Source organism: Balaenoptera borealis (genome assembly GCF_965194805.1).
Source record: "Balaenoptera borealis genome assembly, chromosome: 11".
In the NCBI taxonomy this organism is placed as follows: domain Eukaryota; kingdom Metazoa; phylum Chordata; class Mammalia; order Artiodactyla; family Balaenopteridae; genus Balaenoptera; species Balaenoptera borealis.
In genome coordinates this window covers 81,183,086-81,255,174 of record NC_138868.1, presented here as the reverse complement: position 1 = coordinate 81,255,174, position 72,089 = coordinate 81,183,086, and the positions used below count along the sequence as shown (strand labels likewise).

Sequence of the window (72,089 nt, the reverse complement as noted above, 5' to 3'; positions counted from 1 at the left end):
CCCTGTTGGTTGTTTTGCCTGAGGCAACCCAACAGTGGAGCCTACCTGGGCTCTTTGGTGGGGCTAATGACAGACTCTGGGAGGGCTCAAGCCAAGGAGTACTTCCCAGAACTTCTGCTGCCAGTGTCCTTGTCCCCAGGGTGAAACAGAGACACCCGCTGCCTCTGCAGCAGACCTTCCAACACTAGCAGGTAGGTCTGGTTCAGTCTCCCCCGGGGTCACTGCTCTTTCCCCTGGGTCCCGATGCACACACTATTTTGTGTGCACCCTCCAAGAGTGGGGTCTCTGTTTCCCCCAGTCCTGTCGAAGTCCTACAATCAATTCCCACTACCCTTCAAAGTCTGATTGTCTAGGAATTCCTCCTCCCATTGCCAGACCTCCAGGTTGGGAAGCCTGACGTGGGGCTCAGAACCTTCACTCCAGTGGGTGGACTTCTGTGGTATAAGTGTTCTCCAGTCTGTGAGTCACCCACCCAGCAGTTAAGGAATTTGATTTTACTGTGATTGCACCCCTCCTACCGTCTCATTGTGGCTTCTCCTTTGTCTTTGGATGTGGGGTATCTTTTTTGGTGAGTTCCAGTGTATTCCTGTCGATGATCGTCCAGCAGCTAGTTGTGATTCTGGTGTTCTCGCAAGAGGGAGTGAGAGCACGTCCATCTACTCTGCCATCTTGGTTCCTCCTCCTCCTACTACTACATATATACCCAAAAGAATTGAAAACAGAGGCACAAACTTTTATTTGTACCCCATTGTTCATTGCAGCATTATTCACAAGAGCCCAGATGGGATCAAAGCAAGTGTCCATCAACAGCATGGATAAGCAAAATGTGGTATACACATACTATGGAATATTATTCAGCTATTAAAAACAATTTAGTTCTGATATGTGGTACAATATGGATAAACCTTGAAAATATTGTTAAGTGAAATAAGCCAGATATAAAAGGGAAATATTGTGCTTGCACTTATATAAAATATCTAGAGTAGATAAATGCATAGAGGAAGAATGTAGGTTAGTAGGGCTTGGAGTGAGAGGGAAATGCTGAGGTATTGCTTAATGGTTACAGAGTTTCTGTTTGGGGTAATGAAAAAGATTTGTAACTAGGCGATGGTCATAGTTGCACAACTTTGTGAATATAATCAATGTCACTGGCTTGCAGGTTTAAAAATGGTTAAGATGGCAAATATTTATGTTACATATATTACCAAAATAAAAAAAGATGTCACCCATAAAAGAAACTGACTCTCTTTTATAATTCTTAGTTATTCAATAACAATTCCCAAAATAGTGTATTAAAAAGTAACACACCAAAATAAGTGATACTTAATTATGTATGTTGCCTCCCAAGGGGGATACTTTGAAGGCTAACACTCTTTTAGCTACCCTGGTCTTCTTGAAAAAATTATCACATCTCCCTGCTTTACCCCTGCTTACTTGGAAATAAAATGTGTAATGCATGGCTGGCAGATTGACACACCAGCTGCCTTCCTAGAATGACAAGTGTTATTCCAAGATAGGCTCTGCTGCAGGCCCCACTGCAGACACATTTTCAGGGGAATGTTGTTCTTTACGAGTCACTCGGCTGAATGTTCAAGTAATAACATGAAATCACACAAGAAATGTAAAGTTCTTTAAAATGTATCAACAACTTGTAGATTTAGATTCTTTTACCTTTTCTTCACTTCTAAGCCTTGTAGTGCCCCAGGACTCAGCCTCCAGGGATGTCACCTTTTCTATCTACTCTCACTCCCTATGTGACCTCATCTCGTCATATGGCTTGAAATAGCATCTATGCTCTGATGACTCCAGATTTATAGCCCAGACCTCTATTCTGAACTCCAAACTCATATATATGCTTATTCAATATTTTATATAACTTATTATTATTATATATTATTATTTTATTGGCATATTACTTCAAAGTGTTTACTTTGTTCCATGCACTATACCAAGCACTTTACATGTATTAGCTCATTAAATCCTCATAACAATTTATTATTATTCTCATTTCACAGATGAGGAAACTGAGGACAGAAAGGTAAAGGAAATATCAGAAACTCACACAGCAAATAAGTGGCAAAGCTGGGATGTGCACCAGGAAGTCAGGCTGTAGAATCCATGTTCTCTGCTGGGTTGAATAATAGACATCACAAACTTAACATATGCAAAACTCAACACTTGCTTTATCCTGAAAAGCCTATTCCTCCCTAACTCTTCCCCAAATCAGTAAATGACATATTCAGTTTACCAGTTACTTAGTTCAAAAATATTGGCTGATCCTTGAGTCTTTTCTTTCTTCTGTAGCCCACATCCAATCCACGGGCAAATCCTTCAGGATGAATCCAACACTTTCTCACCAACTCCACTGCTACTTGGGTCAAGCCACATTCACTTCTCCCCTGGCCTCCTAACTGGCCCTTGAGTTTTCATTCTTGCCACTTCATCCCGTTCTCCACATAGCAGCCAGAATGATCCTTTGAAAACATAGTTCAGATCACATTACCCCTCTGCTCAAGACTCTCCCCATCTAAGTAAAATCCAAAGCCCATGCTATGGCCTACAAATCTTCTGGCAATCTTGTCCCTGCTGCTTTAGTGATGGTAAAAACAATCTAGTCTCATTCTCCTTGCTTACTCCATTCTTGTCTTACTGACCACCTTGCAATTCCTGGAGTACACAAAGAGTATACCTGCCTTTTTTCCTCTTGCCTGTCTGACTCTTCCTGGAGATATCCTATGACTGACTGCCTTTCTCTAAATCTTTGTTCAAAAATGCTCTTATCAAGATAACAAGTGCTGGTGAGGATGTGGAAAAAAGGGAACAATGGTGCACTGTTGGTGGGATTGTAAATTGGTATGGCCACTATGGAAAACCATATGGAGGTTCCTCAAAAAATTAAATATAACTACTATATGATCCAGGAATTCCACTTGAGGGTATATATCCAAAGATGAAATCATTATCTTTAAGAGATACCTGAAATCCCATGTTCACTTCAGCATTATTTATAATAACTAAGACATGGAAACAACATAAGTATCCATTGATGGATGAATGGGTAAAGAAAATGTCATATGAATATATATATATATATATATATATATATATATATATATATATATATGCCACACAAAAAAAGGAAATCCTGCCATTTGCAACATCATGGATGGACTCTTTCTGGATGTATCCTACACTCTGCTAAGTGTAATAAGCCAGATGGAGAAAGACAAATATCATATGATCTCACTTATATGTGGACTCTAAACTCATAGAAACAGAGTAGGTTGGTGGTTTCCAGGAGCTACGGGGTGGGTGAAGGTATGAGGGGAATAGGGAGATGTTGGTCAAAGGTACAAACTTCCAGATATAAGGCCATACAGTTCTGAGAATCTAATGCACAGCATGGTGACTATAGTTAACAGTACTGTATTATACACTTGGAAGTTGCTAAGAGGGTAGATCTTGAAAGTTCTCTCCACAAAACATGGTAATTATGTGAGGTGCTGGGTTTGTTAACTAACCTTATCATGGCAATCACTTTTCAATATATTTGTATATCAAATCATCATCATTTTGTACACTTTAAACTTACACACTGTAATATGTCAATTATATCTCAATAGAGCTGGAAAAATGCTCTTATCAGAGAGGATTTTCTGATGTCCTATATAAATTAGTACCTTCATGCCCCATCCCTGTCACTCTCTATCCTCCTTAACTTCCAATGATTTGGTTGCAAGTAGTTTTTTGAGAAGATGATCCCAGGAAGCACTGTGAGGAAGTGAGGAGAGGCTGAAAAGGCAGGAAAGCCAATGAAAAATTCAGTAGTGAATGGGTCCCTGCTGTGGGCAACTGGGGCTCGAGCTCGCTGGGAACCACCTACCCTTGAAAGTGTGTGGAGCACAGCTCAGAACTTCCCACAGATGGACCAGGAAGCTAGGAAATTTCTCCACCAACAATGTCCCTCACTGCTCAAGGGTTGCTCCTGGAGTTTTACCTTCCCCACACTTATGTCAGGCCCCACTTGTGGGTGGAGATACTCCAATGTCCAGAGAATGTCCTGAAGCAGAGAGATAAAGGAGACGTTCCAGTCTGAAAGGGGACTGACTGGAGGTTGCCTCAGCGTAGGCTGCAAGAGTATTTACAGGACAGTAAGAGTGTCTGCCACACATGCGCAAGTGTATCAGAAAGCAAAGCCCAATGCTGCCCAGGTGTTATTATAACACTAGCCTAATGCACTCCACTTTGGACCTCAAATTTATGCAGAATTCTTGGACCCACCTATTCCTCACATCCTACAGCCAAGCTAGTCTTCCCCATGGGCTTATTTTTATTTACCCAGTTTGGTTCACTCATTTCTTCAGCAAATATTTGTGAAGTCTCTTATTTGTGTTCGGTTGAGGGATAGGAACACAATGATGAATAAAGCACAGTTTTGTCCTCAAGAATTCTGTTCACAGGTTAGTAGGAAAGACACAAGTAGACCAACAATGTTGATACTGTTTGGGGAGACTGTGCAATGGAAATGGGTAGAAAGGGAAGCAACTGTAAACAACAAAACCCAGTGAATTGTGCATTAAAAACTTGCGAATTGTATGCAAATTACACCGCAATAAAGCTACCAATAAATAAATTTAAGTTATCAAAAAGTTAGGGAAAAAAAGAGATAAGCAGTAAGACCTTGGCACCACTATTCTAATGTAACACTTTATACCCCAGTATACGTAGAACTCTGCTACAACACAATTTTGAGGCTAAAAGATGGATGCTGTGCTAGAAAAACGTTTCTAAGGCTTTAGGATGCATCTGAATCACATGGGAGGCTTGTTAAAACACAGATAGCCAAGCCCTGACCCTAGAATTTCTGATTCAATAGGTTAGGAGTGAGGCCAGAGAATTTGTATTTCTGAGAGTTTCCTCAGTGATTCTCCTGCCACTGTTCACGGTGTACACTTTGAGTACCACTGCTCTATAGAGAATATATTGCTAAGGAAATTCATTCCAGTCACAGCGTGAGGCAGACTGCAGAATGCAACTCCCGTACATAAATAGTACGTGAATGCTTATTTTTATTTAGAAAGTTGCCCTTCAGCATAAGGGAGGTACCGGAGTGCTGCTCTGTTTCTTGATATGGGTGATGGGTGTATGGGCATGTTCACTTGATGAAATTTATAATTTGTGTACATTTCAGTATGTGTCACAATTGAACAAAACATTTACTTTAGAAAAAGAGAAAATAAGGAATGTATGGTTCATTTCTATTCAAGCAGCCCCTTGGTTCAAGGGCTACTGGACATGTTGTATGTATACTTTATTTAGGAGTTCTGATAACCTGGTGTAAGAAGAAGTCAACTTTCACGAACTTTCATAAAGTATGTTTAGCCATATGTCCTTGCCTCTGACACTACTATATGATCCAAGAAGGTGTGATGTTCTCTAGGCTTTGCAAAGGAGAAACAGAAAATTAAATAAACACACTTGTTTCAGACTCTTAGAGTAGTAGAGGAGATTGGTGTTTGCTAATGGAAAAATACAGCCCAGAAGGAGCAGTCAGTTGCATTTCGAACATTAAACGGCAATTGCAAACAGTGTTTCGCGCAGCCACTGAGCAATTTCTGGAGATTTGCACTGAATTTCTTCTTTTCACATTCTTTTCAAGAGGTACTTTGCCGTGGGAGCATTTCCAAGAATTGGAGAGTCACAATAGTCGCAAATACTGTTGGCCTGAAGAATTTTTGACACTCGAGTTGCTGTAGGAATTAGTACATTAGAAGAACACATAAGTCAGTGTGTGAGGCTGTGTGCTACCAGGAAAGGAACATCGGGCTCCAGTGGCACCTGTAAATTAGCCAGCACTGTGTGGCACGAGGCAGGAGAATTCTCTGCATTCCGTTTACTATGCAATTGTTTACAGTTATGAGACGTCATTTTTTTCTGCCTTTTGGCGTTAAGCAGCAGCTCCACTGAGATTATAATAATTGTACTGAGCATGTGTTCAGTGCGGTGCCATTGCCAAAGCCTTTACATATTGTGAGTTATACTGAACAGAATTTCTGTGAGTCCAGCTCCTGCACTTCCTGTTCTGTGTGGGAGGTTAGAGCTCAGCTTTGGAGAAGTGGTAATTAGTGTGATGTGCCTTGATCACCCCCTGGTGTTGGGTCTGTGGAATAGCAATAACATCTGACCTTTGTGTCTCTTCAAAGAAAATCAGTGAACGCAAAAGGTGGATTGATCAACTTGGACTGCTGTGCATAAGAGATCCAAGAGATTATATCAACACATAAATAGCCTGTGAGACATGGAGCAGGGGAGAAGACAAAGTTCAGATGTAAGACAATTCTTGTCTATAAGAATGGTCTAGTCATTTCCAGGGACCTGAAAGATGAGAATCTTTCAGGTGCTCAGTCAGTCATGTGGCACAGGACACATTTGAGTGCGTGGGGAACATTGCCTTCCAGGATGCCCCAGTGGGAACACTGGGGGTGGCAGCAGTTGTGGAATTGTATCTGCTGCTGCAGGCTTCAGAGTGGTAGCTGAAAGGATGGCTGAAAGGAGTGAATCCCATTTGAAAATAAACAAAATAAAATAAAGTCAGTAGCTCATACTTTTATTTATACATCAAACTATAGATTTAGGTAGATAATTACCACCAAAGTCTGGATCTGACTTTAGCCACTAATTTCCCATCACTTGCGTACTGAGGGTGCCTTAGCCAGGAAAGTCTCCGTAATGTCTTCAGCCTGGTATTTTTCCAGAATGCCATTGCCATACTGGATCTATGTCTTAAGTTTTCTTTGTCTATTTCTTACATTAATATGTCTATTTCCTGGCATTAATACATAAATTGTAAAGGTCTCCAGCTGCTTTCAGCCTTAACTAAACAAAGCTAAAAAGGTAACTTCCATGTTCTGTTGTTATTGCTATTTCTGTTTCTGATTCCAGTTGCACTGAGATACACACCTCACAAGGCACAAAATGTGGAACTCCGTATTGGGACCCCCCCAGAACCTGGCAGGTCTGGAGCCTGTGCTACATCTCCAGCTTCATCGTACTCTTTTTCTCCAACACATCAGCCACATTGTCCTCTTTCTTTTCCTTAACATACCAAGCTGCCTCCCATTGTGGGTCCTTTACACATTCTGTTGTTCTATTTGGAATGCCTTGTTTTTATCCCCCATAGCATCCATATTGTTCATTCTTAGTGGTTAAAATAATACATTCTGAAATCGGAGTGCCTGTTTCAATCCTGGTCCCCCAGCTATTGGCTGTGTACGTTGGCCAATTTACTTCAATTTGCTGGGCTCTTTTCCTTATATATAAATGTTACTCTTAATATGACTTCAAGGGTTTTTTGTGGGGATTACATGACAATACCTGCATAGTACTTACAATGATATCTGGCACATAGTAAATCTGAATATATGTCAGCTCTTATTACTCATTCTTTATACCAACTCACATGTCACTTCCTCATGAAAGCCTCCTCTGATCTCTGGTTGAGGTTAGATTTCTTTGTTATGTGTTCTCAGAAGACTTCTGTCTTGTCTTTGAAGCACTGATCTAATCTGAAACTTCAATTCCTAGTTTCATGGACGTCTCACCAGTGTAGAATGTCAGTTCCAGGAGAGTGGAGGCCACGTCTGTCTTTCCTTATCTTCAGGGTCAGTAAACACTTGTTAGTTATTAGCTGAATGACTCTCTGAATCCCTCTGAAAGCCTCTGCTCAGCAGTGAATGGGACATGGGAAGGGAGGACACCTCTCTACACTAGAGGCTGAGATGAGAACATGGTCTAGACTCAAATATTCTTCCTCTCTGGTTATTTCCAGTCTTCCAATCTGTAGCAGTCAGGCTCAAGAGTTGCCATCTTACAACTAAAATGTGCCTTGTTGGGGGGCTGTGAGGCCTTTGCTATTTAGCCATTTGGGGTTCAGAATGCATGAGTTACATGTGCCTTCCAACAGCCAGATTTCTGGGGCAGCCTGACCTTAGAGTTGTGGGATGAGGCTGAAACTGCCCAGTGTGTGGATTTTGCTCTTGGGATCCCTTTTTATAGTCATATCATCCCTTTTAACCATAAGTGGTAATTGTTCTCTCCTCCAGTTAAACTGACTGCTCACTTGTTTCTACCTCCTCAGGTCCCCCAAACCATTCAGAAACAGCCGCTTGAAAAAGTCACAAGACTTAGACTAATTCAACAGCTATTTTATGTGAGTTTTGGCTTTGGATTTTTAATCGTATTTATTCATTCCTTCATATAGACTGACCCAGCCATTGCATCCAGAATATGGTTAGTGCTGACGAAATTCTTGTTTCAAATAAATAATATATTGGCCCCAAAGGGAATGGGATGCTGGGGCAAATAAATCCAGGCTAAAGCATGCAGACTCCCAGTTTTGAGGGCCATCAGCCCACTTCCCTAAAGCTTCCGCATGGGGAATCCCTTGTGGTCTTATGGGGAACAAGAGCAAAGGCTGAGGCCTTTGTGGCATCTGAGTAGAACACAGGAATGTAAGTATCTGAGTACTTATCCTCTAATCAGCCCATGACTAGAAAAGGACCTAAGATATAAGAAGCACCAATAAATGTTTAATGAATTAAAGTCCTTTACATTAAAATCTTACAAGTTTCTATGATACTTTTTACAGTGAGATTATCATCTGCATCATCAAACTAATGTGTATGAAATGACTGCTGAGTGTACTATGCTAAGTTTGCAAAGGCAATATCCAATTTAATTTTCACAATTCTATGAAATAGGTGCTATCAGTATCCACATCTTACAGATGAGCAGTCTGAGGCTTACAAAGTTAAGTCACTTGCCCATGGCTACTCTATGAAAACACAGATCAGTGTAACTCCAAAGTCTACATTTCTAACTACTTGGTTATAAGTAGCCTATGCATTACAGTAACTACCATAAAAAGTTGGAATTAGTAATTTAATTAAAATGATTTTATTGCTGAATGTTTCTTTGCTTTCATTAACAGCTAAATTGGTGTAAAAAATGTAAGACTTTTCAGGTCAATAGTTATCATTCCCCTTTAAAATCATCAAGGTGGATGGAGACATCAAGATAGGAGAGTAGGAGGATGCTGGGCTCCCTTCCGCTCAAAAACACATCAAATTCCATATATATGTGTTAGCATACGGTATTTGTTTTTCTCCTTCTGACTTACTTCACTCTGTATGACAGACTCTAGGTCCATCCACCTCACTACAAATAACTCAATTTCGTTTCTTTTTATGGCTGAGTAATATTCCATTGTATATAAGTGCCACATCTTCTTTATCCATTCATCTGTTGATGGACACTTAGGTTGCTTCCATGTCTTGGCTATTGTAAATACAGCTGCAATGAACATTGTGGTACATGACTAAATGGTTACGAAGAACCTAAGGACAGGAGAGTAATAAAGAAGCAGACATACAGAATGGACTTGAGGACAGGGGGAGGGGGAAGGGTAAGCTGGGACAAAGTGAGAGAGTGGCATGGACATATATACGTTACCAAATGTAAAATAGATAGCTAGTGGGAAGCGGCCACATAGCACAGGGAGATCAGCTCGGTGCTTTGTGACCACCTAGAGGGGTGGGATAGGGTGGGTAGGAGGGAGATGCAAGAGGGAGGTGATATGGGGATATATGTATATGTATAGCTGATTCACTTTGTTATAAAGCAGAAACTAACACACCATTGTAAAACAATTATACTCCAATAAAGATGTTAAAAAAAACCCCAACACATCAAAACTACAATGACATGTAGAATGACTCTTACTGAAATTGACCTGGGGACTAGCAAAACAGATCTTCTACAACCAAGGCTGTAAAGATCCACCTGGAGTCTGATAGGAAGGGAGGAGAAGCAATCTGGTCAGGACCTGCACCCTTAGCAGGGGACACAGAAGAAGAGCGGTATCACACGCTGAGGGATCCTCCCTGGGAAGAAGAGGTTCAAGCTACATAATAGACACCCCAGCCCTAGGGTCCAACACTGTGAGGATGAGCCACCTTGGTCTGAAAACCAATGGGACTTACAGGAGGGCTGTAAGAAACTGAGACTCTGCTCTCAAAAAGCTTGCATAGTCTTTCTTACTCCCTATCACAGAGCAGAGGCAGCAGATTGAAAACTGCTAGGGCCTCTGGATGGCCTGCCAGGAATACCTCAGCATGACTCCCAACCCACACTGGGCTCCTGCTTCATCCCCTCTTGCTCTGGCACCACTCCCCATTAAGGCGGCTGCATTGCCAATGAGAATGCACATGCCTGGGAGGAAAGAAGCTGGCTCAGACCCAACCATGTCTCGTCTCTGTCCAGGGCAGGCACAGCCATTGCTAGTGCCTGCTTTGGTACACACACTCAGGAGGGAGCAACACTAGCCCCAGGGTGAGATCACCACTGACAGAGCTCCCATCCCTGTGCACTCTTGGAAGGGAGTGAGGCTATCTCCAGGGCAACCAAGGAGGAGACTGCCAACACAACCAAGAGAAACCCAACTACGTCAGGGAATCCTGCTGTAGCTTCTTGGACCCCACCTACACTCTTGATAGCCATTGAGCATAGAAGTCCCAGCTTGCAATTAGCTCTGGCTCTGGACCTTCCAACTCCAATCTACTCCCCCCACCAAGGCAGTGGCTACCAGCTCACCCTGGGGCAAGACATGACCCATGCTTGCTTCAGATCCAGCTTTTCCACCAATGTCACTGGGCACATGCAGACTGCATAAGGACACTCCCACACAAGGACATGCCTTCAAGACTGAGATTGGTGACTTTTTCACCTAATTTCATAGAGAGAGAGAAAGTTAAACAAAAGGAGGTGACAGAGGAATATGTTTCAAATGAAAGAACAAGAAAAAACCAGATAAAAACCTTAATGAAACAGAGAAAAATAAATTACCTGTTAAAGAATTCAATGCAATAATACTAATAATAATGCTAACTGAACTGGGGGAAAGAATTAATGAATACAGTAAGAATTTTAACAGAGAACTAGAAAACATAAAAATGAACTGGTCAGAATTGAAGAATACAAAAACTGAAAGGAAATATATACTAGAGAGAATTAACAGCAGATTAGGTGTTACAGAAGAATGTTTAAGTGATCTGGAAGAATGAATGATGGAAATCACCTAATAAGACCAGCAAAGAGAAAAACAAATTTTAAAAAGTAAAGATAAGGGACCTCTCAACAGCATCAAGCATACTAACACTCACATTATAGGTGGTCCTAGAAGGAGAAGACAGAAAAGGGTAAAAAATGTATTTGATAATTTATGGCTGAAAATTTTCTGAACCTGAAAAAGGTAGCAGATAATCAGGTACAGGAATCAAACAAGACTTCCAAGCAAGATGAACCCAAAGAGACCTACACCAAGATATATCATAATTAAAATGTCAAATGTTAAAGAGAGAATGCTAAAGGCAGCAAGAGAAAAACAAAGAGTAACATTCAAAGGAATACCCATAAGGCTACCAACTGATTTTTCAGCAGAAATTTTGCAGTCAGAAGGGAATGGCATAATATATTTAAAGTGCTGAAGAGAAAAAAATCTACAACCTAGGATACTCTACCCAAAAATATTATCATTCAGAACTGAAAGAGAGATAAAGAACTTCCTAGATAGCCAAGAACTAAAAGACTTCATCACCACTAAGCTGACCTTACAAGAAATGAAAAAGAAAATACTAAAGCAAGAAATAAGAAATTATACAAAGGGAAAAATCCCACTGGCAAAGGCTGTGGTCAACCACTTAAATAAGCTAGTATGAAGGTTAAAAGATAAAAATTGTAAAATCAACATATATGAACTCCATAGTAACCACAAGTCAAAAACCTACAATAAATATATAATACAAACCTAGTGAGAAAGTAACACAAGCATACCACTAAAGAAAATTATTAAACCACAAAGGAAGAGAATAAAAGAGAAGAAAACAACAGAGAAGAACTACAAAAACAAACAGATAACAAAATGGTAATAAGTACATACCTATCAATAAATTACTTTAAATGTCAATGGACTAGAGGCTCCAATCAAAAGACATAGGGAGGCTGATTGCATAAAAACAACACCCATCTATATGGTGCCTGTATGAGACTCAGTTCAGAGCTAAAGATACACAGAAACTAAAAGTGAGGGGATGGAAAAACAATATTCCATGCAAATAGAAATGACAAGAAAGCTGGGGTAGCAATACTTATGTTAAACAAAGTAGACTTTAAAACAAAGTCTATAATAGAATCAGGTGATTGGGACTGACATGTATACACTGATGTGTATAAATCTGATGACTAATAAGAACCTGCTGTATAAAAAAATAAATAAAATAAAATTCAAAAATTAAAAAAAGTCTCTATAATAAAAGATAAAAAGCAACATTATATAATGATAAAAGTATCAATACAAGAAGAGAATATAAAGTTTGTAAGCATACACCCAGTAAAGGAGCACCTAAATATGTAAAACAAACATTAACAGACATAAAGGGAGAAATTGACAATAATACAATAATATCAGGAGACATTAACCAACCACTTACATCAATGTGCAGATTATCCAGACAGAAAATAAGGTAACAGTGACCTTAAATGTCACCTTAAACCAATTGGACTTAATAGATATCTGCAAGATATTCCCTCCCCAAACAGCACAATACACATTCTTTTCAAGTTCACAAGTGACGTTTTCCAGAATAGATCACATGGTAGACCACAAAACAAGTCTCAACTAATTGAAGAGGATAAAAATTATACCAAACTTCTTTTCCAATCACAATGGTATAAAACTAGAAATCAATTACAGTAAGAAAAATGGGAAAAAACAAACACATGGGGACTAAACAACACACTACTAAAAAAACCAGTGGGTCAATGAAGAAAACAAAGAGGAAATCAGGAAATACCTTGTGACCAATGAAAATAAAAACACAATTTTCAAAATCTATAGGACACAGCAAAAGCAGTCCTAAGAGGGAAGTTTATAGAGATACAGGCCTACCTCAAAAAATAAGAAAAATCTCAAATAAACAGCCTAATGTAACTTCTAAAGGAATTAGAAAAAGAAGAATGAATAAAGCCCAAAGTCAGCAGAAGGAAGGAAACAATAAAGATCAGAGAGGAAATAAAATAGAGACCAAAAAAAAAAAGAAAAAAGAAAAAAAGAAATAGAAAATATCAATAAAACCAAGAGCTGTTTTGGGCTTTTTTTGTTTTGCTTTGTTTTTTAAAGATTAACAAAATTGTCAAGCCTTTAGTCAGGCTCCTTAGGGGAAAAAAGAGAGAGGACCCAAATAAACAAAATAAGAAATGAAAGAGGAGAAATCACAACCAATATCACAGAAATATAAACAGTCATAAGAGAATACTACAGTTACATGCCAAAAAATTGGATAACCTAGAAGAAATGGATAAATTTCTAGAAACATACAATCTTCCAAGACTGAATCAGGAAGAAATAAATAATATGAACAGATCAATCACTATTATTGAAATTAAATCAGTAATCAAAATACTCCCAACAAACAAAAGCCCAGACCAGCATGGCTTCACAGGGAAATTCTACCAAACATATAAAGAAGAGCTAATGCCTACCCTTCTCAAAGTATTCCAAAACATTGACGAGAAGGGAACACACCAAAATTTATTCTACAAAGCCATGATTACTCTGATAACAAATCAGACAAAGATACTACAAAAAAGAAATTACAGACCAATATCGCTGATGAATATAGATGCAAAAATTCACAACAAGGTATCAGCATATTGAATTCAACAATATAGAAAATGGATCATATACCATGATCAAGGGAGATTTATTCCAGGGAAGCAAAAATGGTTCAGTACCCTCAAATCATTCAATGTGATACAGCACATTAACAAAATGAAGGATAAAAATCACATTATAATCTCAATAGATGCAGAAAATACATTTGACAAAAATTCAACATCCATTCATGATAAAAACTCTTTAAAAAGTTGGTATAGAGGGAACTAATCTCAACATAATAAAGGCCATTTATGGCAAACCTACAGTTAACATCATACTTAATGGTGAAAAACTGAAAGCCCTTCCTCTAAAATCAGGAACAAGACAAGGATGCCAATTCTTGCCATTTTTATTTAACGTAGTATTGGAAGTCCTAGTCACAGCAATCAGACAAGAAAAAAAAAAAAAATGCATCCAAAATTGGAAAGGAAGAAGTAAAACTGTCACTATTTGCAGATGGCATGATACTATATACAGAAAACCCTAAAGTCTCCACCAAAAAAAAAACTTTTAGAGCTAATAAACAAATTCAGTAAAATTGCAGGATATGAAATTAATATACAGAAATCTATTTTCTCTCTACACTAATAATAAACCATCAGAAAGAGAAAGCAAGAAAACAATCCCATTTACGATTGTATCAAAAAGAATAAAATACCTGGGAATAAACTTAACCAAGGAGGTGAAATACCTATAGTCTGAAAACTATAAAACATTGATGACGGAAATTGAGGATGAAAGAAATAAATGGAAAGATATCTCATGTTTATAAATTAGAAGCATTAATATTGTTGAAATATCCATACTGCCCAAAGCAATCTGAGAATTTAATGCAATCCCTATTAAAATACCCATGACATGTTTCACAGATCTAGGAAAAATAATTCCAAAATTTCTATGGAACTCAAATAGTCAAAGCAATCTTGAGAAAAAGAAAAAAGCTGAAGGTATTATACTCTCTGACTTCAGACTATACTACAAAGCTACAGTAATCAAAGCACAATGGTACTGGCACAAAAATATACACATAGAACAATGGAACAGAATAGAGAGTCCAGAAATAAATCCATACACAAGTGGTAAATTAATCAACGACAAAGAGGAAAAAACTATACAGTGGGGGAAAGACAGTCTCTTCAATGTGTGGTGTTGAGAAAACTGGACAGCTACATGTAAAAGAATGAAATTAGAATATTTTCTCATGCCATTTACAAAAATAAACTTAAAATAGATTAACCTAAATATAAGACAAGAGACCATAAAACTCCTAGAAAATAACAGGCAGTACATTATTTGACATAAGTCTTATCAAAATTTTTTGAATCTGTCTCTTCAGACATGGGAAATAAAATAAAAAGTAAACAAATGGAACCTAATTAAATGTAAAACCTTTTGCATAGTGAAGGAAACCACCAACAAAATGAAAAGACAACCTACTGAATGGAAGAAGTTATTTGCAAATGGTATGTCTGATAAGGGGTTAATATCCAAAATATACAAAGAACTCATACAACTCAATATCAAAAAACAAACCACCTGATTAAAAAATGGACAGAAGACCTGAATAGGTATTTTTCCAAAGAAGACATACAGATGGCCAACAGACACATGAAAAGATATTCAACATCACTATCATCAGGGAAATGCAAACCAAAACTACAATGAGACGTCATTTCATACCTGTCAAAATAGCTATCATCTAAAAGACAACTAATAGGGCTTCCCTGGTGGTGCAGTGGTTAAGAATCTGTCTGCCAGTGCAGGGGACAGGGGTTCAAGCCCTGGTCTGGGAAGATCCCACATACCGTGGAGCAAGTAAGCCTGTGCACCACAACTATTGAGCCTGCACTCTAGAGCCCGTGCTCTGCAACAAGAGAAGCCACCACAATGAGAAGCCCACGCACTGCAACGAAGAGTAACCACCACTCTCCACAACTAGAGAAAAGCCTGCACTCAGCAATGAAAACCCAATGCAGCCAAAAATAAAGAAAATACATAAATTTATTAAATAAATAAAAGACAACTAATAATATATGTTGGCAAAGAAGTAGAGAAAAGGTGAACTAGTTCACTGTTGTTTGAAATGTAAATTGGTGCAACCACTATGGAAAACAGCACGGAGGTTTCTCAAAAAATTAAATACTATAAAACTACCATATGATCCAGGTATTTCACTCCTGGGTATATATCCAAAGAAAATGAAAACACTAATTCGAAAAGATACATGTACCCCAATATTCATAGAAGCATTATTTGCAATAGCTGAGGTATGGAAGCAACCTTAAAGTCTATCAACAGATGAATGGATAAACAGGATGTGATATATATATATATATATATATATATATATAAAATGTGTGTGTATATATATATATACATAAAACGTGTGTGTATACACACACACACACAGAAACACAATGGAATATCACTCAGCCATAAAAAAAATGTTGCTCCATTCATGTTGCAGCAATATGAATGGACACTGAGGGTATTATGCTTGGTGAAGTAAGTCAGACAGAGAGAGACAAATACTTTGTTTTCACTTATATGTGGAATCTAATAAATAAAACAAAAGAAAGAATATAACAAAACAGAGACAGATTCATAGATACAGAGAATAAATTAGTGGCTATTAGTGAGGAGAGGGGAGTGGGGAGGGGCACGATAGGGGAAGGGGATTAAGAAGTACAAACTACTAGGTATGAAATAAATAAGACACAAGTATGTAATGCACAGCACAGGGAATATAACTAATATTTTACAATAACTTTAAAGGGAGTATAATCTATAAAAATATTGAATCACTGTTATACACCTAAAACTAATATAACATTGTAAATAAACTATAATTCAATAAAAAAAGGAAAAAATGAAGATGGAGAAAAATTGATTGTTTCATTCATGAAGTTCAGGAGTGAATTCTTTTCCATATACACTGTATTTTCATCCATAACTGATACATTTCTAGGTCAAAGCCATAGGTTTAAAAAACTAGAAAACAGTGATTTTGTTCTTTATTTCTTATCCTCTGTTTTGTTAGTATAATGCCACTGAATGAATACCTTCCTGAATGTGTCAAAAAATAACTATGATGTTATGACCAATCTATTTTTAAATGATTATAATAAAACTAATATCAAGATAATAAAAAAAAAAAAGTAAAAATAAAAATTAAAAAATCAGCAGGGTGATTTTAGGAACTATGGCCAACCTATAATTGTTTGCTTCTTACATAAACCTTGGGGTTGCAACTTTACATCTAGATAGTAAAGCATGTGAGATGATCCTGAGTTTTCTGTCAATTATACCTTCACACTCTCAGCATCATCTCATTTTCTACTAAATGTCCTTTGAGAGAAGTCACCACATAATTACCATTAGGACCCCAGTTAATACTGAAAAAAGGGATAAAATTCATTGTCAGGAACTTCTGTGGCAGACAGAAATGAATTAATATGACATGAATAAAAGTGTCATTATTTGATTTGTGGCAAATTAAATAAAAAACATGATAAAGTAACGAACTTCAGAAAATCAAGACATGAGGACTAGTATAGAATGTACTTCTTTTAAAGTTAAGAGCAGGAAAGAGGGGTTACAAAGGGGCATGGGACACTTCCTGGAATAATAAATATGTAGTGGTGGTTTAATGGATGGGTATATATGTCAAAAGTTAGCAAACTGTATACTTTAAATATGTATGTTTTACTGTATGTCAATTATACTTCCGTAAAAATATATATTAAAAAATCATATAGAGTCAATCCCATTTGGCTGAGGTTTCTGAGGTCATGAGTTAAAGAGATATATTTAAATTAATTAAGTTAGTCTATATACAACTCTGTACTGGCATAGAACTTACCAGTCCACAGAGGATGTTCATGCACTTTTTCATTTTAATTTCATGCCAATCCTGTACACTGGAAACTGAACCTCAAGAAGAATAAGTTACTCATTCAAGGTCCTGAACCAAGATTCCCTTCATTATAAAAAAAAGCCTTCCATGCTACTGCACCCATCTTTCAAATAGTAATTATGCTTTGAAAAGTATAACTTCTTGTCTACATAAACCTGGTCAGAGTAAGACCCATGGCTTAACTATACTATATTTGTACCATTATAATTTGAAACTGAGTCATTTACCTTGAAGCAAACAATAAAATGAAGCATCGAAGTTCATTTCTTGATATTTCCTTTTCATAGGAAGGGCACAATTACCAATAAATGTCTGCAAAAGAAATTGTGTCTATCTTCAAATAATTTGGAGAGTTTGTCATTTTAGACGACTCTAAAAGCAGGAGACCAACCTCAGGGAGCTATTTGTAGAGATAATATTCTGCAGCCACAATGCCCAGGACCTAATCTTTGTCTTTAAGTAAATAGTAATATTCTCTTTCTTTCTTGGGAAAATAAAAGGAAAAAATAAAAGTAAACAGAAGTGTGCAATGTGAGATTCTGCCTGTGGTTATTCAATGTTAAAATGATCTATTTAAGAAATTGAGAACCTAAACACAGGTCAATCATTTTGTTGAAAAGACTATGATATACCAAAATTTCATCAGTAGAACAGAAAGGGTTGAAGACAGACTTTCTATCCTTGGGTTGTCTTGGATGGCACCGGAACTGCTGCAACAGACCTAGGTTTGCACAGTGAGGGGGCCACAGATAAAATCAGACCCAGAGAGAGTGGTGTGAAGGTGGGCTGAATCACCCAGACAATGCCATCAGTTTATAAACGCCCTCTCCTGAACTTCACTCCCAGGACTCTTTGGGGAACCAACAGTCTGGGTCACTGAGGCCACTTCAAACCTACTGATGGCAGGAATTATCTTATTCATTCCCTCCCTTGTACCCAAAATTGCAGTTCCAGATTACTTCAATCAGTAGAGGTTCATAAAATTATTTTTAATCAAATTGTGTCTGTCTTACAGAAAAAACACAGAACTCCTGTCTCCTCATTAGAGATTCATTTAACATAAAGCAGATGGATAAGCCTGTGTTTGTCCCATTTTGAGAGGCGGAGAAAGATTGCACGCTGATTTAAGCCATACACTCTATCTAGAATTGCAAATTACCCCATTGAGTGACACATATAAATAAATATCTGGATGGCTAAAAGCACTGATGGAATCCATAACTACAAGTTTTAGAAACTGAATCTATTACTTTTTCTGCAAAAAAACTTCCAAATTAATAAGATCAGCTATGAATTAGCAGATAATAAACTCTGCATCACTGATAACATAGCCAGTTGTTTGCAAATTTAACACCCTGCCATTTGATAGTCCCTCTCATGAATACATCGTTATGACTTTCCTTCAGATGTGTGCAGAGACCACTTCAGGGATTCAAGTCACTCATGCCACAAAACTGTTTTCTATTCATGCTTGCTTAAAATTGCACAGGAGAATAATTGGTGTGTTTCTTTCCTCTTGTGGTTAAACATAACCCTGCTATAAGTCAATAAAAGTGCAGACACCTCACTCATATTCAGAAGGCAGGCTGCAGCAGAGAACCTGCCACTATGACCACAAGTCATAATAAGTTAATCTAACATCAAATATGTATCACTGGGGTGGTTAAAATGAGCATCTGGCCCTAAATTTTAAATTGTAATCCAGTAGCAATCACTGAAAAAGCAAAAGGAATTAAGATTGCCATCTCCAGACCAGCAAATGAATAAACCAGGCAAAGACAGAGAGGTAAAAGATTCCAAGGGAATTTTTGTGAAAAAACTCTTCAGGTCTTTTGAATCAAGGAGAGGATAAAATTATTGAAGAGGTCTACACATTCATTTACTCAATGATATTTCTCAAGTACCTATAGAGTGCTAAGCACAGTGCTAAGGACTAGGGTGCAGAGGGAAACAAATAAGACAACGTTTCTTCCTGCCTACCTAGAAATTATATTTAACTTGGAGAAATGAGCAAAGTACGTAAGAAACCTGGTTCTTTAAATTCTATTTTTTAATTTTTATAGATCCTTTGGAGATTGTATTGACCCAGTCATTCCCAGTGGACACCATGGGAAGAGGCTGAGTGAGTCTGGATCCAGGAGGAGTGGCTGGTGAAGTAGAATTTGGACCAGAAGATTATCATAACTTAGAGTCTAAGTTAAGAAAGCATTTCAAGGAGGGAGTGATCAGCTGGACCAAATGCTGCTGAGAGATTAAGAAAAGACATAATTCACCCTGGATTGGCAAAGCTGTGGTCATTCAGGGAAAGGTGAAGACAGTGAGTGAAGAAAACATTTTCAAGTTTGAGAATTAAAAAAAATCAAATGGAGCAATAACCAAAGGAAAAAGTTAATAAAGTGGATTCAAGAGAGGAGTTAGTATTTTTTGGGGGGAGGCAGTTAGTTTTAAGATGAGAAATATTGTAGTATGTCTGCACATCGATGGGAATGATCCAAAAGAGAGGAAATAAATGCAAAAGACACTGGATAAATAGAGAAGAATTTCTATATGATGAGTTCTCAGTCTCCGTTGATGCTAAAGGGTAAACAAATGAGCAAATGAAGTTCAGTTTCCCCTTGTCTCCTACCAAACTTGTGAAAGGGCTGCCCATCTTAGTCCTTGATCAACTGAGTTGAATTCTCTGTAACACCTCTGCCCTATCCCACTCGCAGCAGCAACTAAGCAGTGAGTGCTTGTATTTAGGACTCTATATACTTTTTCTGTGCCTGTTGCAGTGTCAGCCCCTTGAACAAAGACTGCTAAAGTAAAGTAGGGAACCAGCAGGGTCTATTAGAAACAATATGAACTTCTATATCCAGGTAATTCACACTTTCAACATTAAAGTGTGCTACATTCCTTTCCATATCTTTGCAAAGTTGGGGTTTCGGCAGTTGCTGTGATAAAAAAACAATTATTTCTTGAAAATGGGGGAGGAATCTGAATATGAGGTTTGAGAAGGTATGCAATGTTCCAAGAAGCACACTCATTCCATTAGTATATACTTAAGAGATATTTAATAATGAAATACATACATTTTTTCTTTCAAAAAAAGGAAAGAATGTGATCATCAGAAAGAGGGTTGGTCTATCTGAGACATAGGAAAATGAAGATCTGAGTCTGTTCCAGAATGAGACCAACGACTCTAGACAGTCTTGATGGCTGGTATATCCCTGAGGTAGAGCTAAGCATTTATCTATCTTAGACTGACATAATTAAGCATCTGATACACATTCAGTACCCAGTAAGTAATTTGTCCATCATAAACTGGCTTCTAATCTGCAGCAGACATTATCATTGCCATAGTAAGGTGGGATTCTCCACCATTTGCATTGTGAATTAATTAATTATCATTCCTATTTATAGGACATCCATGAGGTGGATAGCAGTGAGATTTACCCTGAGGGATGGACTCACTCCAAAGCACTGGTATAATCCATTGGCTATACCTTCAGAGTTGAGGGCATACACTGGGGTTTGGTGAAGTCACACACACACACACAGACACACACACATAGATAAAACTGTCTGAGACCTCTGGGCAGACAGAAAGATATACTTATCCCCAAATGATCAGTGTCTGGCCTTTTTTGACAATCTGAATCTTCCACCGTAGCCCACTTAATCCTCATATAATTCTGTAAAGTTGACATCATCATTTACAGATGTGACAAAGAGGTCAAATAATTTGCATAAAATTAGAAAGCTTGTAAATACTATATGTTGAATTTCTACTCAGGTTTTCTGACTACCATTTCCTTTATTTTGTTTGTAAACTGAATAAATCATTTAGCCAAGGGGATCCAGTTTCAGAACTGTGTTACATTAAAACACACACACGCAAATAAAAGTAACTAAATTTAATCCCAGTCTATTCACTTGAAGAATATTACAGGAAATCTAATTTATGGTCCATGAAGACATGACTAAAATTAAAAACTCTCTCCTCTTCCCCCCAATTTTCTCACATACACCAGCGTGCTCCCTAACTCTCAGTTTTCTAGATACTCTGCACTCACAGGCATTGCTTCTCCACCCTCCTTGATCTATAGCCACCTTCCCACTGGACGTGGCCCCTTGGAATTCTGCCCACCTACCAACCATGCTGGTTGTCTCTGGAATTCCAGACCCTGCCCGCTCTTTCTCTTCACAGACAGAAGCCCTTAGAGCAGCCTGGACAGTCTAGTTCTCTCATTCTGACTGCTTTTCCACAAGAAATCCTCATGGAGTATTTTTTTTTTAAACATCTTTATTGGAGTATAATTGCTTTACAATGGTGTGTTAGTTTCTGCTTTATAACAAAGTGAATCAGTTATACATATACAATGTTCCCATATCTCTTCCTTCTTGCATCTCTCTCCCTCCCGCCCTCCCTATCCCACACCTCTAGGTGGTCACAAAGCACAGAGCTGATCTCCCTGTGCTATGCGGTTGCTTCCCACTAGCTATCTATTTTACATTTGGTAGTGTATATATGTCCATGCCACTCTCTCTCTTTGTCACAGCTTACCCTTCCCCTTCCCCATATCCTCAAGTCCATTCTCTAGTAGGTCTGTATCTTTATTCCTGTCTTGCCCCTAGGTTCATCATGACCTTTTTTTTTTTTTTTCCTTAGATTCCATATATATATGTTAGCATACTGTATTTGTTTTTCTCTTTCTGACTTACTTCACTCTGTATGACAGACTCTAACTCCATCCACCTCACTACAAATAACTCCATTTTGTTTCTTTTTATGGCTGAGTAATATTCCATTGTATATATGTGACTCATGGAGTATTTCTGATAAACAGAAATCTCTACCTTGTTACACATTCAATCATTCATGTACACTTTCATTCATTCCTGTGCTGTGGGGATAAAATAAAAGTTAGTTTAGAAACCAAAAGGCATAAGCAAACTGCCTTTGTTTAGGGAAGCACAATATGTGGAAGTGTCATTTTGACTGAAGAAAAATAGTCCTGAGATGGGCCAGGAGTTAAACACAAGAACCACATTGCTTTGTGTAATAAAGACAGACTTTGAGTTTCTGCCTGGCATCCTCACATGTAAGAAAGAAACAATATTTACTGGGAAGGTGGAGTGGAGGAGAGCCACAGAGTATTGTCTGGGCTCTGTGTGGAGGATCTACCAGGTCAGGAATGGCCAAAACACTTTTAAAGACAGGTGTGGCTGTCCTTAATATTAGCGTGGCTAATATTCAGTGTAATTTTGGGTTGTGCTCCCACCCAAACCAGGACTTGTGTTCACAGCAATATAATGTAGAGGACACAGCCCAGCCTGATGGTTAACCACTGCCATCCTGTCATCAGAAGACCTGGGTTTGAATCCTGGCTACATCAATTCTACCAGATGAGTAACCTTAGCTAAGTTACCCAAGCTCACACTGCCTCAGTATCCTCATCTGTAAAATGAGACAATAACAGAGCCTACTTCGTAGTGTTACTGAGAAGAGTAAATAAGGTAATACATGTCAGAAGGTTAGCATAGTACCTGGCCTAGTAAGTGCTCAATAAATGTCAGTTCTTATTATTATTTGAAATAAATTTATGAGGAGAATTTTCTCAAGGCGTTCTTGGTACCTTGTGTATCACCCCACATAGGTCACTTCTAGCTCTCCCTACATCAGTTTTCTGACAAGGATGGAGGGGCTTTCAGTCATTTCCTAGATTTATATAAGGTCATTTGACCATTAAGACAATTACAGGCTGAGTGTGAGACACCTAGGGAAGCTTGCATAACAGAGTGTATAAATATAGCTCTGGAACACAAGAAGATGCTTCCCTTACTTTTGCAGAAAGATCTGGGCCTGGCAGTTCTGAGGTGTGGTATGTGAGATTGTTTAGGGACACGGCATACTTTACATGCTCTGCACCTGGATATGGATTTTCCTTTCCAGTTGCCTTTCCCTAATGTCACTATAGCCAGATTACACTGGGGCTAAATGAAATGAATGAATAAGAAAATCAGCATGTCCACCCTGCCCCCTATCTAACCACTGTAGGGCTCCAGACCTACCCATCACCAGCCTTTTATGTGATCTAAGACCAAGAGTTTGTGAAGAAAATTAGAGCATGTTTGAAATGGTACCAAGTACAAAGGAGGAAACTCTAAGTTCCATCTTTTCTCAGTAAAGTCCCAGGAGCAGAACATTACCGTAGGTTTAGATCAGGTCCTCTAGAATACAGAGCCTGAGAGAGGATTAAGGCACTAACAAGTTATTTGGAAAGTTCAAGCCCAGGGAAGTGAGGATGAGGAAAAAACAGAAGTGAGGGAAGAAAAGGTAAGGAGCAAAACAATATGACACATTATCACATTGGCTTCTGCTTTGCAGCAAGTTGCAGAGACATAGCAGGCCTCTCAGCAGGTCTGTTTTCTTAACAAGCAGGATATACAGGGAAGGAATATATGATGTATTAGTCCATGAAATAGAAAAAAGAAGGTGGTTTATCTGATTAGGCTTATCTCATCTCCTGTTTCCCAATGACCCAGGTTCTCAACATGGAGAGCTAACTCCTCTGAGCTTCTGGGTTGCATCATCTGGCCCCAGGAAAAAAGAGCCAGTATGTAGTGAGTCCACAATGGCATTTTATTCAAGTCCAAAAGTTACATGGCATGAATGGGGTGCTACCAAAATTATGGAGGGGTCAAGGGCTCACAGCATACCATTTTACATTCTTTCCACTGGCTTGAAAACCAACCAGAAGTATCTTTTCAAATTACTTTTAGGATTATTCCCCATAACAAAAATTTATATAAACTAATATGGACTAAATCTTCTTTGATACCACACTACACTCTCCACATACCATATACACCACACACACACACACACACACACACACACACACACACACTCACACATATGTATTCCTTTGAATAAAGGTCTACTGTACCTTAAATTCTAGGTGGGTGTCTATGATGATCTGGTAGTCATTCTATGGGGACAGAATCAATCTTTCTCCCTCTTTGAATCCTTCTTTTTCTCTTCATAGGTTATCTAGGCAGTCTCTGTGGATTGCATCTGGTATGAAGATATCACTGAAGCAAGGTCCAGACAATCAAGTCAGAGAATCCACCTTCAAATTTTAGGAGAGCCTAAGAATAGCATCCCTCAAATGCCATTGAGCTATGTAAGGTCAGGGTTCTTGTTCTCTGTAGGAGAAACTCCCCTTCTGGATTGATATCTTTAGAGGTGTTTCTTGCTAGGATGTGCAATGAGCCCCCTCTAATATGTTTGTCCTACATCTGATTATGTACCTGTGAGTTCTTCTAATCCATCCATCTGGCTGCAGATTTTAGGAGAAAATATGCAACAGTAGTACACTGGTGTCGATAGGATGTGTTGGCTTTCTCTGGAACATGGACAGTGCTTAGAGCACTGATAAGGGCTGTGGCTAGAATAGAGACTCAGGCTTGTCATTAGTATACTCATACTATGCATAGTCATCAAGAGACAAAAGGGAAGAAGTGGTTCAAGGACTCTGAGAAATTTCACAAGGTTTGTGTCCAGTAAGCAGAGCTAAGCAAGGAATATAATGTATGCCTGTTTTTCAGTTCAGGATGCCTACCATAATATCACTCTACCAATGATATAGCATTGGACTTGGAAACACCAGGCATGTTTATTTAAGGCCTGCTAATAAACATATAATAGGGTGCCAAATGATGTGGATATGATTTTTTTTTTTAAGATAAAGATAATGATTCAAAAATAGTCCCTATCTGGGTTTTATTTGTGCCTGTGGAGAAATAGTCACCTTGATCAGACCTTCTTCTGGGTGCCCACTTGACTATTCCTTTTCGTTATTAAGCTATGTCTTCTTCTTCTTTATCTTGTAAAACCAAATTGCTAATAGGTAATATAACCAAGACTTGAGTCCATCCAGCCAGTCTAGCACTTAAAAGTGTAGGTTCTACCATAATTCAAAAAGAGTCACGTACCAAAATGTTCATTGCAGCTCTATTTACAATAGCCAGGACACGGAAGCAACCTAAGTGTCCATCAACAGATGAATGGATAAAGAAGATGTGGCACATATATACAATGGAATATTACTCAGCCATAAAAAGAAACGAAATTGAGTTATTTGTAGTGAGGTGGATGGACCTAGAGTCTGTCATGCAAAGTGAAGTAAGCCCGGAAGAGAAAAACAAATACCGTATGCTAACACATATACATGGAATCTAAAAAAAAAGTAAAAAAGGTCTTGAAGAACCTAGGGGCAAGACAGGAATAAAGGCACAGACCTACTAGAGAATGGACTTGAGGACACAAGGAGGGGGAAGGGTAAGCTGTGACAAAGAGAGAGAGTGGCATGGACATATATACACTACCAAACGTAAAATAGATAGCTAGTGGGAAGCAGCCACATAGCACAGAGAGATCAGCTCGGTGCTTTGTGACCACCTAGAGGGGTGGGATAGGGAGGGTGGGAGGGAGGGAGACGCAAGAAGGAAGAGATGTGGGGACATATGTATATGTATAACTGATTCACTTGGTTATAAAGCAGAAACTAACACACCATTGTAAAGCAATTACACTCCAGTAAAGATGTTAAAAAAAAAAAAAAAAAAGTGTAGGTTCTAATGGTTAACGTTACCTTAACATTAATGGCAACTTACATTAGCATGGTCCTGAAAAGTAGTTGTTAAATGAATATCTAATGCAATTAAATGATGACTTCTATTGTCTTATTTGAGACAGCATAGCATAGTGGTTCAATATCAATTCAACAGCTAGTTATTAACAATTTATTTATTAGATAAGAGCAAGTGTTCTTGAGGAAGACTGCCTAGTTCTGTGCAGTAATACAGGAAGGCCAAATGGGGCTGGTGAGCGCTTAAAATGTGGCTAGTGTGACTGAGGAACTGAATTTTTTAATTTTACTTAATTTTAATTAAATATAAATTTAAAAAGATACTCAATTATATACTGTAATTCAGGAATTAGAAATATTCAAGGACATTTAGAACAATTTGGGTGTATGAATCTACATTTTCAATTATAAATTTCATAAAATCTAAATACAGATCAAGTATTTCAAATGAAAATTTAATGTCCAAATTGAGATGTCCTATTAGTGTAAAATATATACCAGATTTCAAAAACAATACAAAAGAAAGGAATGTAAGTAATTTTTATATTACCTACATATTGAAATGAAACTATTTTTGATATACTGACTTAAACTATAATTAATATCACCTATTTCATTTACTTTTATTTAATATGGATAATTGTAAAATCTAAAATAACATAGATGGTTCACATTATATTTCTATTGAATAGTGCTGGCCTAAAATCTAATCTTGACTTTCCCACATGTAAGTTGTAGGCCTTGGCAAGTTATTTTACCTTTTTCTACCTCTATTTCCAGGTCTGTGAAATAGAGCATAACATCAGTTCATACAGAAGAAGTTGCAAGGATTAAATGAATTAACACATACATGTTTAAAGTGTGTCTGACATACTTTACATATGTAAAGTTTACGTGGTAAACTATCAAAGGTTAACTATCATTACTATTACTGCTAATTTTATGCATTCTATATATAATCTTAATACTAATTTTACCATTTCAATGACAGATCTACAGAGATTCTGAACGCATATAAACATAAAAGATTGCCACACTTAGAGTTGTATTTGGATAAGGATTTTCAAAGGAGATTATGGTTGTTATTTAGATTAATGGCCTAAAAAGCTTGGATTTTTTTTTTTTCTGGCAGAGCCAGTGTTCCTTCAACATTGTAGGGATTTCTGTGCTGCTACTTATTTGCAATTTTTATTACATTTCAACAAAGAGCCTGGCTTAGTCTGAGCTATTGAAATAGTAAAGAAATATACATGATGGCATGGTTTATTTCATCCAGTTTTCAACAAGCATTGTAGTTTTTTTGTCTCTTCCTTTATGAAAAATGTCTACTCAATTATAGGATATTATTCACATTAACATTACCTGAATACTTCCTTGAGAGAAAAAAATCTGCAGGGTGAAAAAGAAATAGCAAAGATAGAGGATGGAAAGTAAGGGCTGTCTTCTTCTGGAGTCATTGACCTCAAAGTGTTATGTACCACTCCCTTCCTAGACAACTCCCTAAGCCACTTCTACAAGCAATTCTCCAAATTAAGACAGCATTATTTTAGGCATTCTGAAGACCACCTACATAACCACAAGATACACTTTCTTTCCTATAGAAATATTGGATCCTCATGTTGTGGCAAATACATATCTTCAGATGTGGTTTCTTTCATCAGAGAGCCTACAGTTGGGTGGGTGACAGATACATGAATGCATACAAGGATGTATGGTCCAGCAGCTGTATGTAAAAGGTGCTGTGGAAGCACAAAGAAGAAAGACAAGGGGGTAAAGGGAGCAGAGAATCTCCCAGAAGAAGTAGGCCTTGGGCAAGTCACTTCACTGCTATCAGATTCAGTTCCAGCACCTATAAAAGAAAAGGAATAGACCAGAGGATCTCCCAGCTGTGATCTCCAGGAATTTTTAAAGGAAGTCAGAACAGCCATAGTCCATGGTCACCAGTTTTCCTTTTGTCCTTGAATTCCTAACTGATTTAAAAAAATGTAGAGAAGGGTCAACCAAGATGGCAATATAGAAGGTTTTTGAACTCCAATTCTCCCATGGACATGATGAATTTACAGCTACACACAAAGCAATTACCTCTGAAAGAAACCCAGAAACTAGCTGAGCAACTCCTATATATTGGCAAAGGAAAAAATACCCATATCAAAACCAATAGTAAAGGCTGAGACACACTTTAGCCATAAACTCCATCACAGCACCATGTAATCAAGAGAAAACTCCCAACTTTTCCTGAGGAGTAAAGTGTTTAGAAAACACATTTAGTACCCCAACTTTTAAGAATCCCACTCAAGGGATAGTCCCCCAATATACCTCACTCTGAAAAGTCAGTGAGGCTTATGTCCACAAGACCCACAAGACTATAGGAAACAAACAAGCAGTTGTTAATGAGTGCAGAGCACTTGCTGTGGCTATTCCCCCAGGACTCAGCACAGAGGAAGCAGGTAAAAATGTCCACCTCCTGGTCTTTTCTGAAAGAGGTCCATCTACACACTTTAAAAGCTACTGCTTGAGGGTCAGGCATCTAATTTAGCACACACCTAGGGGCTAGCTTTGATCTTCTCCAGGGACAGGAAAAGGTGACTGATACTTCCCTCATCTCCTCCCTCTATCCCACTCCATGTCTCCATTTTCTCCCTGGAAGGAGCTTGTACACATATCTGTGCCCACCTTTTGTGGCTGATACCCAAGGGATAAGCCCCAGATCACCTGGCTCTGATAGCCAGTGAGACTTCCATTTATGAGTCCTACAGAACAAACAAATAAGCAGTTCTTAACAGGCACAGGAGCACACACACAACACCACCACCACCACCATGCCCCCATGGCTATATACAGACAGAGCAAGTAAAAACATCCATCTCACAGTTTCTACCTGGAAAGGGCTTAACTACATACTTTCCCAGCTGCTGCCTCAGCATCCAACTTCCAATCAGCCTTCATTTAGGTGCTGAGTACACTTCGCCCCTTTGGAACATGGATGGATCTTGGCACACCCTCCAATACCAGGAACCACTATGAACAAAGAAGGCAGCTTAGACAATCACAGAGGTTTGAGAGACACCCAGGAGCTTGAGCAGGGGTGATTGATGAGGTTAATCTCCTACTTGAGATTACTCAGTCAAGAATGGGGAAGGTACCTACTTTACCTGAAGTGCATATACCAACATAGCGAAGTAAAGGAAAATGAAGAAACAGAGAAATATGTTCCAAACAAAAGAACAAGATAGATCTCCATTAACAGATCTTAATGAAATAAATAGATCTTAATAATTTACCTGATAGAGATTTCAAAATAATGGTCATAAAGATGTTTGGAAGCATCACACTTCTTAATTTCAAACTATATTAGAAAGCTATAGTAATCAAAACAGTATAGTATTGACATAAAGACAAATACATAGATCAATGGAACAAAATAGAGAGCTCAGAAATAACCTCATGCATATATGGTCAATTCATTTATGACAAAAGTGCCAAAAATGTACAATTATGAAAGGATAGTCTCTTTAATAAATAGAGTTGGGAAAACTGGATAACCACATACAAATGAATGAAACTGGATCCCTTTATTACACAATACACAAAAATCAACTCAAAATGGATTAAAGTCTTAAATGTAAAACCTAAAACTGTAAAACTCCTAGAAGAAAATATGGGAGGTTAAATCCCTGACATTGTTCTTGGCAACGAATTTTTGTTTCTGACATTAAAAGCATATTCAACAAAATAAAAAAGAAACAAGTAAGACTATATCAAACTAAAAAGCTTCTGCTCATCAAAGGAAACAGTTAACAAAATCAAAAGGCAACCTATGGAATGGGAGAAAATATTCTCAAACCACACAATCAATAAGGAGTTAATATTCAAAGTATATAAAGAACTCATAGAACTCAATAGCAAAATAAATAACCCAATTTAAAAAGTGAGAAAATGGCCTGATTAGACATTTTTTCTGAAGAAGACATACAAATGGCCAACAGGTACATGAAAAGGTGCTCAACATCACTAATTATCAGGAAAATGCAAATCAAAACCACAACAAGATATTACCTCATACCTGTCAGGATAGCTGTTATAAAAAAAAAAAGGCAAGAGTTAACAGATGCTGGTGGTAAAAAGGAACCCCTTGCACATCGTTGGTGGGAATGTACACAGAGGGAGGTTCCTTAAAAAATTAAAAATAGAACTAGTACATAATCCAACAATTCCACTCCTGGGTATATATCTGAAGGAAATGAAACCATTATCTCTAAGAGATATCTGTACACCCATGTTCATTGCAGCAGTCCTCACAGTAGCCAAGGTATGAAAGCAACCTAAGTCATCAATGGACGAATGAATCAAGAAAATATGATATATATATGTGATATATATATGAAGGTACATTATGCTGTCTTAAAAAAGAAGGAACATGGATAAATCTGGAGGGCATTATTCTATAATAAGCCAAACAGAGAAAGACAAATACTACGTGGTATCACAATATGCAGGATCTAAATAAAAGCTGAACTGCTGAACTCATAGGAACAGCAGTTATAAAAGTAGTTGCTGGGGTCTGATGGATGGAAGAAATAGGGAGATATTGGTAAAAGGGACAAAATTTCAGTTATAAGTTCTGAGAATCTAATGTATAACATGGTGAGTATAGTTCATAACACCATGTATTGTATAATTGAAATTTGCTAAGAGAGTAGAAGTTAAATATTCTCACTAAAAAAAAAAAATTAATATGTGAGGTGATGGATGTGTTCATTAATTTGATGGGGGGAATCCCTTCACAATATATACATACACCAAGTTATCACATTGTACACTTTAAATATCTTACAGTGTTGTCAATTACACTTTAGGAAATAAATAAATCAAAATAACATTATGAAAAAAAGTATGGCTGCATCTCTCATCTTGGGAATTCAGCTACCACCAACCCCTTCCTCACTCTCCGCTCCCTTACGTCTAGGAAATGTACTTTTAAAAGAGAGAGTGAGTCATATATACATACATACAGAAAATTTCACATTTTAATTTTTATTGTGGTGTCAAGGAGCAATGATGACAAATTTTAGCAAAGATTAATGCCCTATTCATGTGATGCCTAAACTATGAGTAGGAAAATGAAAAAAATTCAATCAGTTGTCTATTGGTGACATTACATACCAACTGCTTTTTCTGATTTCCTCACCTCCACCTAAAATTTATTTGAAATGGACTGCAGAACTGTAGCTACAACTAGATATGCCCATCCATAGAGATAATAGCTGTCCACATGGTGCTCTGAGGGAGCACCATGTCTGGAAGGTTTTTGCCCCTAATTTTCACATCCACCAGCCTATTCCATGTGAAAGACATTCTATATTATTCTTTGAATTAAGTCAGATATTCTTTGAAAGAAAAACACATTAAACCTTAGTGATAGTCATCACTGGTACTCATTAAAATGGGATTGTTGATTGGCTGACACATGAAGCAGGTCTGATAAATGGGAGAGTAATGAAGAGACTTTCAGAAGTAGACCACTTACCATATAGCAGGCCTGAATGTGACACCCTAAGGGTGGGTAAACAGACTTGAAAGGTTTTGTAAGAACCCTAGAAGCTCACTCCCAAACAGATCAGGCTTGAAAAGACAGGAAGACACATGATGATGCACAAATTTTGCCTCTCCATAATTTGGAGAAAGAATAAAAGATGGACCAAATAAACTCCTGAAAATGAATTTCTTGACTGCATTTTTATTTTCTGTATCTCTAGTGCCTGAATATAATGCTTGTCCCATGGTGGATGAACATGAATAAGGTCTTGAATTGGGTGAAAACACAAATTTTCCTCTGGGCCAAAATCAAATATTTGTAATTGACATTCCTGCTCCTAGAACTCCCAAAGCCTATTTAAGTGTACTATGGCAATGATTGCTGCTTCCAGCAGTACCCTTGGGTTCAACACATAGATTTGCACATTTAGGAGGGAAATTAGAAAGACATTTAGGTTTTCAGAACTGAAAATCAAGATTAAAAAAAAAAGAAAATCAAGATAGTGTTGACCCATGGTTTGGAAACAGAAATGAATTATTATAAATGAATATTAATATGTATTATTTTAATATACAGAAATAACAAAAGGAGGGCTAAAATGGCTCATAACCCCACCACACAGACATTAAACAATCCCACCTCTGCAGATGTTAAAGTTTATGTAATCAAGTTGAGAACATTTGAACAATACAAATGATTCAAACCTAAAAGCAAAAGCCTCTCTTCACATCACTGCTATCTATACTTTACAGAATTTCTTATAATTTTTAATGGCATGAAATAAACTTGGGTCCACCCAGGAAAATCTGTGAGTCATGGTCAGTCAAGATTCCCAAATACTGCCAGGTGCAGTCACTATGAAAGAGTGATTAAAGTGCAGTCCTTGCCCCCAAGGAATGTGGTTTCCTGGAATTATATAGTTTTCATTCTAAAAATAAACTGAATGTTATGATATTTCTATAAACTGAGTTTAACTTAACCCTGTTATGACTCACTCTAAAAATTATGAACTCTCACCTGTTGGATCTTCAAACTGGTACCACCATCACACATACTTCCCCTCCACCACAAACACATACACACACACACCTATGAAGTTAGCCCAAAAGGAGGATCTGCTCCCTCTTGTTTCTATACAGTGACTTTACTGAGGCCATTTTCATTTTCCCTGGTTATATCAGGACAGCTGGGACAATGAAAGTAGCTCCTCTTGATCATAAGTTCTTACAAGATTGTGGCTCCCAGATTTTATGTCATATTTATTACATATAAATATAAATTTTATTATAAATTTATTATATATTAAAATTTATCATATATTTATGATATACATATACCACTTCATATTATAAGTGAGACACCAGAGACCCTGAGATGTTACATGACTGTCTCCTCACAGTCACACAGCTTGTTACTGTCAAATCAGGTCTTAAACCTAGCCCTCATTACCAGTCCAGTGCTCTTTTCATCAAATCACACCAGAAAAAAATCTGGCTTGTTTTTGTCAATACAATGTGCTCATGCTTCCTGGAAACTGCACAGGCCAGCAGCTATATTACTTTTCTAATAGCTAATGCAGTTTCTCATGAAAGCATGTTCCTCTCTCTAAAAGTAAATTAAATGGCATAATCTTCCCATAAACTGGATTAATAACATATTCTCTATGATAAACAACATTTAAATCAGAATCACCTCCTCTGCAATATGAAATTGAAGTTTACTTTTGATGTGTTGTCTGTTGATGAGAGTTGACTATAAATGTAGGGCCATTTAGTAAGTAAATAAACCACTCAGTTAGGAGGTAACATAATACACAGCAATTTTTATAAATCTCTTTTCATTTTGCCTTTCCACTGGTTTGGAAGAATTAAAGAGGACATTGAAAATGCATTAGGTAAATGATATTAACAGTGCCATTTAAATGCCATGATTTGTGAAAATACAAAGAATAAAAACATACCTTGGGACTGCAAATAAAAGTTTAAGAAGGCAGTTTTCCAACACAGCTTCCTGGAACATAAAGAAACATCTGGAGGGTTAGCTGGGGGAAGGCAGACGTGAAGGGAGTTTTGACCATCCAGAGCAGTTCCATTTGAAATGTCTGCAATTTGTCTTTGAATTATGTAGATTTTATCTTGAAGAAAGGGTTCCAAGGCAGGCAGGCAGGCAGGCAGAAAAGAAGGGCAGAGGAAAGAAGGAAGGAAAAACTTGAAAAGCCATGTCTTTGCTCATTTTAGGTAGAAAAGCATACTATTTGTCAAACCTTAGCCCAGCTCCCATCTTTATTTCATTGTAGTAGCATAAAAATTTTTGAACTGATCGGGACAAACCCTACTAAATAGTAAGCATTTGTCAAGTGATCATGATTAAAATAATGTGTTACTTTTGGTAGTGTATATATGTCCATGCCACTCTCTCACTTCGTCTCAGCTTACCCTTCCCTCTCCCTGTGTCCTCAAGTCCATTCTCTATGTCTGTGTCTTTATTCCTGTCCTGCCCCTAGGTTCTTCAGACCTGGTTCAGTCTTGGGAGATTGTACCTTTCTAAGAATTTATCCACTTCTTCCAGGTTGTTATGATCCTTTTTATTTCTGTGGTGTCTGCTGTAACTTCTCCTTTTTCATTTCTAATTTTATTGATTTGAGCTCTCTCCCTTTTTTCCTTGATGAGTCTGGATAAAGCTATATCAATTTCGTTTATGTTTTCAAAGAAGCAGCTTTTAGTTTCATTGATATTTGCTATCACTTTCTTCATTTCTATTTCATTTATTGCTGCTCTGATCTTTATGATTTCTTTCATTCCATTAACTTTGGGTTTTGTTTGTTCCTCTTTCTCTGGTTGCTTTAAGTGTAAGGTTGGGTTGTTTGTTTGTGATTTTTCTTGTTTCCTGAAGTAAGATTGTACTGCTATAAACTTCCTTCTTCGAACTACTTTTGCCATGTTCCATAGGTTTTTGGATAGTTGTGCTTTCATTTTCATTTGTCTCTAGGTAATCTTTGATTTCCTCTTTGTTTTCTTCAGTGATCCATTCATTGTTTAGTAGCATATTGTTTAGCCTCCATGTGTTTGTGTTTTTTTACAGTTGTTTTCTTGTAGTTGATTTCTAATCTCATAGTGTGGTCAGAAAAGATTGATTTCAATTTTCTTAAATTTACTGAGGATTGCTTTGTGGCCCAGCATGTGATCAATCCTGGAGCATGTTCCATGTGCACTTGAGAAGAGTGTGCATTCTGCTGCCTTTGGATGGAATGCTCTATAAATATCACTTAAGTCCATCTGGTCTAATGTGTCCTTTAAGGCCTGTGTTTTCTTATTGATTTTCTGTCTCAATGCTCTGTCCATTGATAAAATGGGGTGTTAAAGTCCCTCACTATTTTTAAATTACTAAGTCCCCCACTATTTTAAGATTAATGTCAATTTCTACCTTTGTGGAAAGGTAGAATTTCTACCTTTGGGGTGCTCCTATATTGGGTGCATATATATTTACAATTGTTATATCTTCTTGAAATCATCCCTTGATCAATTCTTCTTTGTCTCTTGTAATAGTCTTAATTTTAAAGTCTATTTTGTCTGATATATGTACTGCTACTCCAGCTTTCTTTTCATTTCTATTTGCATAGAATACCCTTTTCCATTCCCTCACTTTCAGTCTGTATGTGTCCTTAGATCTGAAGTGGGTCTTTTGTAGACAGCATATATACCGGCCTTCTTTTTGTATCCGTTCAGCCAGTGTATGTCTTTTGGTTCAAGCATTTAATGTATTTACATTTAAGGTGATTATTGATATGTATTTTCCTATTGCCATTCTCTTAATTATTTTGGATTTGTTTTTGTAGATCTTTTTTCTTCCCTTCCTCTTTTGTTCTCTTCTCTGATGATTTGATGACTAAATTTAGTGTTGTGTTTGGACTTCTTTTTCTTTTCTGTGTGTGTATCTATTGTTGATTTTCAGTTTGTGATTACCATGTGGATTTGATATAGCAGTCTATATATATACAAGATTGTTTCAAGTTGCTGATCTTTTTATTTTAAATGTTTTTCCAATATCCTGCATTTGTGCTTTCCTCTTCTCACAATTGCTGGTTTTGATATCATATTTGTGTGCAGATGATTTCCTACCTTTACTTTATGTTTGCCTCTACAGGTGAGCTTTTCCATTCATAATTTTCTTATTTCTCCTAGTGACCTTTTCTCTTCTGCTTAGATAAGTTCCTTTACAATTTGTTGCAAAGCTGGCCTGGTGGTGCTGAGATCTGTTAGCTTTCGTTTGTCTGTAAAGCTTTTGATTTCTTTGTCAAATTTGAATGAGAAACTTGATGAGTAGAGCATTCTTTGTTGTAGGTTCTTCCCCTCCATCACTTAACTATATCATCCCATTCCCTCCTGGCCTGCAGAGTTTCTGCTGAGAAATCAGCTGATAATCTTATGGGGATTCCCTTGTATGTTATTTGTTGCTTTTCCCTTGTTGCTTTTAATATTTTTTCTTTGTCTTTAATTTTTGTCAGTTTGATTACTATGTGTCTCAGTGTGTTCCTCCTTGGGTTTATCCTGCCTGGGACTCTCTGCACTTCCTGGATTTGGGTGACTGTTTCCTTTCCCATGTTAGGGAAGTTTTCAGCTATTATCTCTTCAAATATTTTCTCAGGTCCTTTCTCTCCTCTCCTTCTGGGATCCCTATAATGCTAATGTTTGTGTGTTTGAAGTTGTCCCAGAGGTCTCTTAGACTTTCTTCATTTCTTTTCATTTTTTTTTTTTAATTCTGTTCCATGGCAGTGATTTCTACCATTCTGTCTTCCAGGTCACTTATTCGTCCTTCTGCCTCAGTTACTCTGCTATTGATTCCTTCTAGTGTATTTTTCATTTCAGTTACTGTATTGTTCATCTCTGTTTGTTTGTTCTTTAGTATTTTTAGGTCTTTGTTAAACATTTCTTGCATCTTCTCAATCTTTGGCTCCATTCTTTTTGTGACATCTTGGATCATCTTCACTATCATTACTCTGTATTCTTTTTCCAGTAGGTTGCCTATCTGCACTTCACTTAGTTGTTTTTCTGAGGTTTTATCTTGTTCCTTCACCTGGGACATATTCTCTGCCATCTCATCTTATCTAACTTTTTGTGATTGTGGTTTCTGTTCTGCAAGCTGCAGGGTTGTAGTTCTTGCTTCTGCTCTCTGCCCTCTGGTGGATGAGGCTGTCTAAGAGGCTTGTGCAGGCTTCACGGTGGGAGGGCCTGGTTTCTGCCCACTGGAGGGTGGAGGTGGGTCTTGCCCCTCTGGTGGGCAGGGCCATGCTCAGGAATACTTTAAGCAGCCTCTCTGTTAATGGGTGGAGCTGTGTTCCCACTCTGTTGGTTGTTTGTCCTGAGGCATCCCAACACTGGATCCTACTGGGTTTTGGGTAGGGCTAGGTTTTGGAGAGGAAATGGATGCCTCCAGTGGGGCTCATGCCAATGAGTACTCACCAGAACTGCTGCTGCCAGTGTCTTTGTCCCCACAGTGAACCGCAGCCACCCCCCACCTCTGCAGAAGACCCTCCAATACTAGCAGGTAGGTCTGGCCCAGTCTCTTATGATGTCACTGCTTTTTCTCCCTGGGTCCTGGTGTATACTAGACCTTCTGTGTGCCCTCCAAGAGTAGAGTTTTTATTTCCCCCAGTCCTATGGAATTCCTGCAGTCAAACCACTCTAGCCTTCAAAGCCAGATTTTCTGGGGGTTACTCCTCACATTCCCAGACCCCCAGTCTGGGAAGCCTGATGTGGGGCTCAGGACTTTCACTTCTATAGGAGAACTTCTGTGGTACAATTATTTTCAGTTTGTTGGTCACCCACACGGTGGCTATGGGATTTGATTTTATCACGACTTAGCCCCCTCCTATTATCTTGTTGTGGCTTCTTTGTCTTTGGATGTAGGGTATCTTTTTTGGTAGGCCCAGTGGTTTTTTTGTTTGTTTGTTTAGTTTTTTCAATGGTTGTTCAGCAGTTAGTTGTGATTTTGGTGTTTTTGTAAGAAGGGGTGAGCTCACGTCCTTCTACTACACCATCTTGCCTGCAAGTCCCATAATAAAAATTATTAACAACATTTATTGTATTGTCTGTCATGTACTTTTAGATATTTTAGCATAAATTATATAATATATATGACCTCTGTGTTTAAATTAACTCTAATCCTCACCTAAGAATGATTAGTTACTATCTAAAGTAAACTAATCAGAAGTCTACACCCAAGGCTTTGTTAGTTAACATTTGAAAAATCCAATCCACATTCCAGAAGAAACTATTGCAAGAACTTCCAGTATCATCTAATCAACACCAGAGTGATAATGTTAATTAACATAAGGGATGTTAAAAGTAATTTTTCACTGGAGAAATGAATACTGTTTAAGATATATGATTTGTTAGAGGAATTGTAAAACCTCCTCCAGTCTTGTATTTAAAGAAATTACACCATGACCAGTAACCTAATACTTTCATATTAGTACCACAAGTCTAGAACTCAATGTGGCCTAGTGTCCACCTCACTCAATTAAGACAAAACTTTGTCTCCTAATCCAAATACAAGGCTGGCTGAGCCTTCCATAAGAATACTCCATCTGCCTTGCAGTTCCATTCCAATGGAAACCCATTCTTTCGTCCTGGTCATCCAGGTATCCTATATTTATCAGACGTCTCTATAATTAGGTGAAGCCATATATCCTACTTCTGCCCAAAGCAATGTGGACAGAACCATTAAGTAGAAGAAGCCTCAGTCTTTGAATGACTACATGGAGCAAACCTCCTACCCTCAGTGACCTACATTGGCTGTGACCTGAATGAGATATAAGCCATTATTATATTTAGCCATAGAAGTTTGGACATTACAATACTTTACATCAATTAGCTCACTTGGACTAATGCAGTCAGTTAGCAACAACATTTAAAAAGGAAATTTGGGGAAAACCTTCTAAATTGTACAAATATTTTTCTATTACAAGGAATGTCCAGACTCAATGCCTCAGAAAAGAAAGAGTGTTTAATATTCAGTGATGCTAAGTCAAAGCTATAAACCTTGGTAATCCCTATCAAATTGTCTGGATGGCTCTTCAGATGCATTAAATAGAAAATCTAGGTATGGTAAAGCAGTGTTGATGTCCTCCTATCCTAGCTAACTCTTCCCTTTCTCCCTCCTAAAAAAAAATGCAATAGGAATTCAGCACAAATTTATAATAGATGAGTAATATTCAAATGAAATCCAAAATAAGATGAAAATTAGCACCTGTTATTTTGAGTCAAAAATCACAGGTACTTTTTTTGGAATAGCACATCATAATTGCTTGTTGAATTTTTCCTTTCTCTCAAAGGTCCTGAAGAATATCATCAATAAAATGATTTGTTTGATTCATTTTGTTAAAATACTGATATCATTAATGGAAAAAGAAACTTTTCAATGTTTCTGTCATGTAAAATCTAACATGAATTGTCTTTTAAAATAATCCATAATGTTTAAGGGCAATTGCACCCCAAAGGATTGCTCCTCTAGGTCTCAAAGCACAAGGAGAACAAGAACAATTCAGATATATTCAACCATTACTTTCTGACACTTTCAAATTACATTATTTTTTTTTTTTTTTGCATTTTGTATACCTTTGGCTCATAGAGCTTATTTATTTCATTAAATTTTTAAAAAATTTGAATAGTTTTAGATTTACAGAAAAGTTGCAAAATTAGTACAAGGGCCACTATATAACCTTTGCCCATTGTCTCCCAATAATATTGGTATTATCCTATACCACCATGATCCATTTGTTACAATTTGTTGGTCACAAGAAACCAACAATGGTACATTACTATTAACTGAATTCAACAGTTTATTCAGATTTCACCAGGTTTTTTTCCTCAATATCTTTTTTCTGTCCCAAGATCTCATCCAGGGTACTACATTATATTTAGTCATTATGTCTCTCTAGCATCCTCTGGCCCATGATAGTTTCTCTGAATTTCTATGTCATTGATGACCTGAAAATTTTGAGGAGCACTGATAAAAGTTTTTGCAGAATGTCCTTAAATGTCTTTTTCATGTTTGTAGTGGAGTGGAGTCATGGGGTTTAGGGAGGAAGACCATAGAAGTAAAGTGCCATCTCATCATATCATGTCAAGGGAACATGTTATCAACATGACTTATCGATCACTGATGATGTGAACCTCAATCACCTGGATAAGGTAGTATTTACCAAGTCTATCTACTATAAAGTTACCCCACTCCCCAAGCCTTTCCATACTATACTTTTGGAAGCAAGTTACTAAGTGCAGCCCACACTCAACTGGGCTGGAGTAGGGGCATGAGGGAAGGAGAAGAGAGCTAAGCTCCACCTCTTGGAGTAGGTAGTACCTACATAAAATATCTGGAATCCTTTGTAAGGAAGAGTAAATTCTTCTCTTCCATTTATGTACTTATTCAATCATTTATTTATATCCATATGGGCTCATGGGTATTTATTCTATATCTTAAATTACAGTCCAATATACTTTACTACTAAAATTGATTCCAGCCTTGGCCATTGGGAGTACTCATTTTTCTTTTGCAAATGTACATTTCTGTACATAAATACCTCTGAGGGCTGAAGAACCTCCAAAATTTCACTTTTAGAAGTAGCAAAAAAATGAAACTTTTCTGTTTAATAGGAAATGCAACTTTATGGAGTCAGTCTGACCAACTGATAAAAAAAGAGTGATTTTTAAAAAACTTTGTGTATCCATATTTAATAAGAAGGGACAAATAAATCCTTGAATATTTTATCTCTGATAATCATTCCAGTTGGAAAATGATATACTTCTTTACTCAAAGTCACCAATTTGAAAATTAATCTCATTCAATAAACACCTTCACAGAAATATTCATAAGAATATTTTGCCAAATATCTGGGTACTGTGATCTGGCAAAGTTGACACATAAAATTACCCATATTATGTAGTAAGAGGAAGTGTTTTTCATGAAACTTTTTCTCTCCTAGGCCATGAGTAGGGGGGATTATGTTTTATCCTAATATTACTAGCTTCAGTGTCTAGCCTGGTGTCTTGTACCAGGTGAATACCCAGTGAATATTTCTTAAATTACTTTTATAGACAGGAATAATAATATCTGCTATTTCTGAGTGACTCTTACTGGTGACATTTTATGTACTTTTTTTCATATTCTCACAAAGACTCTGCAAAGCAGAAGTTATCATTTTATAAATCAGCAACTGATACTCATAGAAATTAGCTAACTTGCTTATGGTTAGATAATTGGTAAACAATAAAAATTCAAACTCAAGACTGTATGTCTTCAAAGCACATTTTCTTTCCTCTCTATCAGGGATAGCAAACAAGTTCTAACTCCTGTGCCTACTACTCCAGTCAATTTTGTTGAGAATTGAGAGTTTCTGTGTGGGCTCAGGAAATAAGGGAGCCTTCCATGGGAGCAAGATAAGATGTGCACATTTGATATTTTGGCTCCACATTATATTGGGTTACAAAAATTACCTGCAAGATGGAATGAGCATTTTACCCAAGGTCATTGTTCTATATGATAAGGAGAGAATTTGAAATTTGCCAATTTTCAGCACTGAATGTGAAATCTCACTGTTCATTTCTTTCAGGGTCTCATTAGCACTTCATGCAAGTAGTTTAGTTAAGTGTGGGCAGACAAGATTGAGAAATATAACCTTGTCTGGCAAAAGACAAGGAAGATAAAATAATATTTTTGTGTCCTTTCTTTAAATCCATCCCAATGTCTTTTGCACCATCCCTTCTTTATATGTGGGAGCTTAACTCTAATGCTCTCTTTGGACTCTACGCTTCAAGACCAACTTATAAAAAGTTTATTTTAATAGTTCAGTGGAAAAAAATAACACCCATGCATGGGATCTAAGACATACCCACCTTATCTCAAATTCAATTCCACATAAGTTACCAGGATATTTCTTTCAAGTTCTGTGAGATTTTTTCCCCTCCCTGTTAGACTATAAGAATTGCTGTCTATTTCATCTTGCTATCTTTTCCTAAGAGACAGGTTATAAATGTGAGAGAACCACTGCAGTTTCCCAGGGGAGGTTACCTGCAGCCACACTTTTATATCTTTTTCTTGTACATTTCTATGCTGTGCTGTGAAAAAGTTTGTAGTTTTCTCTTAAACAAAATGTGAGATTGACTTTAGATGTGTGTGTGTGTGTGGCAGCACTGCATGTTTTCTTTGATAAGCACACAACTTTGTAGGCAAATTCATTCACTCCCTGAAATCCATAAAGGCAAAATTTTCAAGAAACAATATTAAAATCCATGTAATGCATTATTATTCATATAGTAATATCAAGCAAAGAATACTGCTTGAATTCTCCAAAGATCCCCAAATTTTCAAATACAGGTCATTATAGTGGTCATTTCCACCAGTTGAGAGTTTACACAATGATCACTTCTGGTTTAACAATCCAGCTCAGATGAAAGATGCAGATGGTTCCTTTGTATAAAAAACACAGTACAGGGCTTCCCTGGTGGTGCAGTGGTTAGGAATCCGCCTGCCAATGCAGGGGACACGGGTTCGTGCCCTGGTCCGGGAAGATCCCACATGCCGCGGAGCGGCTGGGCCCGTGAGCCACAACTACTGAGCTGGCGCGTCTGGAGCCTGTGCTCCACAACGGGAGAGGCCGTGACAGTGAGAGGCCCACGCACCGCGATGAAGAGTGGCCCCTGCTTGCCGCAACTGGAGAAAGCCCTTGCACAGAAACGAAGACCCAACACAGCCAAAAATAAATAAATAAATTTATTAAAAAAAAAAAAAAAAAGAAAACGCAGTACAGTTGACCCTTGAACAAAGCTGGGGTTAAGGATGCTGATCTCCGTGCAGTCAAAAATCATAGTATAACTTTACAGTTGGCCCTTTGTATAGGCAGCTCCACATCCACAGATTCAACCAACCATGGATGGAGTAGTACGGTGGTAGCACATATTTATTGAAAAAAAACTCTTCATATAAGTTGACCCTCACAGTTGAATCCCATGTTGTTCCAGGGTCCATTATATTTCATTTCTCTGAATATTCACTCATGATAGAAATGTTAAAACACTATTGAAATTAATATAATTGTCACTTAGAAATCTTACCGCACTATTTTCCATTTCATTCTCTTTAGGAAATCGTACTCCCTCCCTCCAAGAAAGATTCAACAGACAACCAAGAAAAGAGTTGAATGCCAGCTAAGTCAGTATCAGTGTTGTTAAATGTCAGAGAATAGGTAGGGTTTCCCTCGGTACGTCTGCTTATACAGGTCCCTGAGTCAGCTATCTGCTCAGAGGACCAAGAGGTGCTGGCTCATTTTGGAACTTCATTCTGTGACTCTGAAACTCTCCCATCTCCTGTGTACTCTCTTTCACAAACATGTGAAAGGAAAAGGGGAGGATGCTGTCAACTTCACTGGATTTATTAATAAAACAAAAATATGAATGAAAGTAGTATCTTTCCTCATGAGGTTAATATACTTCTAAGACGACCTACACACACAGGTGATGGAGGAGTTATCCTCTGAGATATTTGAAACAAGATTGCACAGAGCTCTTGTGAAATAATTTATAGTAAGACCAGATAGATAGAGAGGAATGTGTGGAGTGCTGTTTGTTCTTTTTTTCATTTAGGATTAATTCCTACTATTGGGGAAGGGAAATTTCCCCCTCTACTCCTCTTGAGTTCTGTGGCTGGACTAATAATAAAATCAACACAAGACAGATTATTAACAGGAGAAAAAGAAACAAATGTTAATTCATACACAGGGAGAAATGGAACCTAAGAAGTAGTCAAAGCAGGCAGATTCCATACTTTTTAAACCAAAAAACTCCAATAAATTTGTGAGGAATTAACAGGATAAAGAAACAGATTCTAGGGGGCTTGGAGTAATAAATTAAAGAAGTAACACGATTTGTTTATCCAGGCTTCTCAGCCTGAATCCCCCCTCTCTGGAAATAGGGGTGTCCTTCTTCCTCCAGATGCAGGGGTGCACCTTTCACATGAGAGATTTATTTCCTGCTTTCAGGGAGACAGAAAGGAGGGTTGAAGTGTTCCTGTCACATTCACAGTTTCTGAAGTAACTTGATTCAAATTAATCAATATGCAATTGAGACACATTTTGGGGCAGCTACCCTGGGCCCCAACACTACTTTGTAATTCTGATTCAACCCTCCTAAACCAAGATCTGAAAATAATAGTCATGTTAATAAGGGATAGCTCTTTAAAGTTAAAAAATTAAACTAAACAAGCAATTTACATATTTTCTCATTTGAAAAATCACAGCTGTTTTGTAAAATAGCTATAAAATTACCATTATTGTACCCATTTCATAAAGTTCACAGTTAAATGATTCATTCAAAATTACAAAACTGTTTTAGAACTGGGATTAGTATTTAATTCTTCCTTCTTCCAGTTGTATGCTCTTTCAATTATATCTCAAAACCCATGTAGCAGATTTTCTAACCTCCAGACAGTTTTGGTACTTGTGTCATCCTAGATGAACCCCAAGCACTTCTAATTTGTAGAATGTCCTACACTGCAATGAGCATGTAGAGGGGAAACAGCAATCCAGATTAAAGAATGACTCCCTAGAAGACATAACTTCTGAGCTGAGTCTTAAAGCTCAGGTCAAAGTTAGTGAAAGAAAGAAGTGGGAGAGGAAGAGAAGGATGAGAGAGAGACACAGTCTAGGCAGAGGCAGTGACCCTTATAAAGGCATATGCATTTGAGAGATGATGATTTATTTGGGGCCTAACAAGTTAAGAATAGCAAAGAAGGTTTCTTTTCATGACATCTGTCCATCCTATAGGGTTTATGCTGTCCTCTGTGTGTGCTTTACCTCTGCCTTTAGACTATAAGCTCCCAGGGGACAAATATACCACCTCTCACATCTTCATATCTCAGAGAGCACTTCATAGGTTCAGGCACTCAGTAAATTTGATAAACAGGTAAATGAGCAATGTGATTTAAACAAGTCATTAATTTCACTAAGTCTGTTTTCTCACTCATTATATAAGGGTAATAATAGTACTTACCTGACACCTCTAATTTGAGGATTAAATAAGGAAATTCCTGTAGAGATATTGGTATCGTGCACAGTGCACGATAAGAGCTGAATAAATCTCAGGCAGTGCTTATTGTTCTTATTGGTGCAAGTGCCTAAGTTCAAGGGCAGTGTTCAATGCAAACTGATAAAATCACCACTCAAAATAGAAACAAACATGGAAGGAAACCTTTGTATAAAGCCATGAGAGTTTTCTCTAACCCCTCTTTCCATCTCTGCACCTTGAAAGATGCTGCTTTTTGTACATTGAATTTAGCACTTTTCTATGTATGGGAAGATGCAAGAAACTGGGCTCACTGAAACCATTCCTTTGACATGCACCTTAATTATATAGGGCCAGTATCCTATTTTCTCCATCCTGAGTCCCCTCAGAGTGCACCGTAGGAAGTTGGTGTTGAGGGGGTAATGCAGCAGCTGATGGCTTGATGGTTGCAACCTCCTTTGTTTACTGATATGGCAGGTGACATTCTTCATCCACAGATACATAAATAAATGAATGAATAATTCTGACACAATTGGTCCCTTCTTTTTTTATCTATATTCTTCTTCTGAAAGTCTAATTATATAAATCATATTTCTTTTCCTGTTACAGAGGTAACTGCCTAAGGCTGTTTTTTCAATAGGATCATGATGTAGCAGGTATGATAGTATTGATATGATCAGAACAACCCTAAGAAAATTGACTCCAATTAAACCAGCACAGTTGGGCAAAGGTCACTGGTTTCCCAAAGGCTTCAAAGATTTGAGGTAAGAGGCCTTTCCTATTTTTGTGCAGAAACAAGTTATAAATACTCCTCTGACAAGAGTACAATCATCTCAACTCTCTAGTCATTCTGTTATCAATCACCTCTCCTTCAATTCAAATGCGCTTTGTATACTAATTTAAAATTTATATGATCTATGCCAACAGGAAGCCCTCTAAACTGCAGAGGGAAAAGTCTGTAGTCTTCTAATAGTTCACCTTGCAAGTGAGACCAACATGTTCTTGGGGAAATAAGCCAAACAGGGCTTAGAGTTCATACACATTTTTCATATATCCTGTATACAGAAAAGAAGAAAGGGTCGGGGTTCTTTCTGCCAGTGGGTCTGAAACAATTGGGATTGTGTGTATCTTTCTGCATTAATATGAAAATCCTCCCCTGAACAAATGAAATTTATTTTTTTTAACATCTTTATTAGAGTATAATTGCTTTACAATGGTGTGTTAGTTTCTGCTTTATAACAAAGTGAATCAGTTATACATATACATATGTTCCCATATCTCTTCCCTCTTGCATCTCCCTCCCTCCCCCACTCCCTATCCCACCCGTCTAGGTGGTCACAAACCACCTAGCTGATCTCCCTGTGCTATGCGGCTGCTTCCCACTACCTATCTATTTTACGTTTGGTAGTGTATATATGTCCATGCCACTCTCTCACTTTGTCACAGCTTACCCTTCCCCCTCCCCATATCCTCAAGTCCATGCTCTAGTAGGTCTGTGTCTTTATTCCCGTCTTACCCCTACGTTCTTCAAAACCTTTTTTGTTTTCTTAGATTCCATATATATGTGTTAGCATATGGCATTTGTTTTTCTCTTTCCGACTTACTTCATTCTGTATGACAGACTGTAGATTGCCAAGAAACACATGAAAGAATGCTCAATATCATTAATCATTAGAGAAATGCAAATCAAAACTACAATGAGATATCATCTCACACCGGTCAGAATGGCCATCATCAAAAAATCTACAAACAATAAATGCTGGAGAGGGTGTGGAGAAAAGGGAACACTCTTGCACTGTTGGTGAGAATGTAAATTGATACAGCCACTATGGAGAACAGTATGGAGGTTCCTTAAAAAACTAAATATAGAACTACCATACGACCCAGCAATCCCACTACTGTGCATTTACCCTGAGAAAACCATAATTCAAAAAGAGTCATGTACCAAAATGTTCATTGCAGCTCTATTTACAATAGCCAGGACATGGAAGCAACCTAAGTGTCCATCAACAGATGAATGGATAAAGAAGATGTGACACATATATACAATGGAATATTACTCAGCCATAAAAAGAAATGAAATTGAGGTATTTGTAGTGAGGTGGATGGACCTACTTGACTTCCTTTTGCTTCAGGTTCCTAACTGCAAAATGAGGACAAGCATGGTATCTACCTCAGAGGGCTGTCGTGCGTACTGAATGAGATGAGGCTTCTGAAATGTCCAGTCCACCACCTGGCCCTCAGAGAGTGAATGAATGTTAGCTACTTTCTTGCTATTATCATGACCACAGCTGCTATCTGGTTCCCCAGCCACCAAATACCCAAAGCACAGGGAGTTCTTGCCACCCTCTAGTGAAAATAAATGGAGATGTTAGTTAGCTCAAAGGGGTCTAATAGATTTTGCAAACCCACCCCTTCACTTTCAAATGAGTAAACTGGGGCACAGAGATGACAAGAAATACCCTAGACTGCATGGCTGGTTATAGAAGAACTGGAAACAAGAACTGAGGTCTCCTGTCTCCCAGTTCAGTAAATTTTTCACTGCATCAGACATTTGATTAAATTTCCATGGGACCAGCAGGTTTCAGGTATCCAGTCTTCAATAATGAACAATTTCAATCAGGCATATGTATCTGGATGATTGTAATCATCTGCTAGGAAACAAAGTCCTGATTGATCAACTCATTTTCATCATTTTTCCTGAACATGGGATTAATGAGACAAACATTTTTGACTTGAATTCATAGCAGTGAAAGGCAAAAAAGGCCTTATTTCTGAGGAGGGGCATTTAGTGCTGGTCGGCTCTCCAGGGTCCCTGCTACATAGGGTTGAGTCTGAGCTTTGCCCCTAACTTTCCTGAAGTCAGAAAAAGGGAAACAAACCTCATAGGCTGGGGATTGCCTCCTTCAGAGCTGTGTGGTAAGTGTTTCTCTTTGCCTGGATTAATGCCACTAGCCCTTGAGACCTTGATTTAAACCCCGTTTCTTCAGAGAGGTTCTTCCCCCAAACTCTAGACTAGGTTAATCCCTGTCCCCAGATAGGTCATGAAGAACCTAGGGGCAAGATGGGAATAAAGACACAGACCTACTAGAGAATGGATTTGGGGATATGGGGAGGGGGAAGGGTAAGCTGGGACAAAGTGAGAGAGTGGAATGGACATATATACACTACCAAAAGTAAAAACCTCCTGAATAAATAAATAGTACTTATCTAAACCATTGTTTACTGGGAGATTTTTTTTGGAGGAGGGTCATATTACCACATCATATTTTCAGGTTCTTTTTCCTTATGCTTCACCAAAGAATTATGGTGATTCTCTAATTGGCAACAGTGGGGAGAAAAGTCTAAATTTTTTACTTCACTATTCTTTGTCTAACCCCTTAAAATGGATGTTAGGACACTAGGATTCATCCTTTTTTTCTAACATAAATGTTTCTAACTATAAATTTCTCTGAAAGCTGAGTATAATGTTCTATACAGATTTTTTTTCAAGCTTTCACAGGACAAATATGAAAATTGATCCTGTATTAAGCCATAAAGGAACTTAATGAATGTCAAAGGATTAATTCTGTTTTAACCATAATGTAATTAGATTATAAATCACTAGTAGGTAACTAGGACAACCTCAAATATTTCAAAATTTCTAAAATACTCAAGTGTACAATATTCTCCAATGGCTGAACACAATAACCTACACACAGCAGATCATTAGATCAAGGTTGTATTGAAATGACCAAATTTATATTTGTTCCAACTGTTGTCTCCTTGAACCATCAATTACTGAGAGAGAAGAATTAAAACTTCCCACTACGTTGATGGATGTGTCATTTTCTCCTTATGGTTCTGTCAGTTTTTGATTTATATATTTTGAGGCTATGTTATTACATACTTACAGTTTTAAATTTTTATCAATCTTGAGAACAGATTATTTTATCAATATGGCGTGACCATCTTTATTTCTAGTAAAGTGTTTTGCTTTAAAGTCTATTTTGTCTGATGTTATAATAGTAAGACCATATTTTTCTTGGAATTTGCTTGACATATAATTTTCTATTGTATTTTTTCAACTATTCTGAGTCTTTTAATTTTAGTTATGTCTCATAAGCAGAGATAGAATTCTTTTTTAAATCTGTTAGGACTATATTTGACCTTTTAAATAAACTTTCTGAGAGAATTTTAGATTTACAGAATAGTTGCAAATATAGTGTGTTCCTATACAACATTTACCCAGTTTCCCCTTATATTAACATATTACATAATCATTGTACATTTGTCAAAACTAAGAAATCAATATTATGTTTCATAATGTTCTATGCAATATCCTAAGAGCTTGCATTTGGAATTTTTTCCTTTTACTTGAAATAATGCCTTTATAAGGATCTGTTGGTGGCAAAATTTCTCAATTTTATCTTTAAAAAATAGATATATTTTACTTTTTCTTTGAAAATGTCTTTGAAATATGGGTTTATTGGGTATAAAACTCTAGATTGGCAGCATGTTCTCTTAGTTCTTTTAAAATATTATTTCATTACCTTCTCCTTTCCCTCACTGCTCTGAGAAGTTTGCTGTTAAACTGATTGTTCTTTTGCATATAACCTGCTTTTCTCTCTGACTGCATTTATGGTCATCTCTTTTTCTTTGGTGTTCTGCGGTTCCCCTCTTAAATGTTTGGAGGTGTATTTCTTTTCATTTAACCTGTTTGGAGTGTTCAGGCTTCCTGAATTTAATAATTCATTAAGTCTTTAATTTTTTTTTTATATTTTAAAATTCTTTATAGTATTTAAAGTTATTTAAAATCTTTCAAATTCTCAGACATTTTACTTCTACTTTTGCTGTCATCCATTCTGTTATTTTATTTTGGAATTCCAATTAAATGTATGTTAGAGCTTCTCACTCTATCCTCCAATTCTCTCCTCTTCTCTTTTACATTCTCCGCTTATTGCTTTGTGCAGCTTTGCAGTAATTTTTTCTGATCTATTTTTCAGTTTATTAATTCTTTATTCCTTAAAATTTTTAAATTTCAATTCCTTTTTTGTATCTAGAAGTCTTGTTTTATTTTTTTCAGGCATTTATGTCTTTTTTTGGCTTTCTCATCTTAAACTTTACTCATGTTATCCTATCTTTTATTTTTCAAAACAAGTTAAACAAACAAACATATTCTTTAATTGGTAATTCCAATATCTGAAGTGTTTGCAGATGTGCTTCTACTGACTGGTTTTGCGTGCATGTTTGGATTTGTTTTGCTATGAGCTAATATTACTATAAACCTTATCAGTTCAACTTCTCAAGACTTGTTTGAAGGTACATTCATTTACAGAGGACTTGCCTTTGCCTCAACATGGAGTGACTTTAAAATTGGCTAGAACTGCCGCAAATAACGTTACTTTTGAACTGCCACAAGTAACGTGAATTTAGACTGTGACCTGGCCATGAGAAAACAGGCCCATAGCTAAGAAATTTCAAGGGAGATTTTTTTTCTTCTACTCAAAAACAAGATGCTAACAGGTAAGTTCCCTTGGTATATCCTTCTGGGAATATTTATTTTTCATCCTTACACAGTAGTTGTAGTCCTTTAGAGTCTCAGCATTGTTGGCAGGGGTTGAGGGGTGAGGTGGACTTATTTTAGACTTATCATCTTGGGTGGGACCCAAGTTTTGTCTCCTGCCCCCCTGTGCTCTGCAAAGTCATCAAACCAGGAAGTCAAGGTTACCAGATTTGGCATACGTCACCAGGATGAAAACTGACTTCAGAACTAGCCTACCTTTCTGGAGCTCCATGTTTACTTCATTGGAATTTAAGTACTCCTTAACATCTTGCTGGCTCTTCAATGCAATATTAAGTATTTTATCCATCATTTTTAGTTGTTTTCAGTGGATTTGTTGTTTAGCATGTAAGACCATGATAGGTTAAAAAGAGACATCAAGAAAAGTTAAACACTACAGGATCACTTTAGGAGCATTTTCCCAAGTTTTATCACATCCCCAAATCAGTATCTGGAAGCTTAATTATAATTTATGATAAAATCTCATGCAGAACTGATAGATTTCCTGATGACTAATTATTAAGCTTATCAATTTATTAAAATATTACATCACTGTATTAGTTTCTTAGGACTCCTGTAACAATTACCACAAACTGGGCAGCTTAAAACAACAGAAATTTATTCTTTTGTAGTTCAGGAGACTAGAAGTCCAAAATAAATCTGTTGGCAAAGTTGGTTCCTTCTAGAAGCACTGAGGGAGAAATTGGTCCCATGCCTGTCTCCTAGCTTCTGGTGGCTCTCAGCAATCCTTGGCATTCCTTGGCTTATAGACACTTTACTGCAATCTCTGTCTCCATCTTCATATGGCTTCTTCTCTATGACTGTGTCTCTGTGTATCTGCTTCTCTTATAAAGACACCAGTTATTGAATTTAGGGCCCATCCTAAGCCAGTATGACCTCCTCTTGACTAAATACATCTGCACAGACTACTTTGAAGTAAGGTAACATTCTGAGGTTCCAGGTAGACATGAATTTTTGGGGAACACTATATGACTCCCTAAAATCACCTTGAACTTTCACCTAAAGATAAAACTCACATGTAACTTAGGGAAACTAATTTATATTGTATCATATCAGAACACACTTATTGACCTAACATCACTTCCCTCTTTCTTGCAGTGTCAGGCATGGCTCACTATCATCTTTTTAATTTAAGATGAATTCATTATGTATTTCTAAGATCTCCTTCAAGGGTTCTATAGCTTAGAGTTCATCACTCCTTTCTTCCCACTGTCAGAATTCAAATTTCTAGACAAACTGACAGCTCCAAATTCTTAAAATGACCCATCGGAACTCAACAAGCCATAGAAATTGTATTGAGATTTTCATGGTGCAGCAAAGCAAGCTAGTCAACTTTAAACTTTCTCAGAAAACTTCATCTACCAAGGAAATTCCATGATTTGGCTCCAACCTAACTCTCCAGCCATACCTCTTGCTGAAATTACTCCCCCACCCACTCTCTTAACCTTACATTCTTCTCTTTGGAAATATAGAATTGGCAGTTATAGAATTATTATCACAATATTGTTTGTTATTCTCCAAATGTGAAACACTACATCATACCACTGTGACTTTGCACAGCCTGTTCATTTTGCTGGGCATGCCCTGATACCTTTTATCTACCTTGTCAACTCCTACTGCTCCTTCAAAAAACTGGTCAATAATTTTCTCCTTCATAAAGTCTTCTCTGATCCACCTGCTCAGATCATACTTTCGCTAAACCATACCTAGGTGTACCAGTCATGGTATTCTGATATTGCATTTTCTCACTGCATTTAATGTATTAGTTCAACTTAAATGTCTCTCTTTACCAGAATGTAAACTCTTTTGTATCTTCATCCCAGCACAGAATCTGGCACATAGTCAGCACTCAGTAGTTGTTAAATGGATTCAGTAAAAATCTTATTGTCTACTTATATGCATACAGTTTAGAGGGAATAAAAGGATAAATAAGGCCTGATTCTGATTTTCTGTGTATCTGTATTCTATATTAATTGACCTCCATCCGGTAGCATGAACTTTCAAACTCAGGATTTATAACTTGCTTGCTTGAAACAACTCTGATTTCTAGAGATGTAATTTATGACACTTTTATCACTTCAAACTTTCAAGTAAAACCTTTCAAGCCGTCATCCACAATTACTTCTAGACAAACAAATACTCACCTCTCTCTGCCAAAATCATTTAGTTTATTAGTATGTTAACCCCTGGCTTCTCTGCTGCCAGACTCACACATTCATCTTGCATTTAGTGCTCATCAGGTAAGTTGCTTCCATTCCATTTGTATCTAATATTGGAAACCTTCTGAGAAGAGCACTCTTCTAGATTTACGTATATCATTCAAGTCATTTATTAGAAAAATTATTCATCCTCCCCAACCATTCATTTTCATAAGCCTTATTAGGCCATTCCTCTTGCTCCATATTTCTTTTTTTTTATTTATTTTTTATTTTTTAAACATCTTTCTTGGAGTATAATTGCTTTACAATGGTGTGTTAGTTTCTGTTTATAACAAAGTGAATCAGCTATACATATACATATATCCCCATATTCCCCTCTCTTGCATCTTCCTCCCTCCCGCCCTCCCTATCACACCCCTCTAGATGGTCACAAAGCACCGAGCTGATCTCTCTGTGCTATGCGGCTGCTTCCCACTAGCTATCTATTTTACATTTGGTAGTGTATATATGTCCATGCCACTCTCTCACTTTGTCACAGCTTACCCTTCCCCCTCCCCATATCCTCAAGTCCATTCTCTAGTAGGTCTGTGTCTTCATTCCCGTCTTGCACTTAGGTTCTTCATGACCTTTTTTTTTTTTTTTCTTAGATTCCATATATATGTGTTAGCATACGGTATTTCTTTTTCTCTTTCTGACTTACTTCACTCTGTATGACAGACTCTAGGTCCATCCACCTCACTACAAATAACTCAATTTCATTTCTTTTTATGGCTGAATAATATTCCATTGTATATAAGTGCCACATCTTCTTTATCCATTCATCTGTCAATGGACACTTAGGTTGCTTCCATGTCTTGGCTATTGTAAATACAGCTGAAATGAACATTGGGGTACATGACTCTTTTTGAATTCTGGTTTCCTCAGGGTATATGCCCAGTAGTGGGATTGCTGGGTCATATGGTAGTTCTATTTTTAGTTTTTTAAGGAACCTCCATACTGTTCTCCATAGTGACTGTATCAACTTACATTCCCACCAACAGTGCAAGAGGGTTCCCTTTTCTCCACACCCTCTCCAGCATTTGTTGTTTGTAGATTTTCTGATGATGCCCATTCTAACTGGTGTGAGGTGATACCTCATTGTAGTTTTGATTTGCATTTCTCTAATGATTAATGATGTTGAGCATTCTTTCATGTGTTTGTTGGCAATCTGTATATCTTCTTTGGAGAAATGTCTATTTAGGTCTTTGGCCCATTTTTGGATTTGGTTGTTTGTTTCTTTGATATTGAGCTGCATGAGCTGCTTGTAAATTTTGGAGACTAATCCTTTGTCAGTTGCCTCATTTGTAAATATTTTCTCCCATTCTGAGGGTTGTCTTTTGTTCTTGTTTATGGTTTCCTTTGCTGTGCAAAAGCTTTTAAGTTTCATTAGCTCCCATTTGTTTATTTTTGTTTTTATTTCCATTTCTCTAGGAGCTGGGTCAAAAAGGATCTTGCTGTGATGTATGTCATAGAGTGTTCTGCCTATGTTTTCCTCTAAGAGTTTGATAGTGTCTGGCTTTACACTTAGGTCTTTAATCCATTTTGAGTTTATTTTTGTGCATGGTGTCAGGGAGTGTTCTAATTTCACACTTTTACATGTACCTGTCCAGTTTTCCCAGCACCACTTGTTGAAGAGGCTGTCTTTTCTCCACTGTATATTCTTGCCTCCTTTATCAAAGATAAGGTGACCATATGTGCGTGGGTTTATCTCTGGGCTTTCTATCCTGTTCCACTGATCTATATTTCTGTTGTTGTGCCAGTACCATACTGTCTTGATTACTGGACCTGTGTAGTATAGTCTGAAGTCAGGGAGCATAATTCCTCCAGCTCCATTTTTGGTTCTCACTATTGCTTTGGCTCCTTGGGGTCTTTTCTGTTTCCATACAAATTGTGAACCTTTTTGCTCTAGTTCTGTGAAAAATGCCAGTGGTAGTTTGATAGGGATTGCATTAAATCTGTAGATTGCTTTGGGTAGTAGAGTCATTTTCACAATGTTGATTCTTCCAATCCAAGAACATGGTATATCTCTCCATCTATTTGTATCATCTTTAATTTCTTTCATCAGCATCTTATAATTTTCTGCATACAGGTCTTTGTCTCCTTAGGTAAGTTTATTCCTAGACATTTTATTCTTTTTGTTGCAATGGTAAATGGGAGTGTTTTCTTAATTTCACTTTCAGATTTTTCATCATTAGTGTATAGGAATGCCAGAGATTTCTGTGCATTAATTTTGTATCCTGCTACTTTACCAAATTCATTGATTAGCTCTAGTAGTTTTCTGGTAGCATCTTTAGGATTCTCTATGTATCGTATCATGTCATCTGCAAACAGTGACAGCCTTACTTCTTCTTTTCTGATTTGGATTCTTTTTATTTCTTTTTCTTCTCTGATTGCTGTGGCTGAAACTTCCAAAACTATGCTGAATAATAGTGGTGAGAGTGGGCAACCTTGTCTTATTCCTGATCTTAGTGGAAATGGTTTCAGTTTTTCACCTTTGAGGATGATGTTGGCTGTGGGTTTGTCAAATATGGCCTTTATTATGTTGAGGAAAGTTCCCTCTATGCCTACTTTCTGCAGGGCTTTTATCATAAATGGGTGTTGAATTTTGTTGAAAGCTTTCTCTGCATCGATTGAGATGATCATATGGTTTTTCTCCTTCAATTTGTTAATATGGTGTATCACATTGATTGATTTCCGTATATTGAAGAATCCTTGCATTCCTAGAATAAACCCCACTTGATCGTGGTGTATGATCCTTTTAATGTGCTGTTGCATTCTGTTTCCTAGTATTTTGTTGAGGATTCTTGCATCTATGTTCATCAGTGATATTGGCCTGTAGTTTTCTTTCTTTGTGACATCTTTGTCTGGTTTTGGTATCAAGGTGATGGTGGCCTCGTAGAATGAGTTTGGGAGTGTTCCTCCCTCTGCTATATTTTGGAAGAGTTTGAGAAGGATAGGTGTTAGCTCTTCTCTAAATGTTTGCTAGAATTCGCCTGTGAAGCCATCTGGTCCTGGGCTTTTGTCTGTTGGAAGATTTTTAATCACAGTTTCAATTTCAGTGCCTGTGGTTGGTCTGTTCATATTTTCTATTTCTTCCTGGTTCAGTCTCGGAAGGCTGTACATTTCTTAGAATTTGTCCATTGCTTCCAGGTTGTCCATTTTATTGGTATAGAGTTGCTTGTAGTAATCTCTCATGATCCTTTGTATTTCTGCAGTGTCATTTGTTACTTCTTTTTCATTTCTAATTCTATTGATTTGAGTCTTCTCTCGTTTTTTCTTGATGAGTCTGGCTAATGGTTTATCAATTTTGTTTATCTTCTCAAAGAACCAGCTTTTAGTTTTATTGATCTTTGCTATCACTTCCTTCATTTCTTTTTCATTTATTTCTGATCTGATCTGTATGATTTCTTTCTTTCTGCTAACTTGGGTTTTTGTTGTTCTTTCTCTAATTGCTTTAGGTGCAAGGTTAGGTTGTTCATTTGAGATGTTTCCTGTTTCTTAAGGTAGGATTGTATTGCTATAAACGTCCCTCTTAGAACTGCTTTTGCTGCATCCCATATGTTTTGGGTCATGGTGTCTCCATTGTCATTTGTTTCTAGGTATTTTTTGATTTCCTCTTTGATTTCTTCAGTGATCTCTTGGTTATTAACCAGTGTATTGTTTAGCCTCCATGTGTTTGTATTTTTTACAGATTTTTATCTGTAGTTGATATCTAGTCTCAGAGCATTGTGGTTGTAAAAGATACTTGATACGATTTCAATTTTCTTAAATTTACCAAGGCTTGATTTGTGACCCAAGATATGATCTATCCTGGAGAATGTTCCATGAACACTTGAGAAGAATGTGTATTCTGTTGTTTTTGGGTGGAATGTCCTATAAATATCAATTAAGTCCATTTGTTTAATGTATCATTTAAAGCTTCTGTTTCCTTTTTTATTTTCATTTTGGATGATCTGTCCATTGGTGAAAATGGGGTGTTAAAGTCCCCTACTATGATTGTGTTACTGTCGATTTCCCTTTTATGGCTGTTATTATTTGCCTTATGTATTGAGGTGCTCCTGTTTTGGGTGCATAAATATTCACAATTGTTATATCTTTTTCTTGGATCCATCCCTTGATCATTATATAGTGTCCTTCTTTGTCTCTTGTAATAGTCTTTATTTTAAAGTCTATTTTGTCTGATATGAGAATTGCTACTGCAGCTTTCTTTCGATTTCCATTTGCATGGAATATCTTTTTCCATCCCCTCACTTTCAGTCTGTATGTGTCTCTAGGCCTGAAGTGGGTCTCTTGTAGACAGCATATATATGGGTCTTGTTTTTGTATCCATTCAGCAAGTCTGTGTCTTTTTGTGGGAGCATTTAATCGATTTACATTTGAGGTAATTATCAATATGTATGTTCCTATTCCCATTTTCTTAATTGTTTTTGGTTTGTTATTTTAGGTCTTTTCCTTCTCTTGTGTTTCCTGCCTAGAGAAGTTCCTTTAGCATTTGTTGTAAAGCTGGTTTAGTGGTGCTGAACTCTCTCAGCTTTTGCTTGTTTGTAAAGGTTTTAATTTCTCCATCAAATCTGAATGAGATCCTTGCTGGGTAGAGTAATCTTGGTTGTAGGTTTTTCTCCTTCATCACTTTAAATATGTCCTGCCACTCCTTTCTGGCTTGCAGAGTTTCTGCTGAAAGATCAGCGGTTAACCTTATGGGGATTCCCTTGTGTGTTATTTGTTGTTTTTCCCTTGCTGCTTTTAATATGTTTTCTTTGTATTTAATTTTTGATAGTTTGCTTAATATGTGTCTTGGCATGTTTCTCCTTGGATTTATCCTGTATGGGGTTCTCTACACTTCCTGGACTTCATTGACTATTTCCTTTCCCATATTAGAGTAGTTTTCAACTATAATCTCTTCAAATATTTTCTCAGTCCCTTTCTTTGTCTCTTCTTCGTCTGGGACGCCTATAATTCGAAAGTTGGTGCATTTAATGTTGTCCCAGAGGTCTCTGAGACTGTCCTCTGTTCTTTTCATTCTTTTTTGTGTATTCTACTCTGCAGAAGTTATTTCCACTATTTTATCTTACAGATCACTTATCCGTTCTTCTGCCTCAGTTATTCTGCTATTGATCCCTTCTAGAGAATTTTTATTTTCATTTATTGTGTTGTTCATCATTGTTTGTTTGCTCTTTAGTTCTTCTAGGTCCTTGTTAATTGTTCTTGTATTTTGTCTATTCTATTTCCAAGATTTTGGATCATCTTTACTATCATTATTCTGAATTCTTTTTCAGATAGACTGCCTATTTCCTCTTCATTTATTAGGTCTGGTGGGTTTTTACCTTGCTCCTTCATCTGTTGTGTGTTTTTCTGTCTTCTCATTTTGCTTAACTTACTGTGTTTGGGGTCTCCTTTTCACAGGCTGCAGGTTCGTTGTTCCCATTGTTTTTGGTGTCTGTCCCCAGTGGCTAAGGTTGGTTCAGTGGGTTGTGTAGACTTCCTGGTGGAGGGGACTAGTACCTGTGTTCTGGTGCATGAGGCTGGATCTTCTCTTTCTGGTGGGCAGGTCCACTTCTGGTGGTGTGTTTTGGGGTGTCTGTGGCCTTATTATGATTTTCAGCAGCCTCTCTGCTAGTGGATGGGGCTGTGTTCATGTCTTGCTAGTTATTTGGCATAGGGTGCCCAGCACTATAGCTTGCTGGTCATTGAGTGAAGCTGGGTCTTGGCGTTGAGATGGAAATCTCTAGGAGATTTTCGCCATTTGATATTACATGGAGCTGGGAGGTCTCTTGTGGACCAGTGTCCTGAAGTTGGCTCTCCCACCTCAGAAGCACAGCACTGACTCCTGGCTGAAGCACCAAGAGCCTTTCATCCACACGGCTCAGAATAAAAGGGAGAAAAAATAAAAAGAAAGCATAAAATTAAATTAAATTAAATTAAATTAAATTAAAAAGTTTTTAAAATAAAAATTATTAAGAAAAAAAATATTTTTAGTTAAAAAAAAAAAAAAAGCAGACGGACAGAACCCTAGGACAAATGGTGAAAGCAAAGCTATACAGACAATATCATACACCAAAGCATACACATACACACTCACAAAAAGAGAAAAAGGGGAAAAAATAATATATTTTTGCTCCCAAAGTCTACCTCCTCAATTTGGGATGACTCGTTGCCTATTCAGGTATTCCACAGATGCAGGGTACATCAAGTTGACTGTGGAGATTTCACCCGCTGCTCCTGAGGCTGCTGAGAGAGTTTTCCCTTTCTCTTCTTTGTTCGTACAGCTCCTGGGGTTCAGCTTTGGATTTGGCCCTGCCTCTGCGTGTAGGTCGCCTGAGGGCATCTGTTCTTCCCTCAAACAGGACGAGGTTAAAGGATCAGCTTATTCGGGGGCTCTGGCTCACTCAGCCCAGGGGAGGGAGGGGTATGGATGGATGCGGGGCGAGCCTGCAGCAGCAGAGGCCGGCATGACGTTGCACCAGCCTGAGGCGTGTTCTCCTGGGGAAGTTGTCCCTGGATCACAGGACCCTGGCAGTGGCGGGCTGCACAGGCTCCCAGGAGAGGAGGTGTGGAAAGTGACCTGGGCTTGCACACAGGCTTCTTGGTGGTGGCAGCAGCAGCCTTAGTGACTCATGCCTGTCTCTGAGGTCCGCACTGATAGCCGCGGCTCGCGCCCATCTCTGGAGCTCCTTTAAGCGGCACTCTGAATCCCCTCTCCTTGCGCACCAGGAAACAAAGAGGCAAGAAGAAGTCTGTTGCCTGTTCGGCAGCTCCAGACCTTTTCCCAGACTCCCTCCCGGCTAGCTGTGGTGCGCTAACCCCTTCAGGCTGTGCTCACACCGCCAACCCCAGTCCTCTCCCTGGGATCCGACCGAAGCCCGAGCCTCAGTTCCCAGCCCCCACCCCCCGCGTCGGGTGAGCAGACAAACCTCTCGGTCTGGTGAGTGCTGGTCGGCACCGATCCTCTGTGCGGGAATCTCTCCGCTTTGCCCTCCGCACCCCTGTTGCTGCGCTCTCCTCCATGGCTCCGAAGCTCCCCCCACTCTCTCACCCACAGTCTCCGCCCACGAGGGGGGTTCTAGTGTGTGGAAACCTATCCTCCTTTACAGCTCCCTCCCACTGGTGCAGGTCCCATCCCTATTCTTTGTCTCTGTTTTTTCTTTTTTCTTTTGCCCTACCCAGGTACGTGGGGAGTTTCTTGCCTTTTGGGAAGTCTGAGGTATTCTGCCAGCGTTCAGTAGGTGTCCTATAGGAGCAGTTCCACCTGTAGATGTATTTCTGATGTATCTGTGGGGAGGAAGGTGATCTCCGGTCTTACTCTTCTGCTCCATATTTCTGTCCGCAGTTCTCTGATCAATGTTCCATCACATTTTGCAAGCAAATGTCAGCTGTTCAAGTAGATGAGAACCTATATCAAAAGCATCTCACACTACTGTCAATATATGTTTTCACGAGGATCTGGTAGTGCAATTACTCCTCCTTTTCCAAAGCTGGAAAGAGTTTCTCTCTTAAAAGTGTGCAACCTTAGCCTCTGCACTTCCAAATGCTATCATTTAAATTAAAAATTTTAGTGCATTATCTCCCTTTTAAATTAACTGTAGAAGAAAACTCTAGAATAGTTTGTTTTCTCTTTTAGGAATTCTGAGATGGGAAGTTCCCTGAAAAATAAAGAGATAAATAGTAAATTCCCTGAAAAATTGAAGATATAAGTCAGTATCTTGTTCAACATAAAGACAATTTTGCAGTTGTCCACCTGAAAGAGTAATCTGTGACCTTTTGTGAATGATCTAGGTTGCTATTCTAAATTCAGCTCCACTATGTCACACATTGGCCTCTCATAATATTTTAATGGTTTATTTATACTAGTTTCCCTTTTCCCTAGAGAAATTGAGGGAAACTTTAGTCAAATATGATGCTTTATTTTTTTTCTAATCCAAGTTTTCTACTTATTTGATTGAGTATAGGAGTATGACAATGTATGTATGGTGGTGATGGTTGGGTGTGTGTATGTATGTGTGTGTGTGTATGTGTGTGTATGGAGAGAAGGCCCTTTATATAAAAGGTATAGGATTGGATCTGGATAATTTTATTATATGACCTTGGCATATTTTATTAGCTTCTCTATTCCTCACTAAGTAAAGTAGATGATCTCTAAATCCCTCTTTGTCCTGACATTCTACAACATCCTTGATTAAGAAGCTGAATGAAATTTTGTCATTTGCAACAATATCAAATGGACCTAGAGAGTATTCTGTTTAGTGAGACGTCAGGCAAAGACAAATACTCTGTGTTATCACTTATATGTGGAACCTAAAAAATAAAATAAACCAATGTATATAACAAAAAAGAAACAGACTAACAGATATAAAGAACAGACTAGTGGTTACCAATGGTGAAAGGGAAGGGGGGAGGGGTAGGATAGGGGTATGGCATTAAGAGACACAAACTACTACTTATAAAATAAATAAGCCACAAGAATATATTGTACAGTACAGGGAAATACAGCCATTATTTTGTAATAACTTCAAATGGAGTGTAATGGAGTATAATCTATAAAAACATTGAATTACTATGTTGTACACCTTAAACTAATATAATATTGTAAATAAACTATACTTTAATTTAAAAAAAATAAAATTAAAGGTGAAAAAAAAGAAGTTGAGACCTGAATTTTGACATGTGTCCACAAAGAGTATTGACACAAGTTTTCCAGGACAATTTCAGAAACGTTTAGGAGAGTCCAGAAATGTCATCCATACCCTAGAAGGGCTCTTATTTTGTTCTTGCTTTCACACAGGCATTGTTAAATATTCATTTCATGCAAAAACTGAGCACCTTGCTACCATAGTGCTTAGGCATCCTTTAGTAGAAATCTAACCACATTGAATCAAAATATCTGACTAAAGCCTGTCTTCTCCATTAAAATGTGAACACCTAATTTGTTTCTTTCATCTCTGTATTCCCTGGATCTTACATAGTGTTGATCACATAATAGATGCTGAGTTACTGTTTTCTAAACTACCATAAAGCTGAGGAGAGAAAAGTCATGACTCTCAAACTTCACCTTGGGATTAAAATGGACTTCCTTGAGAAGCACAGTTCGAGGTGAATTCCTAGTGGTGCTGTCAACTTACGCCTTGATACCTCTTGTCAGACATGTAATTCCCATCATAAGAGTAGTAATGCTCTAAACAAAATGCCCTCTTTGTGAAAAGATCAGGATAAATCAGCATGCTTTGGTTGTTTGACACTTTCGGAGTTATTGCTATTTTTATACCCTCCTTCCAAATAATAAGCCAATCCTTTGACAAGTATATATCAGAGGCAGGAAAACTTTCTAACAAATACACATATAGAGGGAGAAACCCATGTTTGGGAAAATAACTTATAAACCTTTTGGGTGGAGGTGTCTTATTTTGGATTCTCATAGAAGCAGACCCAGAAACAAAGATTTTTGAGAGCAAGTGGTTTATTTGAGAGGTGAACTCATAGAACACTGGTAGGGGAATGGGATCAGAAGAGGAGGAAACCAATCAACTATGTGTTACCAAGTGGAGCTTAAACTTGCTGGGAATTGTAAAAGCCTGTGTAGAGCACACACTGACAGTCATCCCACCGAGGGGTGGGGCACCTAAGGTGTCTATACATGGACATCCATCAGTCACTGGTTGAGGATTGTGGCTTGACAGAGCATAGGCACATGTGTGGAGCAGGCACCAATAACCAGAGAAAACCCTCAGGCAAAGAGATATAGGTGCTCACTATTGGTTTTCAGGCCTGCATACACTGATAAGGTGTTTACAAGAGAAAAGCATAGGTATATCAGGATCAGAGGAGACAAGGATATAAAATTGGAATGAAAAAACAATCCAAGCAGAAATGATGTCACTTGAAACAGGAAATTAACATTGTTAGCAGCAAAATAACTTATGGAATTTTATAAATAGGGATGTCTAATGTTCAGTTTGTGGTTGCTTATTTTGCCCAGCTGTACACGTTTATTCTGCCACTAGCCCAATTCCAAATTTTCAACATAGTCTGCTTCACATAAACCCCTTGTGACTGAGTCTTTTTTAAAAAAATAGAAATTGACAAAAGGCTTGAATTTTATATTTTGGTTCAGTGTGATGCAGAACAAAACTAGGACAAGCAAAATGTTGGGATGACACTTGAACTCTGACGTTCATAACCATAGGTGACCATGAGGCTATAAGCACTTCAAGAATTTTCAGATTTTTTGAGGAGCAAGGGTCGGAATTATTTCATTAAATGGTGGTTTGTGGAGAGCTTATCCAAATCTCAAAGGTCAGGAAAGACAGCTAACATGTGAGATATGCATGGAATCAGTCTTTTACATCTTAACAGTCCTCTCCTCACCACTACAAGTACTCCCTAATTCACACATAACAAAAATAGTGCTTGAAAAATGAATCACCTTCTACTTTCCCAGAGCAATGATAAGTCTAAAAGGCCATGTGGCCTTGTGCTGGACCAGATTTCTGCCTTGTCTCTGCAGATTCTTTATGAGAACTCGAGCACCTACCAAACTTCTCTGGTCATCAATTTCCACACCTGTTGAAAAAAGAGTTTGAGATATTCAATGTCTATCAGTACTTTACTAACTCTTTAAGTTTCTTAATTTGATTTCAGGCATTTACAAACACACAGCATTTGACCGCAGGTACTTTGAAGATTGGATCAAATTTTATTTATATTATTCTGATAACAATGTCCCTTGTCTTCTTATTTGCCCTTCTAACAATTTCATCAAAAACTTTCTGATGCTCCAGTCAATACTGATTCCCATTGGCTATTCTCTCACTGCGACCTGTTCATCTGTCACAGTTCTGTCAAGCACTTATCACATATTGTGTTTATATGCCTCTATAACATGAGCTTCTTAAAACAGAGAATTAAAATTTCATCTCTGTAACCCCAGCACTTAGCATAATACTTGAATCTAATAATTACTTAGTAAACACTTGTTGAATAAATCAATGAGTAAATGAATGAATGCCTTCGATCCCCCATAGCTCCTAACACACTTTGATGATGATGCAAGTTAATTAAGTTTGTAATAGATTATTTTGCTTAAGACCTTCCAGAATTGTTTAAAGGCATTAGAGAAGTAGAGAAATGGCAGGGCAAGAACTTACTTGGGTGGGGAAAAGTGAGTCTTTTCATCTGTAGACTGAGACTATGTAGAACTCCTCATTACTGCCTTTTAATTCCTTAATTACATACAAGTCAGAGAAGATGCATAATTCTGAAATTCCGTTTCAAGATACACTAAAGAAAGGAGAGATTGGCTTTGACTCACATAGGATTATTACTATCATTAAACATTTGTTGAGAGCCTAGCTTAAGTCAAACTTTTGCTAAGAAAATACATATCAGGAACAGTGGCTCTTGCCATCAAAGGGCTGTCATTAAAGTGGGACACTAGATCATGGAGTGAATATAGACACAAACATCCAAAGCAGTACACAATATGTGCCCAATAAAAAATGGACCATAAGTTCCACAGGGTTTCAGAGGACCGAGGGGGACTTGTTAGGGCTGAGGCATTCACAATAAAGACAGGAGGTAGTTCGTGAACTTAGATGTTGGATGAGTACTCCAGAAAGGTGAGTGGTAAACACATAGGAAGAAGAGATTTACATAGGCACATTAGCAGACTCATACCACAGTCTAGGACTGAAGCCCACATGTTGCTCATTACGTGAAATAATCTTAATATTTGATATTGGGTTAAATCACCAGTAAAATTCTAGTTAGTATATTCCTCTCAGGAATTATTTTATGGTGAAGTAATATCACACATATCAGCCAACAGATATTTACATGGATCTCTTAAGAGCTCTTTGTGACTAAAGTTATACCTAGATCTGTTCTCTTTCCCACTTTGAGTCATCACTAATAATTATGACACCAACTACCATGGAGAGACAAGGAAGAGATAGCAGGAAATATGACATAGAGGTTGTAGGGGAGAAAAAATAATTTTCTCTCCACATTTTTGAGTTCTTAGCTGAGATCTCTGTAAGAAAAAGATTAACAAGAGAAAAACAGAAGTTTATTAACATGTATACATGGGAAATACCCAGCAAAAAATGAGTAACTCCTCGAGGTAGCTTATAATTCAGGATTAAATGGCCTCTTAATAGAGAAGGGGAGGGGGGCTGTAGGCTTCTCAGGGGAGAATAAAGGATTTTTAGGAAAGATGAATGGGCCCTTAAAGAATAGATGGGAGGTATAATAGTTTGTGATAAAGTTTGTCTAGGTGTGGTCTAGTCTCCTCTTCTGTGATGAGTAAATCTTTCCTGAGTGATGAAACTCATGGAGAGTGGATCTATGACAATTGAGTTCCTTTGGAGGATCTGTCTTTAGGCAGATAGGGGACTTCAGTATTAGCTGTTTTTCAAGTGTCTATAGCTCAAAAATTCAATACACAAAAGCAGCATATTTGGGGCTACTGTATTCTGCTACCTTTCAGGATCAAGAACTCTGATTTTAGACACAGACAGACCTGGATTTGAATTCCAGTTCTGACACTCACTAGCTGTATGGTGTGTCCCACGGCAAGTTACTAAAGAGTACTTAAAAGTCTCAGTTTCTTCCTCTGCAAAATAAGGGTCATAGTAGTGTTTATTTCATAGAATTGCTATGAGGATTCAATGTGTGAAATTGTTTAAAATACTTAACACAGTGTTTGTGCTCAGTGAGCACTTGTAATTTTTTTTGTTGTCAGAACTTAGATGGCTATACAGTGAAATAAAAATATGATTGAGAAAAGAAGATATATGTTTAAGCAAAACATTATTCCTGTTATTCATTTCGGCTCTGGCTCTATTTAATTTTCTCCTCTGTCTCATCATCAAGGCTTTGGTATGTTTAGAGAATCTATTTTAAAAATCCCCTCTATTCCTTTAATAGAATTCCAACCATAAGAAATGTATGAATTAAGTCACCATTTAAGATATAAGAATAGCATCCCTAAGACTAAAAGAATTGGCATTCTCATAGCACCAACTTGCATCTGTCACCCTGTAGCATCTATCACCATAGCCTACTTCTCCCTGCCTCAGTATTTTTATTAATATTTCATCACTGGACCACTTTTTCTCTATGTATGTGACATTTAATTTTTAAGGGATAAAGGCAATCCAGTAGGCATATTTTTTTCTCATAGAATTTATCTTCAATTTTATAAAAGAATATTAGAGCTAGAACGCACTCAGACATTGTAGGGAGAGAAAACTTTTTCCTTCTTCCCTTCTAGTTTCTTTGGTTGGTCTAATAATAAAATTGACATAAGATAGATTAGCAGGAGAAAAACAAATTTAATTATGTATGTATGGGAGCCCCACAAAGACAGGCAGACTCCAAGGCAGTCAAGCAATTGAGGCTTATCTGCCATCCTGAGCTAAGGAGGAAGAAGTAGGTGTCTAGAGCCTTGATGGAGAGGAAGACAACTCACAAGAAGATGAGAAGAACAAATGTTTGGTAAACGTAGTTTTGCCATGCTGTGCAGATAAGTCTTTCTGATATAGAAAGTTATCTCTGGTAATAGCTTTCTTCCTGGTATAAGTCTTCTATCCAAATTCTGTTAGGCAGTTAAGGGAGAGGTAAAAACCTTTTCCTGAGTCTGCTGTGTCTTAATTGCCTTCAGCTCAAAACAATCCACATGTCAAAGAGGCACATTTTGGGGGTGGCATATTCTGCTCCTTCACAACATCATCTAGTCTAACTCATTCCTTTTATGCAGGAAGAATTGAGGCTCATAAAAGTTAAGCCCAGTATCACACAGATTTGTAAAACATGTTGGTTGGCTGAATGAATAAATACTAAAATTAAATTTATATTAGTTGCCTTTGAAAACAATCTTCTTTCTACTACTTCAATAATAATAAGTTAAATTAAAATTTTGCAGCCAGTGTTTCTAGAGGGCATTTAGGCATTTACATATGAATATCTCTTTAACTTTGATCATAGGTGACAAATCAAGATACACAGAAAGAAATGAAGCCTCATTTTGGCTTTGCTCTATTTAATTTTCTCCTCTGTCTCATTATCAAGTCTTTGGTAGGTTTAGAGAATCTATTAAAAATTCCCTTTGTTTTGACCTTGGATCTGTGGGAACATTCAGAAAGACATTGAATTTTGAAGGTTGCCACTAGGTGCTTTATTCAAGACTCTGAGTTAAATAAGTCATCTGTACTTAACACCAGGTTCTCAGGAATATTTTAACATATTTGAGACCCTCTTTGAACTGTATTCCAAAGGCTCATAAATGTATTTGAAGCTTCCTGGCTTTTATCTTAAAGCAAGTGTTTAAAAATGGACAAACTTTCTCCTTGGGCTAGAGTGTCAGTTAATACATTGTGGTAAAACTCACCTAGTCACTCTAGCTTATAACTTTTCAGCATGCTTCTTGCATCCTTTCCTATCCGTCATTAGCTCTATGTCCTTCAGTACTGAGTGGAAACTTTTCCTGCTTATACAGCTCCATCATTCCCAACACTTGATGGTATTTGTGGAATTCTAAGGATGTTGTCATTAGCACCCAAATACAGGAGAGGAAATGACCATTTTAATCAGCAATTGAAATTAGTTCCAGACCCTGAGCATAAGGAAGAAAGAGATTTGCAGACAATTAGGCCTCTTGTGGTTGTTTATTGAAGGGCTGGTTTACAGTTTCTACATCCTTCTATAATTCATGGGGCAAATTTATGGCTACAGTGCTCTGCCTGGGATGAGGAAATTCCCTGCCTGGGTTTACAAGGAGGGTTGTTTACCATGGCGATGCCTGATTAAATTTTATTGAATTATAAGATGAACAAGTCACAATGCCCTAAAAACTTTAATACTCAGACACCATGTACAATCCTGCAGAAGGTCAGGTTAAGGACAGATGCTGTCATTCACTATGCCTGTAAACTTGGTCTTTATTCTGCATTGACCTTCAGTCTCTACCACTAAGCTTCAGACGTGTGTTCCTAACTGCTTCCTGAGTTGGATGTCTCCCAGCGAAGACCTTATCCAATTATTTATTAATTTTAAAATATAGGCTCCTTCTCATTCCTGTCCCCTTCAGACAATAATAATGTATCCAACCATAACCTCACTCCTCAAAATCTGCTCCATCATCTCCATTCTGTATCTTTATGAGTAGTTACATCATGCATTCATAGTAGTCATGCTTTCCCTCTCCTTACTCTCCTCATTTAGTCTACTATAAAATTCTCTGAGGTATATACTCTGAATATCTCTTGGGTCCATCTCTCCTGTCCATCCCCATTGCCATGAACCTTTTTCATGGATGTACCAAATTTCTCCTGAACTATAACAACTATTTCATAATTGTTCTACCTTTCCCTATTCTTATATAAATTCACATTGCTAATTTTTTGAAAATCTACTTTTTGCTAAACACTGGAAAGTATTTTCATAGTTAAATCAATAAAATCTGGAAGAAAAAGCCCTTCTTGTAATAATCTGTATTAACCCACCGCACAGCTTAATAGGATCAAGAACTTGGAGTATTTACATTAACATTACTATTCTAGGAAATCCGCACCCAGGAAGGTAAAGTTGTAAATAATGTTATTATTTGCCTAAGAAACTTCCCTAAATTCCATTTGTTTGAATAACAGACTACTCGACTAGCCCATCTCCAGAAAATAGACTGCTAGCCAGAATTCATAGTATAGCTGAAATTCAGCCTCTGTACACCAGTATTGAATTGCATCTTGGAGACAGAGTTTTGGGTGAAGTAGAAAAGAATAGCTTTATTGCTTTGCCAGACAAAGGGGGCCACAGTAGGTTAATGATCTCAGAACTGTGTGTTCCAACTTGAGGGGGTGTCATAAGGAGTTTTATAGTCAGGGTTGTTGGTAAGGATCAGGGAGCCTGCAGGGCCTGCATTCCTCTAATCCAGGGATCATCTGGTGTGTGATGGGCTTCTGTTGTTCTTGAGGTTGTTGAACTGTGACCTTCTCTCTGGAAAGAAGAATGTTTAATCAAGTAGTTAATATCTTCCATTCGGTGGGGGTTTTAGTTCTGCAGAAGAGCTCAAAGATGTTGTTATGTATATCCCTTGAGGAGGGACCAGAACCCTGCCCCAAGGCTTCACTATTGTTTCTTGACTGCTCCTCCTTTGTCTCTGCATCCCCTCCCTTCCCTGATTAGCAATTGTTTGAACCTGCCCTTTGGAACGCAGGAAGGTCATGGAGGCTGAATGAAGCCTATGTCTTACAAAAAAGAAACAGGGGACACAGAAAGACTTTTGTGCCCAGGAGCCCCATGGGCTCCTGCTCGGTTTCAATAGCGCTTATGGTATAATAAAAAGTATATCTAATCCTTTTTCCCGCTTCCTGGCAAGGAGCTCCTAAAACCCTTGTAATTCCCTGAGTGACAGGAGTGTCTTTTGTTATTCATAATGAGTTCTTTTCAACTATACTAGAATTTATGTTAATGAGATTGTGGGGTGCCCTAAATGACTTCAAGTTGGGGGTTGGTCACCAGAGGAACCAACCACATGATTAGAGGATTGGAATTGTCAACTCCACACCCAGACTTCTTCTATGAAGGGGTTAGGGACTGGAAATTGAGTTCAATTACATGGCCAAAGATTTGGTCAGTCATACCCATGTCATGAAACTCCATATAAAAACCCAGGAACAATGAAGTTAACAGAAATTCCTGGTTGGTGAACACATTGATGTGCTGGGAGAGTGGATTACACAGAGAGGCATGGAAACTGTCTCCCTTCCCCAGACCTTGCTATATGTATCTCTTCATCTGACTGTTTATTCATATCCTTTATAAAAACCTGGTAATCGTTAAGTACAGTGCTTCTCTGAATTCTGTGAGTCATTCTGGCACATTCTCAAAACTGAGGGAGAGTTGGGGAAACTCCCAAATTTGTAGTCAGCCCAGAAGAAGCACAAGTATATTGGGGATGCCTGAGACTTGCAGCTGGTGTCGGAAGTGGGGCAGTCTTGTGCCCTTAACTTGTAGGGTTTGTGACAACTCCAGGTAATGTCAGAATTTAATTGAATCATAGGACACAGGGTTGAGTGCCACAGAATTGTGATTGGAATGGAGCCCTCCTCTCAGGACAATAGATTGCTCAACTGAGTGAACTACTCACTTGTCAAACAACTGTTTATTCATCAAAATGCACTTCAAAACCCTCCCTTCCCTATGTCCACCAATCTGAAACTATATTTTGAACTTTATCCAATTTCAGGTCCCTGTATTGAAATACTAATATAACTAACCCCCCAAACTTTATAAATACCCATCCTTGTCCTTCCCCTTCTAAGGCATTCAATCACTTAGTCAAAGTGGTGTTCTTTCCCCTAGCAATGGGTAAGTCACTTGGCTCTGCTTAATCAATGGGTTATTTTGGTGATATTTTTAGAGAGTCAGCAGTCAACAAATCCTATGAAGAAAGTATTATTACTATCCTTAATTTAAAGATATGAAAACTGAGTAACAGATTCATTAGGAAAATTGCCCAAAGTCACATACCCACTAAATTATGAAATTCTGCTTTGAGCCCAGGTTGATATGGCTACAAATTCCAATTTTTTAACCCTTAAACTGTACTTGCCACTCTTCTCAATGCACCCTCAGCTCTCTGCTATAGGGAACTACACTATGTGTTTTCTTATACAATGACTTCCAATACTGAGAAAATCTCACTATTTGGAGATTAGAGTTAGAAAAGAAGATGGATAAGGGGGCAGCACTCCATAAAGATGGTGTGGACAGTGATATCCTAGCTTTCTAGAATAGGCCATCTGACAATATTTCACATGACTTGCTGGCAATTCATTTTCAAAAGGTAGATGTAAGCAAAGATAAATTTTTATCCTTTCCTAATTCTAGCTGCCAAAAAGGAAGCATTTGGTGGAATGGAAGTGTCAGAGCTATTGCTTTTCATTCGTTCCTAGCTTTTTGTGTGCCCAGTTACCTTGGACATTAATAAGTTTTATCCTTGCCATTCCAGGTAATATAAGCCATCTCCCAAATGATTTAAGTTAGTTCAAATTGAATTTCTGTCACTTGCAAACCAAAAGAGTCTTTGACTAATTCAGCAGATAACAGAAATCTTGAAAGAAATTGATGGCTGAAAAATTATCTTGTATTATTTTACAAAGATAAGAGGAAATTACTCATTACCATTTTACTTTTGAATTACCCACTAGACAAAAATGACCTTCAAATTAACATGATCCAGAAGTATTTAAAACTCAAAATAGGTGATAATGAGACAGCACTTAATTCCTTTATCTAAGGATAGGACTCCATGTCCAGATGGAATGCATATCAGAACCCTGAAAGTAATCGTAGACCTGTTTATTATTGCCATCCCCAGAAACATTGTTTGATCAATACTGGAGCAAGAAGAAGAACATTGGGCATAACTCTTGTGGTCAGAGACTCTAAAAGGGGAAGAATCTGCCCAAGAGGCAGGAGACATTTTCTTGCCCGTTTTTCTCCTAGTGCGCGAGGAGAGAGGATTAAGAGTGCAGCTGAAAGGAGCTCCAGAGAATGGAGCGAGCCGTGGCTATCAGAGCAGACCCCAGAGATGTGCATGAGACGCTAAGGCTGCTGCTGCAGCCACCAAGAAGCCTGTGTGCAAGCACAGGTCACTGTCCACACCTCCCCTCCCGGGAGCCTGTGCAGCCTGCCACTGCCAGGGTCCTGTGATCCAGGGACAACTTCCCCGGGAGCACACATGGCAGTGCCTCAGTCTGTTGCAATATCATGCCAGCCTCTGCCGCCGCAGGCTTGCTCCGCACTCCGTACCCCTCCCTCCCCCCGGCCTGAGTGAGCCAGAGCCCCCGAATCAGCTGCTCCTTTAACCCCGTCCTGTCTGAGCGAAGAAGAGACACCCTCAGGCGACCTACATGTAGAGGTGGGGCCAAATCCAAAGCTGAACCCCGGGAGCTGTGCGAACAAAGAAGAGAAAGGGAAATTTCTCCCAGCAGCCTCAGGAGCAGCGGATTAAATCTCCACAATCAACTTGATGTACCCTGCATCTGTGGAATACCTGAATAGATGATGAATCATCCCAAATTGAGGAGGTGGACTTTGGGAGCAACGATATATATATATTTTTTCCCTTTTTCTCTTTTTGTGAGTGTCTATGTGTATGCTTCTGAGTGTGATTTTGTCTGTATAGCTTTGCTTTTACCATTTGCCCTAGGGTTCTGTCTGTCCGTTTTTTTTTTGTTGTTTTTACTTTAGTATAGTTTTTAACGCTTGTAATCATTCGTAGATTTGTTTTTTGGTTTGGTTGCTCTCTCCTTTCTTTCTTTCTTTTTTTTATTATTTAAAAAAATTTTTTTAATAATTATTTTAATAACTTTATTTTCTTTTCCTTTATCTTCTTTCTTTTCTTTCTTTCTTTCTTTCT

At 37.8% G+C, this 72,089-nt stretch overlaps 1 long non-coding RNA gene across 1 annotated transcript; it reads left to right on the top strand.

The window, feature by feature from the left end:
• Positions 1-24,563: 24,563 nt before the first annotated feature.
• On the top strand, positions 24,564-46,890 carry LOC309604974. Its single transcript, XR_014231190.1, has 2 exons — positions 24,564-42,344; positions 42,662-46,890. It is a non-coding gene; the product is annotated as an uncharacterized lncRNA (long non-coding RNA).
• The last annotated feature ends 25,199 nt before the right edge of the window (positions 46,891-72,089 follow it).